This window comes from Thermobia domestica, chromosome 7, assembly GCF_964235325.1.
Source record: "Thermobia domestica chromosome 7, izTheDome1.hap1.1, whole genome shotgun sequence".
NCBI classification, from domain to species: domain Eukaryota; kingdom Metazoa; phylum Arthropoda; class Insecta; order Zygentoma; family Lepismatidae; genus Thermobia; species Thermobia domestica.
In genome coordinates this window covers 141153943-141226031 of record NC_137460.1, presented here as the reverse complement: position 1 = coordinate 141226031, position 72089 = coordinate 141153943, and the positions used below count along the sequence as shown (strand labels likewise).

General features: G+C 34.9%; 2 protein-coding genes across 2 annotated transcripts; both read right to left on the bottom strand.

Moving 5' to 3' along the window:
- Nucleotides 1-26545: 26545 nt before the first annotated feature.
- LOC145690421 (uncharacterized) lies at nt 26546-34500 on the bottom strand. Its single transcript, XM_081765278.1, has 4 exons — nt 34254-34500; nt 31470-31711; nt 29902-30061; nt 26546-28032 (listed from the first exon to the last, which is right to left on the bottom strand). Exons 1-4 carry the CDS (start codon nt 34432-34434, stop codon nt 27803-27805), a joined length of 813 nt encoding a protein of 270 aa, XP_081621404.1. The 5' UTR covers nt 34435-34500; the 3' UTR covers nt 26546-27802.
- A 1309-nt stretch (nt 34501-35809) lies between these two features.
- On the bottom strand, nt 35810-41339 carry LOC145690420 (uncharacterized). Its single transcript, XM_081765277.1, has 3 exons — nt 41120-41339; nt 37440-37674; nt 35810-36075 (listed from the first exon to the last, which is right to left on the bottom strand). Exons 1-3 carry the CDS (start codon nt 41207-41209, stop codon nt 35825-35827), a joined length of 576 nt encoding a protein of 191 aa, XP_081621403.1. The 5' UTR covers nt 41210-41339; the 3' UTR covers nt 35810-35824.
- Nucleotides 41340-72089: the final 30750 nt, after the last annotated feature.

Here is a 72089-nt window from a genome sequence, read left to right as displayed (position 1 = left end):
TTTCTTGATAAACTGGATGGTCACTTTAGGTGCAAAGTGTTCACTGCAAAACTGTGACATTTGCTGCGCTGTACATATTTGTTCTTCGTAAGGTTTCTGGAAGTATGCACGCGTTACAATTCTTTTGACAGTTCCGCCTATACCATCACAAGCAGACTTACCGGGATAATTGAATGTTTGTTTGGATAATTGAGTGTTTTGTACGTGGTTAGGCAGCAGTGGCAGCTCGTGACTGATCTGGTAGAGCTAAAAATGACAATTTGTAGTTTACCGTGGTCAATAGGTTATTAATTACCGTGGTCAATAGGGTATTAATGGAGAACTTATGCTGAAATGAGTAGCAATGTAATGGCGTTACTGTCAGCTGACACTCTAAAATCGAATAGCAATGAGCGCTTGTATTGCAATACACAGTGCATACGATCCCAATCAAGGTCGCCATCTTGAATTATCAATGTCTTTGTGGTCTGGTGATTTTGTATTCATAGCGTTCGTATGAATATTTACGTTGCCTATATTGTTACATGGACTAAACGAAATTAAATGTACTCTCAGCATAACTCAAAGTTAAGTATTTCAAGTTAGGTACTTCATGATGATTGTTTGACGTTCTATTCACTTCAACTTACGTACACATAGGATGTTGTGACAAATTACTAAACATACAGTTTCGAAACAGCCACCATCTTGAAACCTAAAGTGTATCTTATGAAGGCGTTATATTTAAATATTAATGTGAATACATATTTTCCTCTGCGGAAGTTATATGCCTCTTCTTGGATTTGTAGTGTAGATATAAGGAAACCATTACTTACATGCTGACATTTGCAGAGGCCGCCATCTTGGATCCTACGGGAATTTTCTTGTCGGATCTCGTTCTAAAATAACTTAGGTAAGTATGCTTTCTCAAGCGGTATGCTTTTTTGCTAAATACAATGAACATTTCTTTTGGAATTTGCAGTACATAGATCCCAAAACAATAATTTAGGAAAGGTCGCCATCTTGAATTCTCAATGTCTTTGTGGCATTGTGATTTTGTATTCATAGCGTTCGTATGAATATTTACTTTGCCTGTATTGTTACATGGCCCTACGTCAATTTGTATTTGTGTGCCCCAAAACTAGCTACCATGTGCCGCCATTTTGCAATGCCGCCATCTTGGTTTTTAAGGCATATTTCCATGGGGCCTCGTACTAAAATAGTTTCTGTTGGAAACTACTATCCCAGTTACCAAGTGCCGTGCTTCTTTTACGAAATGCAATATTTTGTAACATCTATGGTGTATTGCCCGTACTCTCAAACCTAAGGTCATAAATTGACTTAGGCGCTCTGTAGGCTGTTACAAGCCAAAACCCACAGATATTTTTTATTCTCCTAATAGAGCATTTTGTACTCACTTAACCGGCATTTACTCATTGAATTCCCCGCTTAGAGAAAAAAGTTACGCGTAATTTAATAAGTACCTTCCAAAAATTCTATTCCGCCATTTTGAAACTAAATTTCATGGTTTGGAAATATCATTATGCCGTTTTGGACCTGATTTGTAAAATCTTCATGCAATTTCCATTTAGTCTGATAAATTTAAATACATTTGGGTCAAATGTGGCCTTATGGTGCTCAGTTGAAGTTCCGAGTGACGTGCCGTTCATTTATCACAGCATACACAAAATCGTCGGGCAGAGTTCTTTTCGAAGGCTGTCAAAAACCAAACCAGTGCTAATATGGGCAAAATAAAAAATACGGGTTCTTATATTTGTCTAAAGATACTGTATACAAAATTTCATTGCAATCGGAGATGGTCGGGTGACACCCCTGTACGATTCGGCGTGGAATGACCCTCTTACGATTAGTCCGCCAGATTTAGTGGCCACTTGCGTCTGCCGCTGGCAAAGTAAAACGCGCGAAAATACTGATTGATTGCGTCTCCAGTGACATAGGTTAGTTAGTTAGGTTCTGAACCTTTGCGTTCCCACTGACGTAGGTTAGGTAAACTTAGGCGCTGTTGTCTTGGTATTATTGATACCATTGCGCCAAGTATCCCCTTCGCCTATATATACAGTCCAAAATTTTCTAAAGTTGGTGAGCTCGTTCGCACATACCCCCCCCCCCCCGTGCCCGCAGCCATTAAGGTTAAGAAAGACACTTCTCATTAATTATACGTTAATGGTATGCGACGTCTACTCCATGTATGGGACGTTTGTGAAAAATAAGGCTTTAGTCGAGAAGACGGATCTACCAAATTTTAACACATTTCTTACAATTTCAGATTAGGGTCAAGGTTTTTTTTTTTTTTTTTTAGCAGCGCATGCACTATATGAGGAGGTCTATTACCACTTCCAGATTGATTTCATGTGGGCTTAGTAAGGCTTAAAAACCAAAGTGCATAAAGTACAACCTAACTTGTGCTAGGTGGCCACTAAAAAGCAAAAATGCTATCCAACTCTCTTAGGATTTTACATTTTTGAGATAAATTTTAGACTTTCACTCAAAGAGTTACTGCTTCCTTACTATTTATCGTAGAATCATGACTCATATCTCTCTCTTTTTTTTACGATAGAGAATCCTTTCCAACGGTATCACTCGCCAACGGTGTTCGTATTAAACTGAAACGGGATAAACCGGGAGATTTATCGAAAACAATCTAGATTTTTTCGCCCCTCTGGTCCGGCCCTGAGTTCACGTAGGGATCTCATTTCTTTTTCTAAAAAAGTTATATAAATAATGTGCGTATATAATACTTCAAAAATTTACTGCGTCATTACTGTTTGGCCTAAAGTCATGGTTCACACGTCATCTTGCTTAGAATAACGAGCGCTTTTCAACGATATCACTCACATATCCGTACAATACATCTGAACCCGGAAAATCGGGAATTTTTCTGAAAAAGTCATTTCTGGGAACACTTGCGCGCCTCGGGCCCGATCCTAGTTTCACGTAAGGATCTAAAAAAATATGATACATACACAAAACTACACACAATCAATGTGCAAAGTTTCAATTTGTTATCTTGAAAACTAAGAGCGTGAGAAATTTTCCTTAGGAAAAAAAATCATGCCCCTCCGCGCCAGTAAGTTGACCATCCGCTTCCAAGACGCACCTGGGTTGTTCTTTGGTCAATCCTTGAATTGACCAATAAAAAATGACTTAAATACCTGGTATAGAACCTAAATAAGTTGTGAAACACGATACTCCGCGATGGTATATAAACATGCCATAAATCCTAAAAGGGCTAAACGAGTCTGGGCAGGAGCGCAGTAGGAAGGCCAGGTAACGAGGTGGTTAGTCCGTAGCGATTAGACGCGTGAGCGACGTGGGGTATACGCATAAACGAGGATAGTGGAAAAGCACATTTACAATACTTTTACTCTCACTCAGAAAATTTATAGGTAAAATACGATGTGAAACATTTTTCATGAATAAACGATAGTGTGAATATAAGTAATTACTGTCAGTCTACAGCATATTGAAATTAATTTTATTTGGTAGATCCGTCGTCAGTGGTGGATCTAGGCCGGGGCCGGGGGTCCTAGGCCCCCCCTTTTTTGTGACAAACATCATTTTAGTTACTATTTATATATTTTTGGAAGCTTGTAGTCATATCATGATATACCTACCATAGTCTGGGATTCTGTCTGCCCCCCCCCCCAGATTTCACCTTCTACATCCTCCCTTGACCATCGGCTTATATTTAGCAGAAAGAGTTCAGCAATTATTTCTAAAAATATTACAATTTTGGTTATTTGTCTTTACATTAGGTTAGTTTAGATTAGGTTATATTATGTTAGATTATGGTAGTGTAGAGGTCTAGCAAAATTTTCGAAAAAATGATAGAATTCCGGGTAAGATTGTGGGTATATTTTAATTTTTTTCCCAATCTTGCAAATATAAGATATGAAGTGTTACTTATTTCACAAGAAATAATTGAGCGAGCGAAGGAGGTTAGAAGCCCCGTAGGGTTGTTTAGCTATAGTCCCTAACGGGTTAAGTTCCAAAGTTGGGCGTCCGTTTCCAGCAAAATTTTTAAAATTTACATGAAAGATATGGATAATTTGACCGCTTGTGCGCTTGATAATATATGAGAGTCTCGAAAAATATGTTTATTTGTTATATATAAGCGGCTATAAACATGGGATTGTACGGCGAGTGGAGGGAACTACTTGGCGCAAGGTAACCGAACAGTTGCATTGTGGGATAGAAACGAGCATTTATGTTATCAACATAGCGAATGTACAAGGGCAATGAACTAACAGTTTTAACATTTGTGAAGCAATACGTTGATAACGAGCAAAATCTTTTAAAAGTTTGTGAAGACCACGGATTAATGAACCTAATAACAAATTGCAGAAAGTGTGCAAAGGAGATAACAGCGAAAAAAACGTGGCGAAAGCGGACGCCCAACTTCGGAATAAATGCCGTTCCTATGAACGTTCTGCACAAAGTGCACTCTTACCGAATTTTGCTTACTTCTACTAATGTTAGGTTAATATCAGCTAGTTCAGGTTAGCTTAGATTAGATTTGAGGCATTACTCGAGCAGACGGTTCTACCAAATTTAGACATATTTCTTACCTTTTCAGGTTAGGTCAAATCTTTATATTTATTATAGCAGAGCATGCACAAAATGAGGAACTCCATCATCACTTACAAACTGAGTGCAGGAGGGATTAGTATAAATACAGTTTGGACATGTAACATAAAAACTACTGTGCATAAAACACGTACCAATATGTGCTAGATGGCCATTAAAAAGCACGAACGCTATCTAACCGAGTCAGGGCAGGAGCGCAGTAAGGAGGCACGAGCGTCAGCGAGGGGTGCATCCGTAGAGAGCTGGCGCGTCAGCGATGGAGAATATACGCATAAACGAGGATACTGGTAAAGCATATGCCTATTTGTCATTTCAGTATGCTGTGCACTCACACTAACTACTTATATTCACACTCTCATTTATTCACAAAAGTGTTTCACATCGTATTTTACCTATAAATTTTCTATCTGGTAGAACCATCTGCTCGATTGAACCCAGATTTGGTTACCTTATTTTGGTCTAAATACTTGTATCATCCATTTCTCCTGTAAATGTTGTGTTTTTTTACGTGCTTCTGGACCCTTCTGTTAAACATAACCCGAACTGCATGTTCGAGTGAACCCAAAACTAATAATATTATAAGTGTTTACGCGCATTATGCTGAAAATATGCATTATGTACAACTGTTTACGCTCATTCATTATGCTAAAAACACGAATTAAATAATTACAACTGTAACCACAAATAAGAAAAAATAATAAAACTGTTTAATACATTATACCCTACCATTTACTCGACGCTCTGATTATTTATTTCCAAATTAATCGACAAAAAGGCGTAATATAAATAATAGCACTACTCATTAAATAAACATGGATGTTATAACTCCCATGATGCGTCACCAAAAGGTTTCCGAATAGCCTGGTAAAGCCAGTTTACCGTGAATTAAAGGAAAAGTAACATCAAATTATGGGAAATGTATTAGAAAATTCCTTAAAAATAAAGAAAACTTGTTTCCGATGATAAAAGGATTGTACATATTTCTGACCACACCGAATCCTTTCTGATTTCTTACGGAAAATGTCTAATTTTTGTTAAAATGGAGAAACGTTCTGTTAATTTATCCGGAAACCTAGACTTTTCTTTGCAAAAAGGTTCCCCGAAGGTGAGAAACCTTCCCGATATTTTTTACAGTGTAGGGAAAGTGCAAATTTTAAATCTTTTTCGTCATAATGTAATAGTCGCTGTGTGTTACTTGTGTTTACATTACGGAAAACGGCTCAACAGTTTGACATTAATCATGAGCATAGTTAATGCCCCAAGATTTTTATCATATTACAGTAATTAAGAGGCATATCCCAAGTGCATAGAGGAATTAAAAATGTGTGCCGAAGGTAGAGTATCTTATTGCTTTTTATAATTACTAGTTTCATTGGAATACATATCATACAAGGGATCGAGACTAATATTCCCTGAAAACCTATTTTCTTCGTGCGAAGAGCGTTAGTTTCAACTTTTTAGAACTTAATTACTACATGAAACGAAACTTAAACAACAGCATTGACTAAATGAAATACTAACATATATTTTCAACTAATACTAATACTTTATTGGTTGTGATTACTTTAAATAAAATAAATGCATAAGCACATGGAGAAATGAGTTTTGTGTAAAGTAACTTACTATCTATTTTATTTGAAAAGAATCATAAACATATATTGAAACGCAGTTGAATACGATATACAAAATTTCTTTGGATAATTGAAAGCTTTTCCCAATAAACATATTAAAAATCAGTGTTAATATTGGGTTTTAAATAAAAGTCAATTGCTAGTTATTTAAACAAACTTTTCACAGTTGTTATATGTAATAAATATCTCATAAGTTGGGATCAAGCTAATAATTCGACAATATTTTATTAGTAATAGGAGTGGTATTAATACTAATATAAAGATAACCAAGAAATTTCTGTCGCTTTTGTGAAAGCTTGTGTTGCATTGGACATCACACCGTTAGTTGAAGGCCCAGGGTGAGGCCTCTGGTGAGGATGTCCTGACTACTACTCGGACAGTGGAGCAGTGGTTTAACGAAACACTCGAAGACGCACAACGTGCCGGGAGACCAACACATGCACAAAATGAAGATCTTCAGGCAGCAATGGAATCGAACAGTGGCCAGAAATGTGAAAAACTGAGACTACAATTCAGTGTGAGTGGAGAAACTATTTGGCAGCACCTCCGTTTTTACTTTTTCTCCATATATTCCTAACGCCTTCACTACTGACTCATTTTTTACACGACTTAAGGGTTTAGGTAACATAATTACGTTTACGATAAAGAAATAGAACAGAGAAATCAATGATTTTTTTAAAAAATATATATATATTAAGAAATGTTTCTTTTCGAATGTATTATTGTTTCCGTATGATATTAAAGAAAAGGTACGATGTAGGAAAATTAATTATGGTTATGATATGCGCTTAACCGAAATACCATTGCTAGAATTACAAGTTTCAAGATATACTTCTGGAAATATGTGAGAAATTCTTTCGGTTTTTAACTACAATCCTTGCCAGGTTAGGTGGAGATAATTAAGACAATGGCATGTAATGTTATGTGTTTGTTCGACAGTTATCTTTTTGGCATGACCTTTATTGCTTTCAAATTTACGCCGTTCAATTTTCAGTGTTGCAATTCAGCAGAGTCGACTACTACTGTCCATTTCATAAAGATAGGCCCCTAACTTCGCGGTGCTGCCCTGACGTTCACTCAAAACTTACATTGCTCTGTCGTACCTTGTTAGAATTGTTGGAATGTTGTCTTTTCAATACTTAAGGTATAAAAATTTTCTTTGTACAGTGTAGTGAGAAACAAATAGGAATTAATGAAACGTGCGTATTTTATCGTACTTTTTTGGTAGACTAATGTTTATAGGACTATATCTCGGAAAGGAGATCAAACAAAATAATTCCCTGTGCACGATATGTAGGTGCATCTGTTACCTGTTAGTTCTGAAAATTTCATTACTCAATACGTAGTAATTTTCTTGTTATTCAGTAAAAAGTGAGACATCATTATCTCTGAATTGCTGCGGTGTATTATCAATCTGAAAAAACTCTTAGAAAGATCTTAAAGTACCTTTCTCAACCAAACTGTTTCGATTTGTTTTAAAAGATAAAAAATAACAAATACGACATTATTATTTTCTCTGCTCTGCTCCTTTCGCTATCGCAGATTATTCGGAGTACCACGTTGCCACACTTTCCTGGAGCGTATACGCTCTCAGCCCAACGAGTATTTAAACTTGTCACTCACACTGTCCAGCACTTTCCAGAGGCATTTTTAAAATGTCATATCTCCAAAGATCTTAAACTAATTTCTGATAAATTAACAGGGTATACAGTAAACATACCTATTGTTTGAAATTAGAGAAACGAACTAAAGCACGTTTCTTTAGACTTGCATGTAATGGTCCTCGAAAATTTGTTGCTTTTTGTCAGTTTTTTCACTTACTGCACGCAGTACAAAATACATTTGCACCGAAACAAATACACTCTCGAAGTTATGATATGATATAATCTTAGTTGATATGTAATATTGAGTTTACACTTCACAGAAAATCTGTTTTCAGATCTAGGAGTCCCAGTATTTTTCTTTAATGTTGTACATTTCGAAGCACTTCTCCACACAAAGTTCAACTTCATATATCAGACAATAAACACAAATATTTTATTAAAAACTTCTTTCACCGTGTGGATGCTGCGCACTTTGCATTTCCTTTGTCCTACTCTATTAGGATTTGCGGATATTAGGGAAACTTTGTATGGGTAATGGCCCCTTGTTACCAGTCTTCCATAGGTGGAGACTGGGATAGTCCCTGTAGTTCAGTGCCTGCTGACTGCAGCAGTTTTCCTGCTACGTTCACATAAAAAGTACGAAGTGCGATTTGTTTTCCGGTTTTCTTCCTGTACAGTATGTGAGCACTGGTAATGATAAGTCAAACAGCAGAAAAAACATCATCTTCCATCATTTGATAGGCATACTAATAGCTCTTACGTAGTTGATTTGTAAAATATCGCGTAAAGCTGGCTAAAAAGCACATGTGAATAATCAATGTAAAAGATTTCTTCTTTTCAATTGAAGTAACACGCTTTTACTTAGAAAACAAAGAGGTTTGATTCAGTAATTTTTTTCTCAATCTGCTGTTTTGCGTATTTATTCATTTCTTTTTCTACTATTCCCGGCGGGAGTTCATGTGGTTTGGATTCCACGTTAATCAGTAGGTCCACGTCTCATATTGCCTCTGCTGAACGGGACGTTAAACTCAAAATCAACTCAACTTCTTTATTATAAAACTTTATCGGTAAAAATAGCTGAAATATTTTATATGGGGAATACTCTGTAGATAGCCTAGCTTTTTGATTAATCCCTGGGACACCACTAAACAGGGGTTTTGCATTTACTTGAGTTTTATCGCTCCAAACTACATCAGAATCTGCCTTCAAATAGGAACGACGCGATTCACTCCGGGTATGTCACCACTGAGCAAAGAATAATCAATGTTATTACTATCTAACTCATAACCATCTGTGGCGGAGTCATTCATTAGTTCTGCAATTTCATTATCGCTCAAAATTTTGCCACTTCTTTCTGTAATGTCACCGCTCGTAGAAGGAATATTCATAGTTTTTTTTTCAATAAAAAAGCACGTGAAATACGTAGGAAAAATATAAATGCACGTTCGCCCGTCTCACTCCAATGAGCACATATGATCTGAGTGTGTAAGTTTTTGATGCCTACGAACTGAAGGGAAGTGTTGAAAACGTAATCAATGCGACGTGATTAGACGCAACAACATTCCTCGACACCTACACATTGCATAGTTTTCTTTCGTTGAAATAAAACAAAGGACCCATGTTTCTCTATTACATTCAGCAGGGGAATTAATCACAGAACAACTTGGGTGAACATGAGATTGCCAAGGCTACAATTCCTTTTTGTTTCCTTTAACATGTTCGTAAGCTGGTAAGTGTGTATACTGATAGATCTTGAGGTAGAAATGGAGCCCTGGTTAATAAGTGTCCAGGAAGATAGCAGGAGCTATGATGAGTCAACAAGTGACGAAAGTGAATGAGATAAGCAGATTAAGAGATGAGTTTTTTGATGTGTTACTTCAACGTTTTATTTCTATTACATTGAGATACATACATGCATGGTTATCATTATTAAGATGTGTGAAAGGTTATGAGATTTTAAATATTTTTTCCTATTAAATTCTTATGAAGTAGGCTTCGCGCTCCAAGTTTTCTTAACGCGACAACACAGCACAACACCGTTGCCACACTTCCAGTTACTGTATGCTCTTTCTTCATAGAAGCGCGGGAATTTAAAGGCTGGGCTGCAACATAGCTCTCCGCTTAACGTATAGAATATGTTCGAATAAACATTTTTATCTAAAAAAATAATTACTCTACCAACTAAACCCTTTTTCGTTAAAATTTTCAAATATTCGGAGTAGTAGAGTTCCAAATTTTCGAACTGTGTTTTGTAAGTTTCTCTACATACCACGGTAAAGGAGATCATAGCCTCATACATTTATTTTAATTACACAAAAAGTGTCAAGTGATGAAAATTGAACTTTCCACAACTTACAGTTAATGAATGCATCTATATATCGTACAGAGGAAATTATTTTAAGTGCTCTCGTTTTCGAGATATAGTCCTATAAACATTGATTTACCAAAAAAGTACTATAAAATACGCACTTTTTCATTAACTTCTATTTTTTTTTCTTATTACACAGTACAAAAAAAATGTGTCTTAAGTATTGAAAAGACAAAATTCCAACAATTCTAACGAGGTACGACAATGCAATATAAGTCTTGAGTGAACGTAGAGCAGCACCGCGAAGTCAGGGGCCTATCTTTATGAAATGGATAGTAGACCATACATCGTAAAAATATACCCATATTTAGAATTCAATACAATGAATAAGCAGTTCGAAACCAATTGAAGTTCAATCTTCGGATTAATTTAACTTTTGAGAATATATTGTACTTATAGCATTACTTAAGAATTTTCATTTCAAAACTAGCTGTTTGGTAGCAGCCTTTCTACCTTAAACAATTTACACTAAAAGTACAAAATCGCTAAGCAAAGCAACGTTTATTTTAATAATAATAAATGTGAGACAGTTTTGCCAACTAACTGAACATATTGGCTTCATAAGTCACTGTACCTCTGATTATGTACCTTGGAACAGTTTCTGATGAAGCCAATATGTTCAGTTAGTTGGTGAAACTGTCTCATATTTGTTATTATTAAAATAAACGTTGCTTTACTTAGCGATTTGTATTTTTATTGTAAGAAATTCATTTTAAATTACCTAGTGTTTCTAGAAAACGACTGCAGATTCAGGACCTAAGTTTTAACAGAAACGTCAATATCACCGTTATATGATTCAGCAGTTATTGCATAAGAGAGCCAAACGAGGAAAGAGTTCGACTCTGCTAAGCTTTCCTACATGTATATTATATGTGAGACACCAAATTAACATGTTGCTTTTTCTGTGAAATGTACATTATTTTATACTGTCAGAAAAGAAGTGATAGTGATATTTGAAGAAAAGTAAATGACAAAGATGAACGTGAAAACTAGTTTGTTTAAGTAAGAAGTAATCATGAATAAAATTGTTAATTATTACAATTTGTGTAATTTTACCTACTTAATCTGAAGTGTGAAATACCAATATATTTCAAACAGCCTTTAATGTGGTTTGTACAACAAACAATTTCATATTCTTTACTATATATGGATGTGTTCACGAAACCCCTAGTATAGGATAAATAAAATAGATGTAGGAAACCAGAATATTCGATATAACTTTCTAACGGAAACCAATGGAATTAAACTGATAGTGATATCTTAAAGAATATTCGTACCTTTCCCGTTATTATCCTATACTATATAGGATATACTATATAGGATATATAATATTTCCCGTTATTATATATTATCCCGTTATTATTCTAATTATCCGTACCTTTCATCGTTAGGAAAATTCACCCTTTTAGTTGTATAAAGTAACGGTCGTGCTAGTACGACACAGTGATAACGAAGTCTGATCAGGAAATGTTATAATTTGGATTTAATATTATCGAAGTACATAGAATGTAACATATTAATGTTAGATATTTTTCATAATAATGATTATAATCACAAACATTCTACCAACACTGGTAGCTTACTTGCCCAAAATTTAATTTTCCATATCTGGCATGTTTTATTATTTTCTTCATCTTGACGCACGAATCATTCTCTCCAGTATCATCAATAGCATTGCTCTGACTTCTTATTTTTAAATTTCAATCTACCTAACATTATATTCTTAATACAACAGTTTATTACCAAATTACACTTCACCTCACTTAGTTTATTTAATCTTATTTCATCTAATTAGTTCAAGTTTGTTTAACCTTTAAATAATTTACTAAATGGTCTATAGCTTATCAATTATTGTATTAACGTTTTTCATATATTCCGAATATTTCAATTTGCTCTTACCTTTCTTGTGTATTTCCTCTGATTGACTTCTAAAACATAATTGTCTACACGGCATTAGAAAAGTTTCTTCGTATTCCTTTATCTAGAGACTAAGAAAATGTTATTTTTCCCTTAACGGTTTTCTTGTTTTATCTTTGTCCTATCTCATCAACTGATTGCTTTTAACATATTGTCTAATAATACTACTTATGTATTTTAAAGCAGTCTTTTGTCATGCGTTTTTCCTATAATTTAATGAAATTGATGACGATTACCTTCTTCTAATCATTATACTTTTCTTCTGTCATATATTCTTTCCACCAAAATATTATAGTTTTCACTTTGTTACTATAATTTTTTTATTATTACAATATTTAACATTCAAGATTCAAATGCGAGAACTATATTGTCTAGAAAACGAACGCAGTTACCCTATCTTCTAACAGACAATCTTTCCGTTTAGACCCGTTTTCATTATTTCGTACAAATACCGAATAAATATTGATGGCGAAAGTAAATAATTCTGTGAAATTCATAGTTTAAAGATGTGGTCTTTTGGTTTTTCTTTTCCTCTTCTAATGCTTGTATTTTCATTCATATCTCTTTAAAAAGAAAGATATCCAATATGTTCACATTATTCCAATACTCTTAGCGATTTCATCAAATATATAATAAAAAGTAATATCTAAAGAAAATTATACACTCTATAATGCTTCCTATTTTTTTTTCAATTTGGTTAACTAAACAAACATGTTCTAAATATACAGAAAGATGAATGTGCAGTAATATGTTATAATTTTGAATAGGATGAGAAGGATGAGATTTGATCAATTCCTCATTCATTATTGAGGTCAAAGAATTCGAAGAATTATCCAGTTTTGTGATTCATAAGCACGTCAAGAACAATTATCAGCAACAATTTCGGTAGCATCCTGATAAAATAGACATATTTTTTGTTTCATTGAATGTAATAATTTTGTTGAGTCCAGTGGATGTAATCAAAAGGAAATGCAAGAAGATACCTAAGCTAACTTCATTATTCTAATTTATATTCATAAAGTCTTCTATGTGTAATTAATTCTTTCCATTAAGAAGAGTTATATGTCGAGTTTTGAGAGCACAAATGCCATGTGTTCGTTTTTTCTCAATACTGAATTTATCAGCTATTTCGATAGTTTCATACTTCCATGTCAAGTGCACAAATATCAAATCTTCACTGTCATCAAATGTCGAAAGTCCAAATGTTCCTTGGTAGTACACAGTGAACAGTTGTCGCAAAACTCAAACTCTCCTGTTTTTCTAGGGCACACTTCTAGCTTCGGAACAGTCTCCTGAAAAGATAAGAAACTGAACATATGACATTTGTGCTCTTAAGACCCGATATATTCTTTTTAGAGCAAATAAAGATAAACGGCTTTAAGATGAATAATCAAATTCAAGAAAGCTTCCTGAAGCTCAAATATGATCTTGTTCCATTTCAGATTGGATATTTTATAACGCCACTTTGCGATTATGCGGCGTTAGCCGCGTTCCGCTTCTGGCAAGGCGCCGTGATTATTTGATTTCCACTAGTATATATGAGGCTTTTCAGATTATCCGGCCACGGCGCTTCGCAGCGTGCAGCCGCTGTAAACATCACGACGGCCTTCAAGTCGCGGCGTGGCGCATTGCCGTAAACCGCATGTTGATTACTGTTGTCACTTACGGTTCTTTTCAAACTAGAAGGCGCGCGCCTGACAAAATTCTGTTTGTTAGTTTATTGAAAGGTGCTAGAAGGAGTTGCTTTTAGCTGTCTTAAGAAATTGATTTCATGGAAAATATAGAAACATTACTCAGTTTGGTGGAGGAAAGGCCCATACTGTGTGACAAATCGTTCGATTCATACAAGTCCAAGAACAAAAGAACAGCTACTTGGAGGGAGGTATGCTACAGATTGAATTCCACTGTATTTTCCGTAACAATTCATCAAAATAATTTTTAAAAACTTTCTTTCATTACCTCGTAAGTCATTAAATAATAGCACAAATCCACCAGCTACAGGTCTTTGAATATTCAAGAAATGATTCAATTTCCTTCCTCTATGCCTTCGTCTTTTAGATTTTAAGTATAACCAGTACAAATATAATAATCTATCTCGATCATCCATACTGTCTCTAACGACAGTATGGACAAATCAGTTTAGCCGGCAAAAAAAAAAAAAAAAATATTCCGTAATATTCACGACACACACCGTATGTTTCACGGCACGTCTTTTGTACACACGGCGCGGCGTCATTCACGGCAAGGCATATAATATGAAAGAGGCCTTGCTTGTACCGAACGAAAGTGCTGAAAGACTACAGCAAGGACGAATTCTCCACGAATAGACGGAACTGCCGTTCCTTCTCTTTTGTGTCTCTTTGACTAAAATTTAAATCATTATAACACTGTATTTTCAAGGGGAAAAGTCCTTCATTGCCTTACTCCAAGCAATGTTCATGTCATCTTCTCTTCTGCTGTCGTTGGTTAGAAGTGTGTTTTCCTGCAAATGAAATCGGGTCGATACGAACATAGCACCGAATGAGAGGAAGCTGTGCGTTTGATCTGTTCTTACCACGGTATCAGACATAGTAGTATTTAGCGCATCATACAGTTAAATTTATTTATATAATTCTAATTTTCTAGAGAATAAAGGAATTTGTGCATCCTTCTGTATGACGTTGTTTGTGATATCATACCATTTTTTTTATAAAATACAGAGAAGTTTACAGTGGATCAGTGATAGAGCGCTTATCTCTGGTGCGTGGATAACCTGATTCTATACATGGCTAAGTTTTTGTTGGACAACATCGTGTCCGTGGGTTTTCTCGGGGCACTCCTGTTTCCTCTCCTACATTCTCATTCACTAATTATTCTATCATCATTCAATTGCCTTAATTACCCGTCTCCTTTATGCTAGCCGGCATATTCTTGGAATATTAAACTGAAATATGTCATTTTTATAGAAATCGGAAAGAGTAGGCTTCCTTACTGGTAACTAAACTTGTACAAATAAGACGACTACAGAACAGGTGACTGGTACCTGCTCTGGTCTCACGAGTTATAAAATTTCGCTTTGCACAGAAATGAAACAGCCACTGTAAAATAGATCAAATGATATTAAGTCAGTTTGATTCACATAATTTTATGATAATGTAAGGTTATTTTAACTGGTAGGCCTACCCCTCACCTTACAGAATAAGGAAAGCTAACCCTATGGCCTATGGAACCGGGAGGTTCCATGCCCCGTTCACAAAAGCTCTCCACTGATCCTTAGCCAACTGGATTCAGTTTCTACATTGTATTCCTATTTCTGTGAGATCTAATTTAACGTTGTCCTCCCATCTGCTCTTCGGTCTTCCCAATGGACGTTTTCCGGTTGGTCTTCCAGTTAAAACTCTGAAATCGTTCCTACTTTCTTCCATCCTGGCTACATGACCTGCCCACCTGAGCCTCCTAGATTTGATGACCCTAACAATGTTCCGTAAACCGTATACATTATGTAGTTCCTCGTTATGAAGTTACCGCTATTCCCCATCCCCGTTCCTCTTGGACCCGAAAATTCGTCTCATCTTATTCTCAAATACTTTCAGTTTGCGTTCTTCCCTCAAAGTAAGCGACCACGTTTTGCACCCATACAAAAGAACAGGCATGATTATCATTTTATATATTTAAGCTTCAAATTCCTTGAAAGAATTCGCGACGACAAGAGATTTTGAACTGAGCAATAACACGAATTCCCTGCTTTTAGTCGACATTTAATTTCTTCGTGAGTATGGTTTTCGTCTGTTAATATTTACCCTAGATATTTAAAGTGTCCACTCTATCAAAAGTATTATTTGATATATTAATATATTTATAAGTTCCCGTATTACGGTCCTGAAGAACTTTCGTGTATTTAATCTTCTCTGCATTTACTTCTAAACCCACGTCCCTGCAAGCATTTAATAAGATCTCTGCAGTTCTTTCTATTGTTCTCCTATTATCCCATATTAAATTTACATCAGCATACACCATAACCTGGTGGATATCGTTCAAATCTAGGCCCTGGTTGCTATCTTTGATTTTTCTTATAGCGTATTTCAGGATTAAGTTAAATAATAATGGCGAAAACGCAGCTTCTTGTTTCAGGCCATTCTCGACGTGAAAGCTCGTGGAAAGAGTTTTCCTACCGAACTTTACTTTTAGATTCATTTAAACATATCTTAATTAATCTAATTAGCATTTTCGGCACTCCAGCTTCTATAAGAATGTACAATATTTCTCTCCTAATCGAGTCGTAAGCCTTTACTACAGAATTTTAAATAAGCATAAAATCTTACATTAGGAAGTTTCCACGTATTTGCCTTCATTCTAAGAAACTGTTAACTAGTTGTTCATTTTAACAAAAGAAACCGTGACCAAAGCTTAAAACACAATGTATTTTAAATTATAATATGTAACGGTTTCGGATATCTAACATATCCTTCTTTTTTTTTCAGACACTATCGGACTCAATAGTTGTTCATTAAGCGATAAATTGTAATATTAGCCATGTATACTCTATTTGTGGAAAAGTGTTTAAAATATCTCAGAAATCAATGATATTTTTGTGTAAATATTGGGTGTTGTGAATAGTCTTAAAACCATATTCATGCAACTACTGCATGCAGACATTCGATTTCACAAGGATTGACAGTCAAGCATATTATCAATATAGCTATGAGATAATTAAGATGAGTGAAAATTGAAATCAATCAGAAAAAATAGAATGTTTGATTAGTGTCTGGGGCAGATTGGAACATAGAAAATGCCTAGCTAATAATCTGATAAATGTTAAAATTTTTATTCTCTCATTGTGGCAATATTTCATAAAATAACAGGTGTAGCAACTTTGAATACTCTCACAGGTGGAAAAAAGTATTTCCATGACTCACAGATGTTAATGAAAGTCGATAAGCAGTAGTTTTGGATGAGCAGGTGTAAAAATGGAATGAAGTTTTTAAGTTTTCAACGATTATGTAGTTTAGATTAAAGAAGACGAATGATTATAAAAGAATTTGTGGAATGATAATGTGGAAGGAAATGAGAGGACCTCGAGGAAATCCATGAAGATTATGGTTCCGAGGATAAACGCATATGAATATTACCTGTGTTTCACAATGTCGAAGGGGTGTTATTATTGTAATCATTGCCTGTTTCTCGACTGGTAACAGCACAAGACACCACTGCTCTACAGAGAACTTTAAAATAATGGACGAAAAAACTAAAACAATGCTCTTAAGAGATACCGCGCTAGTAATCACAGTATATAGTTTATCGCCATCGTACTTTCTGTGTTCAGTTATCGGTCTAATGGATTCGTTCTCTGTTAACGTAACAAATATTTTATAAATTGTTGAATACATTAAATAGTAATTTATTACAAATAGAAAATAATTGTATACTATTTCTGAAATAAGCAACATTTGATCATTCTATATGAATGAAGTTTTTTATTAACCAGAATGATTTGCTGTTGTAATCGAAAGTGGTTACTTTCTTATTCCACTTTTTCACAATCGCATCAAACACAATATAGACAACTAAAACAATATAATATTTTGTAAAGAATTAAATACACTATCTATTGCTAATACCTCTCTCCGAGAGATCGACCAGGCTTCACGGTTTCTGGGAGACCATGGAATGAAGTTCCTGATAATACTCTCCTTATGTAAAACATTTTTTGTGCACACTGTTATTCTGAAACGAAACAAAGAGACATACTGTTTTATTTCTTAAATTGTTTAATGCAATTGTTTAATGCAATGGCGTCGATTACAGCAATAGTTCATATATATTATGTGGTTGATCTGTACTTTATTCCTCTGGTTCATTTGATTCGATTTTTGTTACATTTTACATGTTACACATTCCCGAAATGGAATCAAAACTTCTAGATTTGCTGATTTGAGTCTGCCTCTACCTGGGAACCAAACCAGGAACCACGCTTTCCATTGCTTAACCAATAATCATTGTATAAGTACCAATCAGATTTTATCCGCTATAAATGTGAACATCATTTCAGGTAATCGAGTTTCCTCCACTTACTTATTATTTTTATCTTACATATTCAGTATTGATAACAAATGTTTCATACCCGCTTAGAATTCTGATATCGTGTTATGCTAATATGAAAGTGTAGTAAAGGTTTTGTATTCTTTAATTATCAAATCTTTTGCAGGAATTCACAAAATTTACCAAGTTACTTACCAAGGAGAACAATGTATATGATCTCTATATTAAACTCGAGAAAAGATTAAAATCTTTTAGAAAGTCTTAAAAATATTTGCTATACCTTAGTAACTCGCGTAACTACTTTGGCAAAGCAATCGGTCTTGGAGATGTTGGACGTCGGCCTGAGATGTGGACTTTTCGGCTCAGAAAATAATGTGGAATAGCTTCATTAAGACAGATGCGAGGCCACGTTTTGAGTTATCGGACATCTTACCGCTTTCCACAAATATTCGAAAGGCATTATGTTTCCAACTCTAGCAGGTCATTTCAGAAAATGTTTACCAATTAGTGATTTCTGAGAGTATTTTCCATGTTGGAACAATATCGCAACAAAATTTCGAGACCCCCTCGCTCTCTGATATGATGGGATAGTAGAATTTCCAACACGGAAATGAATACTACTTTACTTATACTTTTAGAATATATACCAGACGCAACGGGATGTGCACATTACTGATATCAAACCACAAACCCTGAAATTGGTAATAGCAAACTACCATGTTATTCTCGATCACCTTCAGGTCTACAAACGCACACAGCCTTCACTATTTCATGAGGGTGTAACGAGTTCACCATTCAATGCCATTTTCTGACGTTTATCACTAGTTTACAATCCTGCCTAGAAAAAATTAAGAGTTGTACGGTGGAAAGAATATTGGAGACCACAATATAAGATAAATATGGACGTGGTACATTCGTCTAACATGGAATGTATAGTGCTCCAGCACGCAGCAAGACGTATGGTTTGAGCTAGCACTTGGTCCATTTGCTGACACAATCCTCCGCCATGCTTCACTCGTTTTATGTACCAAGATGTTGAAATTGATATATAATTTTAATTTAATTACAGTGCTAGCTAAATTAAATCAAAACTAACATGGACAAGGGTACATTATATTTGCATGTGACAAAATAGCAAACAAACAGTTCATCTATAATAAAATATTTTCTTTAAATAATTGATAAAGGTATGTTAACTCGAAGTCAACTACATTAGTAAGGAATGTATATAGTAGATGCTGTGAAGATATACGAAATAGGGTAATTCAAGTAATTATGGTAGTTTTACGTCTAAGAAAAAAGGTTAATGATAAACCTCTAAATATTACAAGGTGTTAATTTAGTACTGAATAGCTCTAATTCAGAATTTGTTAGATAAGCTGAACTTTATACACATACGCACTTACGCACATATACGACCATATGCACAAACGTGAGTAAGGTAGTTGATTCAGTCAAGTTTCAGATTTTTTTTGGCAGCTAGTAGCTTAAGACGGCCATCAGACAACACAATCACTGCAATTTTACACAAATGCGTTTATTATAATAACTGAAAACTGTGAGAATATCTCCAAGTGCTGAAACTTCCCTAGGCTAATATTTTGCTGTTCATATTTAATTTCGAGTCAAACAAATTACACAACCTTATGATATATATACTTGAATTCTTAATTAATTCAACTTAAATGTTCAATTCTCTGTTAGTATAAGAAATAAGAAACTTAACAAATAGACTTATGGCTGGGATGATAGCACTTGGATCATATCTTAGTTTTTTGCTCTTGCATATACAGTAGTATAAAATGGTAGAATAAAATAAAAATAGCAGGATTTTCCAGTCTTCAAAATATTTTTCTTCGAGCAAAAAACTGTGGTAAGTGAGCAAATACAAGCTGTTTTAATTCCATAAGGAGAAAGATAAAACCGTTAATGACTTGTTCACAAATCTCCCCGTTACGAGGTTGGAATTCAGCTAAGTTTTTAGGGAACGTCTGTTTCTATAAAGTAATTTTATTCCTTATTCTTAAATTAGAGTTTCATTTTCTAATTATTTGTATTCACCATTTTCATGTGTTTTGTCATTGTACATTAATAATAAATATTTTTTTGACTGATAAAAATGCCACCTTCATGTATTGTACTTGAAATGTTTTCAACATTGAAATAATACAAATTACTGATATTAAACAAAAGTTATGTGACATTTATAAAGTGAATCTTAGTTCTTGTCCATATGATAGAGAAACGTGTATTTTACTTTTAAATTTGATATATTTATTTAATTGTATAATCGTTATTTGTATATTGTAAACGATACATACTATTAATATTGTGTCAATACTATTACGTACAAATGCACATAATTTCTTCTCTTTTTAGCAGACAGCGAAACGAAAACTTTATTCACTGTAGGAAATAACGTAATAGTTTACTTCGTTACGGTTGTGTCCACATTTTATTGATCACTGGAGCTCTCTTGATAAGTTGATTTTATAGAACTCTATACCTGATTTGCTAATTCGCATTTAATATCCTTTTGTACAGTGCTATTTACTATTTTTCAATTATTTTTAGGTAAAGGTTTCTCAAATCACTTTCTCTAAAGATAATTTTACATATTCTTTTACTTTATGAAGATAACAGTTCATCTTGAAAACGAATGCTGATCAATACCTTGTTAATGGTATCAACGAATTTTACCTCGTTTATTAACTAACATACTCTGATTGAATAATATGACGTCTATAGTTTAATAACTTGCGAATGCAGTGGAAATGAAGTGAGATCAGCATATTTGGAAATCATAAGGATTTCCTGTAATTTTGACTCTTAACTATTTCATCCATCTAAACCGAGTTTGATAATCATGATGTATTGTTTATGCTTGGTGACTGTTCATGATGTACAAATATCTTAACAAATTTGAATAATCGAACTAAACACAATTAATTGGTATATTAGAGTTTTAATCCAACATTTTTTTTCAATAAATTGAAAACTGTAATGATTTCCTTGTAATTGTTATAGTGATCTACAAAATAAAATTCTTCCCTTGTATCTGGAGAAACAAGGTATTGTTCTTATAGATATATTCACAATTTTACTGTAATTTTAACATATGAATAACATGAGGCACTATTATTTCCAACATGTATAATTAATTTGTACTGTAGAAAGAACATGCAACAATACTTTTGCACATCTACTCTTTCTTGAGCGTTGTTGTTACAGATCATATAGGGTGGGATATTATCTTTAAAGTTACAGTAAGAAAGCATCGAATTGCATGAACTTGAATCCCAATTTGAATTCTTTGGAGATATAAGGTCAGTGTAAATGTATAAAAGTAGTAGTTGTGTGAATTCTATTAGCCATGCTTATATGTAGTATATAAATGGTGTCATTACAGTTGTGTAAAATTGTGCAGTAGGAACATTTTGTGTGAAAATAGAATTCTTACTCTTTTACACGAAATTAGCCCTAATAAAAATATTTATAAATGCTATGTGTTCAACAGAAAGAAGGTTTAAATTACCCATTGACAAATTTTCTTTGCTATCATATAATAAAATTAAAGATAGTGTATTTTTAGTAACTCAGTTTCGAGAACACAAATGTTTTTCGCAAATATAAATGACTGTAAGTACAAGGAGTTCATGAATCAAGATTTAGGATGCAATATGTTTCATAATACTTTCAGGAATTCAAATCTGATACCTTTAATGATCTGTCGGAAGACCACAGCGAAAGAGTTCATAAATATATAGCTATTATCGGGAACCGTATGACAGGAAATTATGTTCAATGTTCACAATGTAAGCAGAGCATTGCTGCACTATAGTTCGGAAGAATAAGTACACTCAAAACAAAAGGAGACTTGATATTTGCTATGGTGAAGAACAGATATAAGAGGAAATGATTTTATTCTATTATAAGAATGAATTTTTGTTTTACTATAAATGAAAAGAAATGTAATATATAAGTTTAACATCCTATGATTATGTCCTTAATGCTAAGGGAGACGGATGATTATGGTAAGTGAATGATGATGCAAAATTGGAGGAATGAGAATATGAGAGGAACCGGGAGTACCCCTAGAAAATCCACGGACACAATGTTGTTAACCACAAACTTAGTTGGTCGCGATCGAACCAGGATCACCACGCACCAACGGTAAGCGCTCTACCACTAAACCAATGTGATACTATGTTTGTTTTATTATTGCTTCATTTGGAAGTAAGGGATATAATAGCTGAAGAAAAGCAATGTACTATTGAAATTTAACTTCGTGTTCTTTCTCAACAAATTATTTTTTGTATAATGAATAATTCTCAATTTCTATCTAGAGATAAATGTGGAATCCTTGTTAACAGAAGTTTCCCTTTTCTGAAGAAACTAATACGAGGTAACTTCAACGATGAGAAACGAAAAGACTATTAAAGCAACCAAAGCCGTAAATAGGATCTCTTGAAATGTTCTTGGTCTATCGTTGTATGTCCACCTAACGGTCTGTACGCTGGAGAATGGAAGATTTTAGATATTTTAATTAAGCACTTTGGCGATTACACTTCAATAATGAAAGAACAGTTATTTTGTAGAATTAATTTAATTGTGAGGGTAAAACACATTTTGTGTGGTATATTAACTCAAATAGAACAATAATAATGATTCCGAATCAATATAGAACGCATAAAATGACAGTAATGGTATCATGTCGTTACATAAACTTAGTTCTGACTTAAAAATTTCTTGAAAACAATACTTCTCTTACCCAACAAACCCACATTCATAATTCGAAATGTGCACAATCTGATAGAAAAATTAAAACTTAAGATGCAGAACGACACACTGAAACATAGCAAACTAGGTGTAAAACAAATAGCGTAAACGGCTATAGAGACATACATCTGATTCTTTGCAATCGATGAAACACAGTAGACAACAAATTAATGAAATATTTAGATAACGTTGATAAGAACATATTCTGGAACCAAGAAAGTGATGCTACAGCACTGGACACAGAGCAGATCAAAACATTTTAAGTACTACATGTTTTGAACTTTATAAGATCTTTTCAACATAATACCAAGAATACTGCAGTAAGAAGGACTGTATATATAAATAATGTTTTATTTTTTTACAACTTTATGAACGCTCATCTATTTTCCTTTAAACTGCTTTAACTTTCTAGATAATAAAACCAGAACTACAAAAAGAGTATTGATGACCCGTGTTTGAGAGATATTTGACGATTTTGTAAGAAATTTTCAGACAACATATACATTATCTTTATACGTAACCATAGGAATTGAATTTCTCATTAGAAAACTAATGAGAAATTCTGTTATCAATAAATTGTAAAAGCTCTAAAACCAAAGTTAGCATCTTAAAAATATTTACCTTAGGCAGCTACATAGCAAAAGAGACTTTTTTCCATTCTTCGTAGCAGTGTTGAATAGCTACTACTGGAATAACTTTCAGCTTGTTGATTAGGTTCTTCCGGACATTGTGTAAAGTTAGAAAATGACCCACCTTCAAGTGTTGTTTGAGAACGTTGAATGAAAGGAAGTTACAGGGACTGAGATAAGGAGAATAGGAGCCTGAGAAACCACACAAATGTTCTTTTCTGACAAAAATAAATTGATACCATGTGACATAATGTGTTGTCAAGGTGTATTATCCAAGTTCGTTAAAATTTTATTGACATGAATGACGTTCAAATTTAGCTCACTACTCAACACTCTTACCGTCAGTAAATACTCTTATCTTTCTCCACATTTTCGTGCGTTTTTGAGGTTGAAGGTGTTCTAGAAAGAGGTCAGTCTTTCACTTCCTCTCGGCTCTCTAAAAGACTACGTCCATTTGAAAACTTTTGTCCTGGCTAGCGAAAGTTTTCCGCAAGTTCTCTGTAATTTCCCATACGTCATAACAGCGGATTCGCCAACTTTTAAACAAATATTGATGTCACAGCGTTGGTCAATCCCTTATCTGTTCGTTTTAGTAACGCAATTCACACACCCAACTACACTTCAGAATCTGTTCTAGCAAATTCACGTTTTACTAAATCTAAGACAAAGATTAAATTGACTGCTATGTAAAGTTTGAGTTTCTATGATACTAATATATACGGGATAAATTTATCCTGCTGTTATTAGTTTGATTCTGTTTTCAATCTAAATAATAAGATTCCTTTTATCTTTACCTTGGTAAGAGACTTTACTTGCTATATGCATAAGTGAAGAGCACACAAATGAATTTAGTCAATTGTAATAATGGATGTATTGTGTATTTTTGTGTCGCTTCATTTAAAAATAAAAGATAGAAAATCTCCTATTGAATGTGTGTTTTCCGTTCATTCTCAACCAGTTTCTTTATATATATATATATAAAGAATAAATACTACTTACTTGGAAAAAAGTATATGGAACATTCGCTAATAGAAGTCTCTCGTTCGATATAAGCTATAAACAAGCCACTTAAACGATGGGAACTAGCGCCAACATCGAAGAAACAAAAACGTCAAAAATACTATTTTCCAAATTACTCTTGGTCTTTGTTCTACATCCGCTTAACGGTCTATACGTTAGTACACGGATTGTCTTGAGTGTTTGCGCTTCATTTGCAATTAGTAGACAGCTGTTTTATAGAAGTATTCATGAAGCTGAATACTGAAACAATATACTACCCTATGGATAAGTATCAATGTATAACTAACAACAACTTTCTATTTCTGGAATAAATTTCGTAATTGTAAATGATATATGTAGTATTCGGACTAGGATAGATTCAAAATCTAAAACAGAATTTCACTGTCAGTTATACTTTTCAAAAACTTTGAAGTAATTATACTATAATTTCAACATACAGATAATAAAATATTAACAACGATTAATTCAAATCTGAAATAGGAATTTCGCTGTCAGACATGTTTCTGAAATATATGTTGTGACTCAGTTGCTTTCTTTAGTGGCTTTAAATAGGTAGAAAAACACATTTATGAAAATATTTATTGGCATTATTAGTCTATAATTAAAACACACACGCACATACACACACACACAGAAAGAGAGAGAGTAATACATTGTTTGTAGGACGATATCAAGACTTCTTTTATATATACCCCAGTAGCACAGTTGATGGGCCGATGTCGATCAACATGGGAATTTTTGGTGGGATCGATGTCGCTGTCGATGACGATCGATGCAGAATGGCAAACATTTTTTCGACATTGGCCAATATCGGCAAATCTATGTCGATCGACATCGGCGTCGATGTTGATCTATGTGGGTCCCATGTGGATTCTTCCAGATCAATGTTGGCCCCACATTAATCCATGTAGCCCCATCTAGATCTGCCTCATATCAACATAATCGATCTTGGTCCCTGGTTGAATAATACCGGCCTATATGGGATCAATGTCGGCCCATCTAGATCTGCCCCATACCCACATCGTCGTTCGAGCTCCCTAGTTGACCTATGTGGGATCTATGTTGAACCACCCAGATCTTCCCTGAACCCATATCTTCGTTCTAGCTCCCATAGTTGATCGATGTGGGATCCATGTCGGCCCATCTAGACCTTCCCTATACTCACATCGTCGTTCTAGCTCCCTGGTTGACCGATGTGGAATCTATGTTGAACCACCCAGATCTCCTCCATACCCACATCGTCGTTCTAGCTCCCATGGTTAACCGATGTAGCTCTATATGTTCATTGTAAAAAGAACGGAGCTATTCAAATGTATTTGAATCGCCCAGTACTTTTCACAAGGAACATAGAATAGGCGATATTTCTGATCGTCCAGCTTCTATACACAATTGCGAAACGTACGAGCTCAGCCTATTTCTTTTCACACTAAATGATTAAATATGAAAAGTTTTATTCAAACCTGAGTGCGGATATGTTCTTTTGTATTGCATGTTGTAGATCTGGGTTGGACCCATATAGAGCTACATCGGTTAACCATGGAAGCTAAAATGACAATGTGGGTATGGGGAAGATCTGGGTGGGAGATCCCACCCACATCGGTAAACCAGATGTGACCATATAATTTTTACAGATTTAACACCAGATGGATATGTCACCATATCAGATTTGAATAGGGCCATGTACTGCATCTCTGGCGCACGCTACATGCTTCTCCACCATTTTGGATTCAAGTTATGTTTTTCTAATGAAAATAGGAGAAAATGACATCGGATACATCTGACATTTTTACAAAATGTCACTGGTGCAAGTAGTTTTGCCGCACTTCTATCTATGGCGGATCCAAGAGGGCGGTCGGACATTTAGCGTGTTTCAGAGATGCAGTATTTAGACTAAACAAAACAGTATATAATAAAAACATTTTCAGATTGAAGTATTCACATTTTTATTTTTTTAAAAAATAATTAAAATAAAATTTACACAAAACATATTCCCTAACTTTTTTTTTTATCGTGAACTTCACTCATTGCATAGAGGTATATATTGTACAATTGTTTTGCTGTTTCCAACATAACGAATGGAAATAAATACTTTTAAACACGTAACTTATTATCATTAATATAGAAACAACATAAAAAATGAGTGAATCTTCTCTTGCATCAACTTAATAGTTACCAAACGTTGACACTGTCTTCACCATTTTGTTTCATTCCATATGAAGAGTTCGCAGGAAGGACTATGAAGGGCACGTTTTAAAATGCTCAGAAAATTCTTTCTCAGCACCAAAATGTATAATTAAGATGGTGAAAACACGTCGTAATTCGCTCACGTGTACATTCGCGAGTGGACTACGCCCTGTTTTCACCAACTATTTTGCATCTTTTGGTGTGGAGAAAATATTTTTTGAGCATATTCAAAATGTGACCTTCACTGTTCTTAACGCGTACTCTTCATATACATCATTGTTTCCTTCCACTGAAGAAGGAACCAGCTCTTGTTCCGCGACGTGTGGAAACTATTTAGTTTATTCAAAAAAGGGTTCACTGATAAGTGGCTATTTTCCTGACCCTTATGTCAATATATCGTATGTATAATAAAATTAAACACGTAAAAATCATATACACTCTACGTCAACAAAAGCCACTGTAAATAAATTTATTTCAAACATTGAATTTTTCCGCTACACATCCCGACTAGGGAAACTAATATATAATTAAAGAAACTATGCAGATAATATTTATCTTTCTACTTAACCTGAAATAATTTAGAGAAAATTTAGGAAGTTCTTTTCTTCTGTAAATTATTAGTTTCCCATAAATTTTAACTTCTCAAAAGTTTTTTTTTAATCCCACTGTAAAATATCCGTTAATTCGCACACTGGTCTGTAGTGTGGACTCATCCCTTACACTTACACAGACAGCACGGAAGTTCGGAAAGCTCATTATATTCAGTAAAATATGCATGCCACTATAAAGTTTTAATTTGGATAGGTTCTTTGCAGTAAAATACAACATAAAACTTATAAAAATGTATCACTAGGAAATATTTCTGCAAATTAGCGAACTGAAAGTTACTGTGATAAATTTAAAAAAAAACTATTAATAACGGTTACTTTCATGAAGTTTATAATTCTCTTGTACTTTAACATATTATTGTCTACTATTTTATTTACAATAAGACATTTCGTTCATATAAGTTTGTTTATATCGGACACGCTGCTAAGGGTTGACCACAACTAGCCGCGGGACCGATCACCCCACGGCTTTCTCTTCGGGGCGACTCTGCAAGGTGAATTTAAGTGGTCCTTGGACTCTTGCGGGTTCCCCGCGGAACGACTGTGCATCTTCCCCTAAGTCTTGAGCCTGTTCTCTTCTCCGATTACATCTATAGCCATCCCAATCTCGTGAACCACTTAAGACTTTCCCAATCCGTCGGACAATGTCGCTAGTTTGTATATCAGGAAATCGGAGTTGTACTGCTCCTGAAGAAGAAAAAATGGTAAAAACTCAATGCAATAATACTGTATCACCAGAAGGGACTACACATTTAAATAGCAAATGTCATCATTGAGAAATAACAGATTAATTTTGAAGTTACATAAATAAAATTCGAACGAAAATATAACTTTCTCCTAAAATAGAAAGAAACCTTTTATACATTGCACAAAAAACATCCATTGTACGCATGAGCGCATTATTACGTGCTCGAAAGGCTAATCTAACAGGACATTGTCGTTCGGTGTCAAACAGAGGAAGTAGGGAGTTGAAAACGATATGTGGATGGCTCAGAATATCCACTCGTTTCAAGTCAAAAATTGAAAATTCACTTGCACGGTGCGATTGACAGAAAATTACAACTTCTTTCAGAGGCATAAACAAGGAAAACAATGATACCAGAGTTACGAGGACGGGGTATGGGAGATATTACCGCAAGCTTTACTTTTACTAGGATAATGCGAGAATGGCACCTAAACAAAGGATTTCACTGGTAGTAATCCCCCTCCAAAATTCCTAAAAATATATACTAAAAAACGCCATACATCCGAAAGATGAAATTAGACTCTAGTATATATATATATATATATATATATATATATATATATATATATATAACAAAATTCTTTAGGAACTCAGATCCTGCACAGGCGAATCAGCGACACCATCGCGAATAGGGCTTTTCCTCAGTCTCATCCGTGAACGGCAGAATGCTAGGACCTAAAATTATTAGGGGCCCCGAACTACATCGTGGCGTGAATCTAGTGCACATATCTTGAAGTGAGGTCACTTTACTACCTGTTTAAACCATTCCATATTCGTCGCACGAAAAAAATCGAAGGATAAATGTGTTGTTTCGACTTCATTAGACTTTTATATGACGCATAGAAATTATATTTACAGTAAAATTTCTAACGGACATCTCAAAATAACGGACAGTTTTCAATTTCCTGGCAGAAATACATTGGGTGCAATGTGAAAATTACTTCTGAATAGCTGACATTCTCAATAACGGACGCGGATACTGAAAACTATTCCCCAGCGTCTATGTAGAACTTCCAACTAACGGACAGCCTGAAATAAAGCTTTGTTATTTTCTTGAATTTCAAGCAATAATAGGCAGGATCGTTAATGTACCGCGCATTGTTGGATGTGATAATCGAACGCAAATGTCTCCATTTATTTGTTTTCAACATGCATTTAGTTTAGTATCCATTTTCAGCAAAAGTTTATTTAATCTTTGTCTATTTGCCTTGCTGCAAGTTGTTAATTTCGAAGAGAGAAAGAGTATTCTGTCCGAACATAATACTATAGGGAAAAAAAAACTGTATTAGCTCATTATTAAACAGAAAGACATTTTGCCTACGTTATGTTGCTTATACGAGTAGTACGTTAAGTTTATACTGTAATTTTTTTTTAATAGCGGACATTTCCCAATAATAGGACAGTTATATTCCCTATTTGTGTCCGCTATACAAAAGTTTCACTGAACTAAATCAAACTTAGTAATTCTTCTGTCAGTCTCGTTCGATCCCTAATCGTAATCAAATGCACAGGAACAGGCTGATTTAAATCATTGTATAACCATGTCGTATGTCTATTATCGAGCGATAAAAATCGAATGGTGTATTCAGGCACTTATACCGTACTTTCTCAATAAAAAAAAAAAATAAATAAATAAATAAATAAATAAAAACGCCTGGGCCCACGTAGACTAGGACTTTTCATTAAATACACATTCCTAATGAGACTTTTCCAGCGATTTTACTCTTACACAAAGAAATCCTGGGATACTACTTTTAAAACTAGACCTGGATGACTTTTGCCCAATGAAATACAATTTGTACATGACGTACCTATAACTACATGGAACAGTTGTAATCCACAAAATATTTCCTTCCCACGTAATCCGTCAATGCTAAATTTCATTGCGACGTCCCTCGAAAATACTGTCTTCAGAATGGACAATATCAGTTTTTTGTAGTCCTCTCCACGCCCATTGGAAAGATAATGACACTAAAAAAAAAAACATAGTTAGTACATTACCATATAAAATACAACAGCAATATGAAATACAATTTTATTTTGTCATCAAGCATTAAAAATTATGTAACATTCGTTCATGCAGTTCTCCATTCTGAACAATCTTCTATATTTTCTGCACAGGTCACTAAAATACACTAAGACTACTTTAAATGATTGCAGATGAAGTCGAAAATTGCTGAGATCGTATTGCCCGTTTGCCTTACAAGTTCGCTTCCTGCAAAACTGACATCATAGTCACCGATTCCACTTACCAAGGTGGAGATGGGTGCTACAGAACTTCAAAGAAAGTATCCAAGACTTCCCGAATTCCCGAAAAGTGAAGGGACTTCTCAATTATTTGCAAAGCGAAGGCTTGGAGAATCCATGTACACCTGTGGAAGTTGCCCTTCAACACTTAATTTTTATGAGAACCCGCGGATGGTTGGAAAGGTTGTAGAAGATGGTACCGGTATTGCCAAACAAGGCATAACTGTAGACATGTCTACGACACGAGGAAACCGTATACCATCCTACCTTAAGATTTTGTTGTTGAAACACGAAGGTGCTATACAGTGAAAGCAAGATTTTCGTAGTATTGGATTGCATTATTATTGGTAGTAGTAGTAGTATTTAAGATCCAATATGGACACCTAAATTATAAGTCCTAAGAATTCACAGTCCAAACTGCTACCGCTAGAGAAATAGTTGATTCGATTTTATTTGATTTGAAAGTGTATTATTAAGAATACGCCACAATCAGCTTTGGATTAAAAAATAAATAAAATACATAAAAATAAAAAAATACGTCATCTCCAATCCAGTTTGGCTGATGTACCGTACATGTACGCAGCAATGTTATAGGCTCATGACATACCTCATAAAAGAAGTCATACCTGTTCTATATAAAAATGCATGTTAAAAGAATGTGCATTGCGTGCGAAAGGACTCTTCAAAGGCACCGAAAAGCCGAAGTGTAAGTCATTGTCGGCTTACCATCACCTTGTAAAATTAATTTTGTATGCATTGCTGAATTTTGATACATGCATTTTTGCAATAGAACACCAACGACTTCCTTTATGAGATATGAAGCTGCACTCTCTACGTTGATTGGACAGTGTTTGAATTTTAGGCTTCTGAAATTTATTTTCCCACGCTTTCGACGGCCTGCATCTCCCAACCTATTGATCGGTATGCACATGTCACAAAGCATTTTCTTGTTTCCATGTCAGGTACCCACCCCTACATTGTTTGGTACGCATAATTTTAACAACCTGTACATCCGAAAAAGCATCTGTCCACTAGATCTATTTTTAAAGAATAAAAGTTTTCTTTTTCAAACAATACCTGAAGGATATTTACAAATACTTCGTGTCAATACGAACTTAAGAATACCACTCACCAATTTTGAAGCCATCTCTCTGTCTTTTAAATCTTCTTCTAAATTGTGAACCATAGACAAACTGCGTAAAGGGAGCTTGTCAGCTAGCAGGTTTGCATTTTCTATAGATTGCAAAGCTTCTTTACCACTACAGGGAACTTGGTGCAGCTCATGTATTTTGGCTTCCATTTTATCAACTTTACATTTGAGATGTTTCATATCTAGCTGGATTCTCTGCAGTAACTGGAATATTTTTTCAACGGCTGAAATATCAAAAGAAAGAAAAAAAAGTAAATTAATACAAGACCAAGGAGGCAATGGTACACATTGCTTGAAATATTTTTTATTCTACATTAAGATAGTGTGTGCCGCAACTACCATTAACAAAAGTCATCTAGGTTCTGACCGGCACATAGCTCATATTGACCCTGAAGTCGATACCCACAGCAACATACGGGATGAATTTTAAATCACATATTGATAAAAGCTTCATAATCAATGCATAAACAGTTTTATTTTTATTTTATTTTTTTTTAAGTCTATTGCAAGAAAACTACTAATTGCTGTTTGAGGGCTTTCCTAATCATTACACCACATTTGGGTCAATTTTATATGTCTGTAGAGCATTTCAAGTGTCTTAATGGAATAAAATAGCCTGCTCGTGTCAATATCTAGGCATTCTACCGTATACGGAAGTTCTGCTGAAAAAGGTTACTGCAAAAACTCCTGTTGCGAGAGAATGCAGTTACATTTGATATTTCAACTTTCAACTTAATGTAGTATAAGAATGATATGCTCCAATGTTTCTCTGCAGAGCCTCCGTATATGGAACAATGTCTAAATATCGATACTAGCAGAGTAACGGTTTCAAATGGGGTGCGAGGAATGCTTAACATTCAAAGAACGTTGATCGCGTCTCTGTGGTGTGACAATTAAGACACCTGAATGGAATTTGCCTAATTTGGGTTCCTTCGAATCTCAGCCAGAGCAACAATAAAAACTTGAGTGTGTGTTGGTAAGCAAGCGAGAAAACCAGGAGCACCACGAGAGGGCGTATCAGTGTTGCCAGACCGATCAGTTGATAAAGCAGAAGACTCGAAGATAAAAAACAGGAGAAAGCAGTAGACAAATAAAGCGGCGGCATTTGAGTTCAAATCCAGGGAGAGAAAAATTTTGTCATTATTAAGGGGACAGTGGTCAAAACAAGCAGTCCAGAATTCATTATTACTTCCATTTCAAAATAAAACAATACATGCAAAACATAAATATGAATTGTAATTACTTCAAAATGTTTTCCAATGATAAGGTAATCTTTTGGAGATAGAAAGACCCTCATGCCCCCTTTAGATATATTAATAATGTTTGATACAAACGTGTGTGAAGTAAGACGTAGTGTAAGAACAAAGTGGGGTGGGAAAATGTCTTATCATACACCTAACTATAGTATAGCTATATGATACAGTCACACGTAAACGTAACATAAGACGGTGTTTCGCTGACGATCGTGGAGAGGTGATCTAAGCTACTTTTCCAACCAGGGGTAAAAGTGGTTCTGAAAAGGTAGGGTGACGCACCATCCCTTGTGCCTATTTTTGCCTATTATAATTTTTTTAGGAAATGGGGGGACGCTATAGATATTTTTTGGAATTGGAGTAACGACGTTCAAACACTTCCAACCCAAGTACCAATCTAAACAGCACGTACTCGTAAATCTTACAGTAAGAATTAAAGAACGCCTACCATCATGCATATAGAAGATGAGCAAAGCCCAATAACTATATGCTGTACGGAGCTTTGTGGATGCATACAGAAAAATTTCCTCCCTTCATATAAGGAAAAAAATGAAAATTCTATATTAATAATAATATATTTCTTTAACTTCTCGAAATAAGGAAAAAGCAGGAGATTGTTCACTTTTAATTTTCTTTCGCAGTAGATCAGTAGAACGTAGAAAAAGCAGGAGATCTCCTGCAAAATCAGTAACTCTGGCAACACTGGGGCGTATCGGTGTCGACTTGACAATTTTGTCTGCTACCTGCGCACAGGCAGTAAGAAAAAACAAATGACTAACAAGACGCTGTTTTGTACAAAAATATAAATTTTTCTGTTTCATAGTACAAACTTTATATCGTCAGCCCGTCGGTTTAGCATTCAAAAGGTTGGGAGTTTAATCGCTCCTAACATACGCTTGCCCACAAGCCTCCTCTAATATGGAACAGAATAGTTCCAAAGCAACCATTCCAACAGGATGCGCTGCAAAACAAAATGTGATAAAACTAGAATTACAGATTATATGTTCTGAATTTTAAAGCCAAGAAGTACTTCCATTACGAAAGGAACGCCGGATCTAGAAATACTTTCGGAGGAGATCTTAAACACTAAAGGTTTCACTGTAAAAAGTAAATCTTAGTATGATATATATGTTTTAAAATGTAATTAGTACGAAATTTATATTAGTTACACAAAAATCTATTTTTGAGGAAGAGAAGGGTCCGGATTCCCCCCCCCCCCCTTCCTTCGCACGGCTTGGAACATAACAATTTCAATTTCCAAGCATAAGTTTTACCATAATTTCGTTTTTCATTAACAAAAATTGGTGATAATCTCGGAGACTACTAGGTCAAGGCGGCCACACTAAGTGGTCGGAGAATATCGATGCATTGACTACGTGCTACCACACTCTCGAGCTAGCAGGGTTCAAAATGTCTCTAAAGAAGCAATATACTCTTCATTTTGTTTGGTTATTTAATAATGACGACACACGTAACTAAGCTTAGCAATACAGTTTAATCTTTGGATACTTACTACTGCCAATTCCTAAACGAGCTGATGTGAAGGTACTGTCTGTATCTGCACATGAAGTAGTGGCAACTGACGACGCTGACATTCTGCATGGAGTTTGGATTTGGGAGTGGGATGGTGAAGGTCCGTTTGGACTTTTACGATGTGATGCAGACGAGCAACCTCCGTTTGAATTGTGCACCATAGATGATACGTTTACCTCCGCAGTTCCTCCTATAGATACTCCAAGCGACTCAGAAAGCAAGTAATGAAATTATACAAACATCCAGTTTTTACTAGACTGTTAGGTATACAATAAGCAGGTGACAACTTATGGTTTTAAAAGCATGTTTAAAATGTTACAATGATTACATCCAGTATTCTATCTGTAGGGGGATGGCTGGAACTTCCTCCTCTCTGTTTCTCGAAATACCTCTCAACCTTGGATATGGTGGAAATAAAACCCACTTTTTTGAGCTATTGACGAATTTATCCCCCTCTCCGGAAATCGCAGAAATCGTACATTGATTACATTAACTCACAACGTTAAAAGATACTAACGCTGTTTATCTGCTTGTTTGATCTTGTCCTAAATAGACTCCCTATCATAATTAAATGAATATTTAAAAGGTACGTTATTTTTCATTTACTTATTTATTTATTGATGTATACTCATAATAGAACCAATTTAACGACACAGTTTGCATTACGAGCCCGGTTTTTCTGTAGTTAACCATCATGAGAAGATAGCATTTATCCGATAAAAGGGGAAAGTATTAACAACCTCGTTAAAAAAAAAAGAACAAAAACAACTAGCAAGTCTTTTCATAGAAATAAATTACTTGAGACTAGATCTGAGTCTGAATGATTTGTTACGTAAGACTTGCTTGAATATAGCAAGTAGCCAATTTTGGACGCCAAATTGAAAAACTTGTTTATAAAAATAAACAAACTAGACATCTTATTTTTAGTTGTTAGGGCTTCTCACTCCAAGCTTGTTGTACACATTACAACAACTACTCTGCACATCTAACGAATAAATTGTTTTCAAGAGGTTCATAAAACATTGTAGGTTACTTCTATCTGTCTACTATTTCAGCCAGCCTTACTTTTGAATGTTTTTCAGACGAAGTAGCAATAAACTTTCTCCAAAATAGTATATAGTTTCACATTTAAGTAACGTCTGCACTGGCATAGTAATACGAAAGAACAGTGTTTCTTTCAGGCCTGTTTTTTTTTGCCCCCCCCGGACGAAATGGTTAAAACGTACTGGAATAGAACCAGCAGAGAGAAATATATGGTTTCAGTCCCTCCGAATACTAAGAGTAACTCCCGGAACATTTTTTTCTGAAACAAACACTGCGAAAGAAGGTCAACTCTCTGGCAATAAAGAATCGCCCACGAAATCTTGATAATTTTAACTTTCACACATTTAAAAAAATATATATTTAAAACGCGATTCAATACATAGTCCTATGAAACAAATCAGCTACGAGCTAAACTTTTAATTTGCGTTGAAATTACTATCAAGAGAGATATATATATATGAGGAGACAAGCAGTGTTCTTGAACGAAATTATGAATATAAAATATATTTAGCATGAATATAAAATATAATTACCTTTCCGAATAGGTGCTGGGGGACTTGGAACACTACATTCGTTAAAAGTTTCATATGGTCTTTTCTTAGTTCCTGGATATGAGTCATCACTGTCCTCTTCAGACAAATATCTTTGTGGCTTTCTGCGACATCTTCTTGAATAAATTTCTTCGTCAGAAGAATCACTACTAACGTTTGAAGTCAGTAAAGCTTTGTCAGCCTTTGCTGCAGCTTTTTGAAATGAATCTGAAATGTTAAAAAATACATATATTCTACAGTTACTGATAAGGGAAAGTAGCTGCGAAATTATTCTTGGCATGAAAACCATACACGATAAGAAAGCAACATGGTTATGGATCTACCCTCAGTTGTGATTTCTTTGCTAACTGTAAAACATTAAATATTAGAATATCCCAAATAAAACAAATCTGTTTACGAACTAAATACTCTTGTTTATGTAAAGTTATTCACGACTGAAATTCGAGAGTAAGAAAGCCTGTAACAGAACTAAGAATAGGAGGCCTAAGAATACTAGCATTTTTATTTTATTTATTTATTTTTTAACTTTATTTAACGTACCTTTGACATTTCCTGCTCACGATAAGATAGTGCAAGCTGGATTTGGAGAGAGTTATCCAGGCCTTGTCTTTAAGGTACTATATTCAGCATTTGCCTGATTTGACTGAGTATAAGATCCCGGAAAAAACTCTAGCATAGTTAACACAAACACAAACACAAACACACACACACACACACACAAAGAAAAAATCCTTCTTATTTCTCTGACTGGAGTTGCTACTTTTCCCTGACTTCTTTATTTTCTTCCATATACTATTTACTTTATTTAACGTTATTTCAAAAGCACTTTGGGAATCCTATAAGAAACGTCATGGATTCTAAAAGCTAATTTAGTATATAAGGTCCTAACATAAAAAGTTCATTTTAGGTCATACAAATATATATCAACTCATACCAACTTGTAATGTAGAGGACACCATTTTTTCTTTTTTCTTCAATAAGACTGTATTCCAGCAATGTATTAAAATAGAAGACATTTTTTAAGCATATTTGTCACGAAACAACTGGTGACAGGAAGCTATGAATTTGAACAAGCTTACTTTATAAGTTTTATTTACCAACTAAGCTTCTCGAACTGTAGTCACAAGTATACAAATTACAATGGAATTAAACCTTTAAACTTTTCCTTGTTTTGACGAAAATATCCTCACAAATTTCGACCTGTAACGCTGGAGCGTCGAACAGGTGAGTTCACCGTTAGTAACCGTTATAAACGAATAAAACAGGAACAAACGTAATCCGAAACAACCTCTTGCAATTTCCCTGGCATTTATGTTTATTTCTTGTTTTCGTGATTTTCCAGAATGCGGACATGGTGTCTAGTCAGGATGGCCAGCCACCGGGCTGAAATCTGCGACCTACCAAATACTAAGATAACGCGCTACCATCTGAATCACGGCTGCTCCGTATGATAGATCTTGCTATTCAATGCAGAAAATAGTGAAATAATATTACATTTTGACTCAAAATTGAGGTATAAATACTCAAAAACACAACGAGACAGATAAAAAGAAAATACAAATAGTACTCACTGGATTGTCCATAGATTTTTATGTTCACAACTGTCCAATCAGCAGATGGCTCCTTACAGTCCCTGATAAAATTTTGAATACGCGTAACGGATGATGTCTTAGGCCAAAGGCATTCATTTTCGTTTTTAAGCCATTTACTAGGTATAACTTCTAATGCTCCGTCCTCGTCAGTGAAAGCTGCTACGCAAAACTTTTTTCTTCCTGAGCTCATGTTGATTCTGTCCACAGATATGCTCTTAATAAAAAAAAAACCTGAATGAGAAAACACTGCAGCGTATTTCTCTTCCAAACACACAATACATTTTGATGTCACAGAGGTAAGGGAAGCACGGGATATCTTATTCGACAGTTTGCCACACATAAACAAATACCAACTGCGAACTGCATGGGAAGGAATAATAGTCACCTTCTATCGGAACATCCAAATATATATACCAAATGGATGGGTGATCATTCGAACTATTTGTCTCAATAATATTAGTAACTTTGCCTATTTTCCCTGTAGTGACTTGAACAAAACTGTCCTTATCAACAGAGATACCAATCATGAATCCACTGTAACTCACTGCTCTATATTCTTCACCCACAACCGCTAAACATATGGTCCTCCGCTATACGGTTTTTTCAAAGCTAATTTGCGGTATTCCTGGAAGTGAACTCACGAATAGATCAGGGTTGGCAAAAACCATGGTTTTTATTGAAAAAAATGTTTTTTTTTTGTTTAAACCAGTTTTTTTATTTAAACCAGGTTTTTTGGTTTAAATAATTTGCTCCATATATTCATATCATATATGGACAGAAATAAGTTTGTTTCGCCTTGATGTTATTATGCAACAACCGGGTTATACTGGAAGGGGTCACATAAGCTTAAAGCGGAATAAAAACCGCTTCTCGAGTTACATCCGAGAGAAATTGTCCTCCATTTGAACTCGGAACCAGGACTAATTGGCCACAAATGCAATACGTCTGCCGACGCACTCACGAAGGAATCCTGATAAAAATACGTTGTACTGATCTTTACATGCTTCTTAATATAACTGTCAAGAGTCATTTCAGAAGAACAAAAAGATAAACAGTTGCACAAGTGAAACCGTTATACAGAATTACATATGGACAATTTCAAAGTAGTACGGAGTACAGTAATTTAGTTCAAGTTAGTTAACAACGACTTTTATTGGTCGAAATTAAAGAAATACAACGACTTAATTTGCATATCAGTAAGAAAAGTGATTAAAGATACGAATTATTTGAGTCCACTTTGGCTCAGACTCATTTATACATAAATAGATATCAAAGATACTTCTCATTTCACTAAATGCCTCTCGTGAGGTCTGTATGACCCCCCTCCCACACACACACACAAAGTACGGCATTTCGATGTATTTTATCAATAGTAAACATTGAAACGAAACAATATTTAGAATTTTTCTTTGATTGCAATTACATAACAATAACAACAACTACAAAAAAAATCACAAAACAAACATACATAAACTTATTTTAAAAAAGTTGCTTTTGTAGTATAATCTTTTTGAGTAATGAATGGGGAATTTAGGTCTGAATATAATACGAATAATATACGGGAGTGAAACGTAATAACCCACAAATGTGTGTTTATCAAGATTTTACAAACACTTACACTTTTACGAACATTTTTCGTTTTTTGGTTTAAACCAGTTGGTTTTTTTGAAAAAGAAAAAAAAAACAGCTAGTTTAAACCTTGGTTTAAACCAGCCAACCCTGGAATAGACACAATCATATTATCTACGTAGCTTTCGCTTAAACATCCGCAGCGTTGTGGACGGAAAATGCACATAGATGAAACAGTAAAAAAAAAAAAAAAAAAAAGTCACGTTTGTTTTTCTTCTCTACTGTTTCATCTATGTGCATTTTCCAATCATAACGTCGAGGATGCTTATTATTTAAGATAATCTGATTGTCTATTCGTGAGTACATTTCCTATTTTCCTTATTTTGGACCATTTTTGTCATTAGGCTCCGTTTTTATCCATGTGATATATCCACTCTACTCCTTATCTTCCCTTCTTAGGCAATGAAGTAAATTTTAATTCAACGACATCGAACGTCTAAAATTGTTATGACAAGACTTGCCCCGCTTTTTATTCGCATAAAAAATATAGCATCTCTAGTATCTAACCCTTATACACTATATTAACTGTGTTTCGACCTTAACAATGTATTTATACGGCCTACTGTTTCTCTCATACAATATCTGGAATATGTTTGCTACCTGTACATGATGTATAAAAGGTTTGCGGTAACCACTGAAGCACCGTAGCTCAATGGTAGAGCGTGGGTAGCATTCAGGAGGTTCTGGGCTTGATCCCAGGGGTTGTTCCCCGTAGATAAGTGGTAACACTTGCTACCTTATAATCCATGATTCCGGGTTAGATTCCTGTGGGGATAAAGGTAATTTGTATCCCACGTAAAACTGTAGGTCCCGTCCTTGGAAGCTCAACAACTCGTTCAAAACGTTAACTTGAATCCACTCACACTCAATTACCATGGTCCACTATTCAAACAGTTTTCTCACTTATTTGCCAAGATCAAATTCAATGACTTTTCCAAGTTTTACACGTCACTACCCAGAACTTCACTGTACTGTTTCCTTAACTTGTTTCATGGTTGGCACATCATCCTGTAAGTTATTTCAGAAGAGATCTAACCAACCTAGCTAGTTTTTAGGCAAATCTAGTTTCTGAGTGACAATCATAGGCTAAGTAACCTACGTGTGAATCTGTATTTTCATGGCCAATTCTAGTTTTCAAATGGCGGTTACAGGCAAACCAACGTAGTGGCAGACATAAACTAACCTACTCGGCAAGACCTTATTTTGATTATTTATTTACTCATGGGAAGGACAAAAAGGGATCGATCCTTCAGGTAAAACTAGGATTTGGACAGGAAGTGGCCCTGGCCTTTCAAGAGAACGTACTTCGCATTGTGGGAGGGAGGAAAGCCTCAGGCAGGCCTGCGCAGGATTCCAACCCACGTTCGAACTACCCAAGTGCTGCGTGACAGGCGGATGCTCTTCCCCTAGACCAACAGCTGGGTTCAAGATCTTACGTTGCGCAGAACAGCGAAAGTATGCGCTCACCTAAAGTTTATTAAGTACAAGGAGCAAAATAGTAAATTAACTTACTTAAAATTGAGTTACAAGTTATATTTATCAACACTGTGTCCCTTGTACTTAACACAAATCAGTTGTGATGCGTGTGCATCTACCACTGTTTTATACAAAGTAAAATCTTGCTGATCTTAACCTAACCTGAAACTATGCGAAAATGTGCCAATTCGGTAGTGAATAACTCGATAGTACCTCCATTTGTCATAATCTCTCAATTTAAAGTACTTTTTAACGCATTTTTAAGTAGTAAATAAACTTGTTCCAATATTTGGCCGTCTCGGCCTGAGCCTCCTATGCCTGAAGACTATAAATCAAAATTATTCACGACTAAGTATAGTGATATCTACACATGTTTGCACCTGTAACAACAAAACCAGTACCAGATTTGTTGCATCGAGCGCGGACTATAAACTAACCAAAATTTATTTGGAACAGTTTATGTGGATCTCTTAATCTATAGTCGACATCGTTCATGCAAATCAAAGATAAAATATGCATTCTATTAATGGAAGAAAAATAATTTTAATACTCACCTTCAATAATAAATACGAATTGATGGTAAAACCACAACAAACAACAGTCATTCCTGCTTTTCCCTCGCTTCGCACCGCTTGTGGCGCCATACGGTGTTATGGTTTTAAAACTGTGAACAGTTGACAAACAATCTGCGTACTCCGATCGACATCGATTCGACATAGATCGAGGCCGAATCGAAAAATTACTTTTTCAAATAATTGCCACAGAACCATCAAAATGTTAATTTTATGTGTTTCAAATTTATTCATTGTAAAAAGGAAATGTTTCCATGCTTTTTTCTTTTTGGTGGGCAAGCCTATTTATATCCCACGTGGGACCTATATCGGTAAATCAACATCGGCAAGCCCACCAAATTCCCACGTGGGACCCATATCACTAAATCAACCTCGGCAAGCCCACCAAGTTCCCATGTGGGACCCATATGGGAACTTGGTGGGTTATTGTGGGCCAGTTTAGATCCACGACGCCGACATTGGCCGATGTCGCACAAATATGATTCCCACGTCGGCGTGCTACTGGGGTAGAGTCAGTTTCCATAAACATTGTTTGGTGTAAATATCTTTGTCTGGGTTGGAAATCATTTAATGGGAGCAGCGACTATAGATTCGAACGAAACATGGAACGAGAAACTCTTTTTGATACTTCGTTTTACCTTAATGGTAGACATGTTAGCTACAGTTATGAGCTCTTGGATTTGTCTGAAAACCTGGACAGTCCCTAAGACAAGCAGAAGGATAACCCTTACAGCCAACATGGAAAGCCGCGTTCTCTGTAAAATCATCAGATCGCAATTCATCTTACAATATTTAGTACAAATATGACTGTCCCGCTGCAAGCTGATGTGGTCTTCCAAGTATGGATAGTTAAACCAGGAAATATACGAAGCAGCAGATTGGAACAAAATCATTTTTATTTAGATCATAAAAGTTATTTTCATTTATTTCCTAATATACGATTTACAAATATTTTGCACAGCTCAAATTGAAGCGCGAACGTACGCATAACTCGCTTGAAAGAAGTTTAGTTTAGTTACACGCAGAATACAGCAATCTATCTAATTGTAACTAACACAAAATCTTCTAACATTATACGCGATTAACAAGAATGGCTGACCTGGCAGTGTTTATAGATTACGGAAAGTCTTCTGCTGGAATTGCCTGTTTTCTGATTGTTATTTGCTTCCGTTATGCACTATTAGTTCTCCAGGTTCATCCCATTCTTCGATCAACAGCGAATATGCCTTATTCTCTTCTAATATATTGATACAGAAAGGCACATCATAATTAACTAAAGTCAATTACAAGATTAAATCTTGTAGACCTAACTACAATCTAAAACTTAGACATGGGCTATTAGGTAGTGTGTGGGGTAAATAGAAAATACAATCTAAAAAAGAAAACAATGTTACCTGAAGAATTCTGATAAACTGATCGATAGATTTTAACACCTTTTTTTCATGCATTAAACTACTAGCTAAATTACACACGCAACAAAGAAGAACAGTAGAACATATGGTGATAGAGTGAAGAATCATGTTTTAATTTCAGATATAAAATAGGTACAAGATACTTCCATTTTGTGAACTGCCAAAGGAAACACTGTAATGTATAATGCTTTTTTGGTTAAAGGGAGTTTATTTCGTAACGCATTGTATTTTGATAGACTGGTATCGATATATTGATATTTAATTCCACATAGCGTATAAATAGTTTTGATGTCACTTGATCTAACTTTTCTCTCATTGTGTGAGAAACGCCACGAAACTTGACTACGTGGTGTGACGTCATATAGGTGAATGTTCTCCTGATTTTGGGATGATTATTTTGACTCCCCTTCAAAGGAATGTACAGGACCACCGCTTAAATTTAGAAAATTACCATTTAAAATTAATATGATAGCTTAGGGTCTATATAGGGTATGTACGACTGCGCTCACTAAATCTAGCGCCTATACTGTAAATCATAATCTTTCGCATTTATTACAGTTTCCTTCTGCCTTTAGTCAAATTTGAGTGATTAGTAAGTGGAGATGATAGAAAGCATTCCTTGTCTAAAAATATTAATAAAAATGATTTAAAAAAATAAAAGTCATAAGCAAAATCAAAATCAAGCTCGACTGACTGAATCCTGGCAATCGTGCTTTCTGGAGAGTTTTGTAGTAGAGAAGGGAAATTTACAAATTTCCAGAGAAGGAGCCGAATAAGGAACGGAAGGGAAGAGGGTAAAAAATAAAATGTTGAACCTATTCGTTTAAACTTATAGTTTGGGTTGTATGTTAATATTTGTATATTCTCTGTAATAAATATTTCATATACAAATATGAAAACAAGCAGGAAATGCTTTCTCTTGAGGTTTAAAAGACGCATTACGGATAGGAATGCATAATGTATGGTATAAAGTAAGAAGCTCTCTTCAAAGAAATGAAGTGAAATCTTTGAGTTTTACGTCCCACAGTTATGCCGGCTAGGCTAAAGAAGACGGTGATGAGAAGAAATGAATGAAATGACGGAATAAGGAAAATGGAAGGAAACGGGAAAACCCCGAGGAAATCCACGCGCACGATGTTTGTACACTGGAAAGCTCCTTTGGCGCGAGCTCGGATCGAACCAGGATATCCATGTATAAGGGATGAACACTCTACCACTTTATAGAAGGATTTTGGGTAAGGGTATATAATTTAAGGTACTCACCAATTACCTCTATAAAAATTGATGCGGAAGTACCGCAGGATTCTGAAATTTATTTAATTGGAAAGGACACCTGCTAGTTCCTAAGTGAAGTCTTGACCCGATACTTTGGGTTCCATAGTTTTGAAGCTATGGACCTTTAAAGTTCTTTTTTCCATGTTTTCGACAGTCTAAAACTCCGAAAGGAAGCATTTGTGCACCCAGGTTGGTTTATACTTTTAGTCTTATTTCGGTGTCAAGAATCACCTCCCCAACGTTGTTCGGGGTGTTTTGAAACATCCTAATAATACTCTGATATTTCAAGTCTACAACAGAAAAAGGCTAAGCAACTCTCTGTTTTGAGAGTGAAAACAATATTTTATTAAATTTCTAGTGTTACGTATTATTAACTTAAATGTCGATGTGTCTTCGTTCTTTAAACATTTTTTTTAAAGTTTACTCCTACCCACTAAATTCCTAAGTAAATTTAAACTAGAAATTCCATGTATCTATGTTGCTAAGTGGTTAAAGCGCACCGTCCCGCGTTCGATTGACGGTAGTAGCTAATGTATTTTGATTCAGATTTCTTATAGATATGACATCGGCACAAAAAAAATCAATGATAAAGAAACCAAACCAAACTAGTCAAACAAACAAAAACAGTGTTTGTAAAAAACAAACACAGAGATGTCAGAAAAATATGATAAAATGAAAAAGAAAAATTCAGCGCGTGCAAACACCTTTTTCAAATCAAGGAAATTCAAACAAAAGTTTCAAAACAACATTTTAACAAGTAAAATTTAAAAATGTCCTTGAGTTCGACAATTTTAGAAAATATTTTGAAACAAAAAAATATTTAATTGGTGCCATTCTTTTCAAAGTACAGTAGAAAAATGAAAATTTAAAGATAAGTTTCAAGAAAATCTTTCTAACAAGTAAAGGGTCCAAATGGATGAATCAAGTTGCGGGATGAGACATAGTGCGCCTGAGAGAGGATGTGAAAATATGTGTACGTGCAAAGTTATAGCGGCTGAGCGCCATAAGAAACGGAGGGGAAGGGGGTCAAAGTTCGTGGGAGAAGGGCTATGCTATGTTACAGAAATACATCAAGTAAACTGTTGAATCGCAAAAATAGTGAAAGATAGATAATGCAAACGGCGGTAGTTTCACATACTGGCAAAACAAGAATGAGGAGAGTAGATCACGAACCTCCACCACCATCTTGAAAAGCGCCAATTTGAAATATGTGATTTTTTTAAAATGGAAAGATAGTCATGTGATATATCATTTAGGACTAGCATGTTCTCAAAAACTCAAGTATGAACTTTAGTGGTCATTATCTGCACTTATTGGGAAGATTTAGGATCATCTTCATAGCTACTTACGAAAATCTAGGAGGCTGATATTCGTATAAGACTGATACCACGAAAACACATGTACGTTACGCATTTCTACAAACCAAGAAAACTAAAGGTGAAATTTAATATCAACTTGCATATTTATGATATTACTTCCAATTTCCTTCATATAGTACCCAAAGAGAAGTGTTCCGGTCTGGAAATACTGCTTTCGCTTGTTTGTGTAGTTTCGTTTTTTGTGCTTTTGGTCGAAAACAATGTGGTGTTTATTTAGCTACCTTTCGTTAATGACATACTTACTAATAAAGACCATAGACCTTAACACAATAAGATCTGATAGATTGGAACGCAATTATTACGTACTGTGCGTAAACCACTATTTTGTCACTACTTGCTAAATTTTTAAATAAACTGTCTTTGTCCAACTTTGTAAGCAATAGCAATTTGGGATGAGTGCAGCATGTCATATCTAAGTGAAAAGTGGACTACTACAGTCGAATACAGCAATGAAGTTGTAGAGGAAAATAAGTTATCGAGTGAGGTGGCTTTCTCGAGTGTCTATCGTGTCGCATTATGTTTGACCAATTTGTTTGAAATATGAAGCCTTCGATATTTGTGACGATGTTGGCACAGGAAACGATTATTGTGTCATCCGTGATGGATAATCATTACAAGTTCCGAACTCGGAAACCAACATGCTACACTCATCTCAAGTTGCTATTGCTTACGAAGGTGGGCAAAGAAAGTTGAGTGAAAACTGTAGTAACTGGTGAAAAATGTATTTCCGGACAGTACGTAATAATTGCATTCCAATCTATCACATTTTATTGTGTCATGGTCTATGGTCTTTATTAGTAAGTATGTCATTAACGAAAGGTAGCTATATAAACTCCACACTATTTTTGAGCAAAGGCACAAGAAACAAAACAAAACAAACAAGCGGAAGCAATATTTCCAGACCGGAACAGTTTTCTTCGGGTACTATATGAAGGAAATTTGGAACAATAATTCTATATTTTGTTCCTTTCCCGTGGTTCTTAATAAATATTACTTGAGCCACAATATATATAAAAGAACATTAGAACGTAAATATTATTTATTTTTACCTTCGTTTAGTGTTCAAGATACAAACTTATAATTCCTTTAACATCAATTGTTCTGAGAACTTCCTAATCTTATATCTATCATCTCTCTATTTATTTTATTCAGTACCGTAACTAAGGAACAATAATACTCATTACAATTTCCTTTTCTTCCTTTACAAAATCTGCTCCGTTATTGCACCTCTGATCTTATTCCTAAGACCAGTACAGATAGATAATAGTACAACATAATAATGAAATATACAACATACGACAACCATACAACATACTGTTGTATATGGCGTCACGAACATGGGTTTCATTTATTGATTAACAATAAATGAAAAGAATCCTGGACCGTAAGAGAATACATATTTTGAACGACCCTTGTATATATCTAAGATTGCATTTTACATCCATATCATATATATTAATCTCATAATTAAGCATATTCTTTAGCCTCACGTTATAATACTGATAAAAAGATGTATCAACAGAAAAATGACAATAATAATACGGTCCACAATTATTTTTACATTCGTTGGGATATATTTACTATAATGTATATAGTTGAATTCATGAAATTGAGTATAATTACAAAGAGTTATATATAAACATATTCTCTATTGAAGTTGGTCCATTTTATCATCAGGATTTTAATACGGAGTAAACATACTACACGAATATACATATAGATCACATAAAATGATTATGGAGTAATTGTAGTGTTATGAATGCGATAAAACAATATAGTACACATTAACATTGAAAGAAATAATTGTTTTCCTAGATAAATAGTTAAAGATAAAATAACATGAAGAAAAATACAATAATTAAGTTATATAACTATGAAATACGGCGTTTATCTCATTTGAGATTTAGTTCCCTCTTTGAGACATTATTAATATTAACTTTACTTATTATCTCAGGAGGAAGTACAGTTTTGACTAACAATGTAAGTCCATCCAATTTCTTGTTGATTAGATGATTCTATTAAATCACATTGTATTGCGCATTCTTGAGTAGAATCGGATCGATTGCATGTATACACAGAATTTGGATTTCTGTTATTATAAATACTACCACCTATGAATCGACTCTGCGCAAAATTACGATAATTGTTATTTTGATTATAATTTGGGTAGTTATTTCTGAAATTCGTATTATTATTTCTACCATTGGGTTGAGTTGAATTACCGGTAGTATTTAGATTACTGGCTCGGTCATTAAAACGATGATTACTATTTCTTTGTGAGTGACAGCTATTTCCATTCTGTACACTTAGATTGCGAATATGTGCATAATTAATAGGGTTGCGGCTAAGATTTCCCTGACCTCTATTGGGATTTTTATTGTTTTTCTGCATTAAATATTGGCTTTCGAAGTTGTGCCCTAGCATGATCATATGACTAAAATTGACACATTGTGCAGACATTAGCATTTGTTGCAATCGGAACGGCAATAGGATGCGAATAGAAGCAATTATAGGCGATTCAGGATGATTAGGATTTAGAGCTTTTAGTTCATTATACGTCGATACTACAAATTCCGTGACATTCTTGTGACTACGCGGATCGAAGACCTTGGTACGTAATAAAGCATCTCTATTGGCAAGCATAAAGTCATTTTCATAATTAGATAATAAAGCAGCCAGCGGCGTGCCGTCAAGGGGACTAGGCTAGTCCCCTGGCATTTTAATTAAAGTGTTTTGTGACAAATATATACCAAAGAAAACGCAAACATTGTTTGTATTTCTCTGTTTTCGTAAAATAACACTATTTCAATTGTTCTGACACAACTATAGTCAGCGCCCGTGTGCTGGGTGCGACAGCGAAGTGGAGATCGGAAACGCTTGGGTTTTAATCGGCTTTTCTCGGGGAAGGAAACAGGGTCCAGCCAGCTAGTCCTCATATAATGTTGTCTAAGCTCTAAGCAAGGGCGTTCTGTCGTAAGCGAATTTAATGCTCGTTTGCTTTTTACAGTTAATAGTTTCAAAGCTATTAAATTTGCAGTATTAATCTTGACACTTTAAGAAATCTAGTGAAGTATGAACTTTTTAGATTATCAATATATTTTGCAAATGACTCGAAGAATAAAGTATGGAAGCGGACTCGTCTGAGAAATCGAGTCCCTTGCAGCAAAGCGATGGCGCAAGCAGTGATATTACTTCAATTGGTATAGGGGACAGTAGGGGTGCGGATCGACCGTTTCAGTCTTGTATTCTGGACCATTTGATTCCTTAATTTTCAAGAAATGCAACAAATAATAACCAGTGGTAGAAAAACTAGAAGCATTTCCATTTAGACAAAAATGAAAGATTATATATATATATATATATATATATATATATATATATATGTAAGACAAGAAACAAACTATATTGCTGGCCTTGCATTCTGTTTCACATAAAAAAGGACGTGTTGAATAATGATGGCTTTTGTGAGATGAACAATTTTCACAAACCCAAGTTGCGCCAAAAAAATGTTATTCACACCTGTCCACAATAACTAAATTGAAAACTTTCGGGAAACCAGAATTGATTTTCAATTGAGCAAGCAATGCAGAAGTTGATTTAAACCGAGAACTAATGAACCGATTGATTTGTTCCTCTTGTTTTATGGCTAAACAAGAGCTATCATTTAGAAGTCATAACAAACAGGAAGATTCTGTTAATTAGGGAAATTATATTGAAGTAATTCAGTTACTTTCTAAGTACGACACTAAATGGACTTGCAGGGGCGCCTGAAGAAACTTTTCTAGGGAGGGGCCATCTCCATGGTTGCTATGTTGCGTCTGGTATTTCTGGTATTTAATATAGGTGGTTTGCTATATTACGTATACATTTTCGTGAATCAGAGGAAGGTCCGGGCCCCACCCTGCCCTCTCGTTCGGGCGCCCATGTTGACTTGTCATCTTTACAGCATGCGAGTGTTTAAAGTAACATCAAACAGAATTCAGAATTATATTATTAAATGTGTTGGTGAGTAATTCTGGATAAAATTAAGTCAGAAATAAACAATACACTTCTTACAGCAATAATGTTGGACAAAAGTACGGACATTGCAAAGATCTCTCAACATTAAATCGGCACGTGAAAGACGGCAATTCATGGAAGATTTATTTGTTTTGCAGATGTTACTAGTGATTGCACTGCGACTGCTTTAAGTGAGCATGCTTTCCAAATTCTCTCTCATTTTAATTGTAAACAAAAGCTTGTAGCACTAGGCTATGGATGGAGCTGCCACATTTTCTGGACATTTGAACGGTTTACAATCTTTTGTGAAAAGGTGTTTGAGTGCACTCACCATACACTGCTATCATCGCAGACTCAATTTCGTTGTTCCACAGTCTGTTAATCACATCAAGGAATGTAAAATACTTTTTAGAATAAGTGGCATTCCAAATTTCTTTTCATATTCATAGAAACGCTGTAACGCGCTTGCTGAATCAGAAGTAACTAAGCCATTTCCAACGGTTACCACTATAAGATGGAATTACAATTCCAAAATTGTGAATGCAGTAAATGAAAATCAAATAGAACTCTTACAGTGTTCTGAGAATATTATAGAAGATTCAGATAATTGCGACACCGAAGCTTTCATGACAACAAAAAGGAAAAAAAGAAAATATGTGTGAGTTATCATTGAAGGATTTCGATTTTGCACTTCTATTAAGAGTTTTCAGTCATTTTTTTTCGCGCACGGATATACTATTCAACATTCTTTAAAGTAAAACCTTGGATGTGAAATATTGCATACAAAAAGTACAAAAGATGGTATCTCAACTTAGAAATGCAAGAAACGATTTTGAAGACTTCTAGAAAAGTAGAATTGGATGACAACGGGAACCTTCTAATATAAGACGTAAAGTAGATGACTCAACAGATTCAGAAATTAAATACGTGCGTCTCTTCAATGACATTATTGATACTGTGATTTCAAGATCTCAGTGAGTTACAATTTCTTGAGCTGTTAGATTTAAAGAATTTTCAGTGCTTGAAATCTCGATTTCCTGATTGCTTGTTATTGATCCTTAAATCAATTTAAATTTAAGGGAGTTTTTTTTTAATTTTAACAATTTACGGAGTGAATTAATATAGGTTTATGGACTCTTAGATTTTTCAAATAAAACTGTGTGTGAAGTTATCCATTTGTTGAAAGAAAGAGGCTTGGTTGAAGAAGCGTTTACAGAAACATATAAATTGTGTTATTTGGTGTCAACAATACTACTCAGGAGTAGGATCTCAACTCTACAGCACACATTCTCTTCGAACCTAGTCCCCTGTAAGAAAAGTCACGGCACGCCACTTAAAGCAGCTTTAAAATCCGAATAAGCATGAAGATTTTCTCTGATTGCTTTGAACAACGTTAAACATGGTGTCTGTAGGACATGCGGAAGGATCTTCAAGAATTTTGACTCCTTTATTCCTATTAATTCACATTCGTCCTCAAACTTTTCGATAAATACCCGTGCAGGAATATTAAAGGGCCCACCACTAAATTCTGTCAATGATTTTACCTCGCTAAATCGCAAAGGTCTGTCATTATTATGGGATTTTAAATATTTATATTTACCATAATATTTTGGATTCCTACCAGATGAATATTTCTTTCTTCTTCCATCTTCGGTACTTACTTCGCTATATCCCGACGACTCATTGTCCTCAAAAACTCGATGAGGTGTTACTGGTTCTGGTTCCTTAAGAAGAGGCTGATTATTATATCGGCCGTCGTGAGGAATTACTGTTTCTGAAGCCTGATTTCTATGTCCACCGTGGGACTGATGTCTATGTCCACCGTCGTGCTCTCCCTTAGTAGAATTGTACCACTCTTGAAAATAATTCATATCCTCTCGCAGTTCTCGGATGTGAAAAGTGTGTTCATTAATCACTTATTCCATTACTTTAACTACATCCTGTATATCAGTATAATTTTGGGACACTCGTTCCATCTTTTGATCATACTGCTTGAATCTCGTAGAAATTTGCTCCTCCAATTGACCTTCTATTTTGTATTGTAATTGGTCCATTTTATCTTCAAGTCGTTCCTCAATTTTTAGTTGTAGTTGCTTTATTGAGTCATCAAATTGTTGATGAGTTACCTGCTGGAATTCCTCAAACTGTTGTTGATTTACCATTTTCTGCTGGAACTCCTCAAACTGCTGGTGAGTCACCATTTTTTGCTGGAATTCCTCATATTGTTGTTGAGTTACCATTTTCTGCTGGAACTCCTCAAACTGCTGATGAGTTACCTGCTGGAATTCCTCAAACTTTTGATGAGTTACCTGCTGGAATTCCTCAAACTGTTGTTGAGTTACCATTTTCTGCTGGAATTCCTCAAATTGTTGTTGAGTTACCATTTTCTGTTGTAGTTGATTCATTTGAGAAGATATCTGCTTTAAGAGATCTGTCATACTTTCAGGAGCAGGAATCTCCCTTTGTATAAGTCCTTCTTGGACACCTTCTGTTTCCGACATACCTATGAGTATTTGTTTACCACTTCTTAGAACGGTAACATAAATATTGGGCTCAATTGTGTTCGTTGTTATTATACTTCGAAACGAAACACTAATTCCCGGGGTGAAGGCACCATTTAATTATGGAACAATAATTCTATATTTTGTTCCTTTCCCGTGGTTCTTAATGAATATTACTTGAGCCACAATATATATAAAAGAACATTAGAACGTAAATATTATTTATTTTTACCTTCGTTTAGTGCTCAAGATACAAACTTATAATTCCTTTAACATCAATTGTTCTAAGAACTTCCTAATCTTGTATCTATCATCTCTCTATTTATTTTATTCAGTACCGTAACTAAGAAACAATAATACTCATTACAATTTCCTTTTCTTCCTTTACAAAATCTGCTCCGTTATTGCACCTCTGATCTTATTCCTAAGACCAATACAGAAGATAATAGTACAACATAATAATGAAATATACAACATACGACAACCATACAACATACCGTTGTAAATTGAAAGTAATGTCATAAATAATAATGTAAAAATATGCAAGTTGATATCAAATTTCACCTTTAGTTTTCTTTGTTTGTAGAAGTGCGTAACGTACATGTTTTCGTGGTATCAGTCTTATATCATACGAATATCAGCGTCCTAGATTTTCGTAAATAACTATGAAGACGCTCCTAAATCTTCCAAATAAATGCAGATTATGACCACTAAAATTCGTAATTGAGTTTTTGAGAACATGCTAGCCCTAAATGAGTTAACAGATGACTACCTTTCCATTTAAAGAAATATCACATATTTTAAAGTGGCGGATTTCAGGATGGCGGTGGAGGTTAGTGATCTACTCTCCTCATTCTTGTTTTGCCAGTATGTGAAACTACTACCGTTTGCATTATCTATCTTTCACCACTATTACGATTCAATAGCTTATTTGATGTATTTCTATAACATAGCATAGCCCTTCTCCAAGCAACTTTGACCCCTTCTCCTGCGTTTCTTATGGCGCTCAGCCGCTATAACTTTGCATGTACACATATTTTCACATCTTCTACCAGGCGGATTATGTTTCATCCCGCAACTTGATTCATCCATTTGGACCATTTACTTGTAAGTATGCAGTACACTTGAAATCATGTCATAATGTTCATCACGAATACGAAGAGGAAACATCTATTCATACGTGTACTTGGTGAACATAGTAGATGAGGCTGAACTTATTTTTGCAATAATTACTGCTTAACACCTTTAATATAATGAATACGAAATTTCCTAATATACATCTCAAGTAATATGCAAAGACGACTAATTCAACAGAATCTTAGGCACAAACCTAAAATTTTGTTTCTTTGACTTATTTGGAGGTAATCGCCCTAAGTACTGATAAGATTATATAAATCGAAGTGGTAAATAAATCAATATGACAATAATTAAAAACTACCCACTACTAATTTGGTGATATATCATCATTTGTGTCAAGTAATTTCAAGTCACTTATTTATTCTACAAAGCATTTTGTAGTGTTTGGGTCGGAGATAAATAGAATCTAAACTCTTTCTAGAAACAAAAATTCCAAATAAATAGAGGCACGAACGTGAAACTTGAAGTTACTCATGCGATATGTAATGGATGGCTCATATAAAGAATTTTATGTGAAAAGTGTTTACTTTGAAGGATATCAATAACGCCATAAACATACTTACAAACGGTAGAAAAAATCCATTCAAGATAATGCGTATGCTCCAGGAAAATACTTATAAACCATGCACAGCAGATGAAAATGTTGAGCTTATCCACTGTGTGAATTAGACGATTTATATTGGGGTGATAAAATTAGGCCAACTTGACGTAGAGCCTGAATGTACAATAATTCAAAATGAAACAATAATGCTTTATCCCTGCGACAAGCACACACATAAATATGGTATGACATCTGTAATAAATAAGGGATATAATTCAATAAATATACCGAAAATAACTATGTATATATTGTTTGACATGCACACACCATACCTAACCTTTCTGAACGTGTTTGAATGTTGTACTTACTCTTGTGCTCGTACTTCTCTAGGGTTTATTTACTTAATAATTCGGTTCAAATGATAACCATGATCACAAGCATATGTCAAATTTTCGCTCATATTGAAATCTTTCACTTTACGTTATTGCACACAGCCTTGCGAACAAAAACATACTTCAGTGTTAGGAAAACCACTAAAATTATCAGTTAAACCGGAGTTACTTAAAAACTCTATGTATTAGCCTATTATATGAGAAATGGATTTTAGCCGGTCCCGATTTCTGGCATCGAAGTGAAATCGAAAGCCATATATATATATATATATATATATATATATATATATATATATATATATATATATATATATATGACCTCTCAATTCAAATTTCGAGCTTCCGATTCTACTTCTCGCTAATGTTGCGCCCTTAGCGTGTTTTTTTTCAAATATTGACTCCATGACGGAGCTCAGGAAATCAATATTTATAATTACTTTACTGTTAGGTTACAGCTGAGTTGATTCACTATGTGCTACGTTATCAAATGAAGTATAAACATTACATTGAAGTTTTCCAGACAGCATTATTGGCGTGGACAGCAAACTGTACAGCGAAAAGAAGGATGGAAAGTGCAGGGTTAACTTAAGTAAAGGCCGCTCCAGTTGAAGTGCTTATACAGACACGCACAATGAATGACACGGAGAATCAGTTGTATTAGCAATTGCTCAAACAAATCTTATGAGCTTACTCACCTTCACTAAAGTGTCTGCTCACCACGGACACACCGTCAGCATGTACGTTAGCATATAGCCATGAGACAATGTATAACTGAGATTTCGAAGTTCATTTCAATAAACTGTGAAAGGCAGTGATGTTCAGGCAATAATAGTCCACTTATTCTATTTATTGGATATTACAAATATTATGCAAACGTACAAACTAAAGTGAAATATAACAAAAATTAAAACAAGATAATAATCGATACAAATGTAGAGGGTGGATATAACATGCCCGAGTATGATGGAAGAATTTATTAGTTATAACAAAAATTAAAACAAAATAATAATCAATACAAATGTAGACGATGGATATAACATGCCCGAGAATGATGGAAGAAGCTATTAGTTTTACTTCTTGGCCAACCACTAAGAGCATTTATAAATCCATATGCTACTTTGTTATGCGCAATTAGTACATTCAATATTCACGAACGACGACGAATTTAAGGATATGACGATACCGTTGAGAGTAACAACTCTAGCCATAATAATATAGATCAACTAAGTAACGGTAAAAATAGTGGGGATATTAGAAGTGACCGAAACTGAATAGTTTACATCGCTCATTTCGAAATACGGCTAGCAGATTAAACTTACAAGAAATGACAAACATCTGTGAAATTTAGCGTTATACTAAGAATGGTTGGGGGGAAGCGGGCATCCCTGGTGGGAATACTTCCGTTGATTTATTTGGGGAGGAACAAAATGTGATTTAGGGGGAAAATCCCCCTCATCCACTGCGTTAATTCGCACCCTGAGCTTATTCAAACTGCTTTCAAATATGACCCTAGAAACCCTACAAACATATGTGAGAGAAATTGGAATTCTGAACCAATAATGGGGTGTGCTTAGAAAATATCTTCATCTGAAGCTGAATAAGCAGGAGTTACTCCAGCCATTGCATTTTGGACATCATTAAAAAAGAAACTTTTGGATTTTGTACTGCAATGTTGCATATTAGGAAAATGATACTTTTTCTGAAAGACGTTCTTTTTTGATGGATCAAATTTCATATCTCTGGTAAAGTGAATCGCCAAAATGCCAGAACTTGTGAAACTAAAAATCCTCATGTAGTAGTTGAACCTAAATAAACTTCCCAAAGCTGATATCAGTATAAAATCGGTTGAATTTGTTAATGGTAGACTTTCGTTTATTACTTTTAAGGGTCGATTGTGTAATTTTATTGCTTTAAATATACATGCCCCAACAGAAGATACGGATGACGATATAAAAGACCTCTGGCCTTTTATAATATTGTTGTCCTTTCCCTATGCCCACACCCCCTAGGAAACAACTTTCTCCATGTGTTCTACGGCAGCTCAAACCAACATCGCAGTTTCACACTTGCTAACACAAAAACATATTTTAACCACGTGACCTTTGACCTTTTATGACACAGTTTACCTTTTTTCCTATGCCCATACACACCAGTTGTAAGGATCTTTATGCATATTTTCTATGGCAACTCAAATCCTTATTTCCAAAATCGCAGTTTCATACGTTTTAAAACATCAACATGAGATTTTAACTGCGTGACCTTTGACATTTTATGACATTGTTGACATTCTTCCTATGTCCATACACACTCCTTTAAAGGACCTTTCTGCATCATGTGTTCTATCGCAGCTCAAATCAACATCACAGTTTCACGCTTGCTAACACATCAAACATGAAACTTTTAACTGCGTGACCTTTGACATTTTATGACATTTTTGACCTTTTCCCTATGCCCATACACATTAAGGACCTTAGTGCATGTGTTCTATGGCAGTTCAGGTCATTATTTCCAACCTCACACTTTCTTACTTGTTAACACATCAAATATGACATTGTAAATGCGTCCCTTTGACCTTTTATGACATTGTTGAAATTTTTCTTTTACCTATACACACCAATTTTAAGGACCTTTCAGCATGTGTTCCATGGAAACTCAAATCATTATTTCCAACATCGCAGTTTCATACTTCTTAACACATCAAACATGACATTTTTAACTGGGTGACTTTTGACCTTTTGCGACATTGTTGACCTTTTCTCTATGTCCATACACACCCGTTGGAAGGATCTTTCTGCGTATTTTCTATGTCAGCTCAAATCATATTCGCAGTTCCATACTTGCTAATACATCAAACATATTTTAAATGTGTGACTTTTGACCTTTTACGATATTGTTGACCTCTTCCCTACGTCCATACACATTAATTTAATGACGTTTATGCATGTGTTCTATGGCAGTTCAAATCATTATTTCCAACATCACAGTTTCATATTTGGTAATTCATCAAAAATGAAATTTTAACTCCGTGACCTTTGACCCTTTATGACATTGTTGATTTTTTTCCTATGTCCATACACGGCCATTGGAAGAATCTTTCTGCGTATTTTCTATGGCAGCTCAAATCGTTTTCGAAACGTCGCGGTTCCATACTTGCTAACACACCAATTATATTTTAGTGGCCTTTGACCTTTTACGACATTGTTGACCATTATCCTATGCCCATAAACATCAATTGTAAGGACCTTTATGCATGTGTTTTATGGCAGCTCAAATCATTATTTCGAAATTCACATTTTCTTAGTTGTTAACACATCAAATATGACATTTTAACTAGTGACTTTTGACCTTTGATGATATTGCTGACCTCTTCGCTTTGCTAAAAAGGATGTTCGGTAGATACTTTATGCACATGCTTTTTTACATTATCTTCAACTGAGTTAATTATTTACAATAGGCTGTTTAAAAGTGAGCTTTTTCCGCAAAAGTCACAATGACCTCCTAGAGGTTACCGGGTCACGATTACTTTCATTTCTCGTTATCACATTGTTTCGGATAAGAATTGAAGAATGTTTTTGAAGAAACATATGAACTTATTAACATAAACTTCGTAGATCGACTTTTATCTACGACTTCGTAGTCTATCCAAGAAAAACTTCTTAAGATGATAGTTAAAAAATTTGTGTTGGTTGTTTTTCGTTCAGAACATAGTACAACCAAAGAAATCAATCAACCTAGTATTGTGTATTTAAGTACTCCTTAATATAGCTTATGTAAAAAATAAAAGATATTCAGCACACACACACACTGTCATTTCGAATAGTGCTATTGCTCTATAAATATAGTTGCATGTAAAAGTATATGTATTTTTACCTTTCTTCCTTTCGATGTTGTAAATGAAACTCGATTCTGTGAAGTTCGTCTGCCCGATTACTTTACGGGGATTACGAGGAGATACTGAACTTAATTGATCCTGAAATTATTATCGTGAAATCGTTATATTTGTTATCAGACATAAAATATACATTTCGAGTATATATACACAAGAGGATATCTACTTGAATTAATGATGTATTTTTATCACTACATTGTAACACGTAATTATTCGTTCTATGAAACTCTATAGTACAAACCGGAGAAGAAATTGTGTTTGCTTTGTAGTATATTTGAGATAAGATGAGACATACAGAAACAAACATTGCAGTAATAGCAACCAGCTAACACAACAGCGTCGAACCACGAGGGACTCTCAATACAAAACACGGACAAATATTAACACTAATGTTAAGAAATATATATATATATATATATATATATATATATATATATATATACACTTTTTATTTGCATTGGAAAACGTTTCCAGCTAAGAGTGGGTCGATACAAGACCATGCGGAAGAAAAAAATATGTCTACCTGAATTGTTACAGCCAGGAATACACCCCAAACTATTCTCAATATACAATTTAGTAAATTTGCGTCCCAACCAATACGCTTTTAAAATTGATTTGATTATGAGTTTAACGTTCCTTTCAGCAACAAGGCTATATGAAACGGGTCTTACTCATTAAGGTGGAATGCGCCTTTAATGAGCTGCAACCGGGAATCGATTCCAGGTCTCCCACGCCAAAGGCGCGAACGCTAACCGCTTAGCCACGAAGGAGCTCACAATTTTAAAAGTTCGTTTGCTTTCAATACTATATAACTTCGTACATACGCTACATATGTTCAAAACAATAATTAATAATGCTAATAATTATTAGATTCCACTGAGCAACTCCCATTAAAAATGCAATCGTCATTAGTAAACTTTGTGATTAAAACAGATTAGGCTTCTGTGTATTATATATTGTAATATTTCTATGGCGTGTTGTAAGTCTTTACTTCATGCTCGCGCCTCTCTTGTTACACACTCGCAAAACGAATGCACAATATTGGAAAAGTAACACAACTTAATGTTTACGCAATTCATTTTACAGAATAATACTAAGCATATAATTTCTGCTGCAAATGCTAGAAGAATAAGTCTTTGAATTCATATGGATCTTTTGGTGTTCTACATTTGCAGACAATTACATAAAGTATAGATTACTTTTATCCAGCTTCTGGCATATTCTGTGCACCAAAAAATTTCACTGTTTCCAAAGGTTGTGATGAGGTTGATTTTAATGGGATTTTTGCAATTCAAATTGTAGAGAGACGTGAAGAAAAGAAACGTAACGTAAATTGAAAAAAGAATAATACTGCCAATAGCAAACAGGTGAGAAAATCAATCAAGATAAAGGGGTGGAAATATTCTAAAGTTAAGTTCAAGTTGGAAATGTTGCTAATATATCATGATAACACTATAAGCTCCATACAAGTTATTAGACATATATTGCCTTTAAAGAATAACAATTATCCCTCCTTAATTGTCTTGATATCAATCAAAAATAAATATTATAAGAGAGAAATTTATTCGAACTCTGATATAACTGCAAATAGTACTTAATATAATAATAATAAATAATTTTGAAAATGACTTTGAGACATTTTATTCAACCTCATTGTTTGGTGTACAAATTAGTCATGAAGAAGAGGGCAAAGATATAACTGCATCTCCAAAGGCATTATCTGAGGGAAAAATGTTTACTTTTTTCGTAATTAATTAATGTCACGGAACACTGCAAGCTGTTGAATTTATATTATGGTTTCTTAGACGTGTGAAGATTACAATGCTCTTTACACTAACTTGATATGTTAAAATGATCTGCAAATATGATAAAAACTGTTGAAGTTTACAACACTACCTAAAATTAAGTAATTCGAAGAACTTATAGTGATTACCCCTACGAAAAGTATTGTTATAATGTATTACAAGCAAAGTAAATAGAAACATTGTTTTGAAAACTCCCACAAATACAGCATTTTTTAAGCAATATGTCAAATTTTACTATTAATTTCATATCTCCTAAATGATTTTAGATGACAAATTATCCTAAACAACATAATGATTCATGTCTATCTAAAACCACGTACATAATACGATGCGGTTCTTATTTAAGTTTTATGAAATAAAGTTCTTTGAATGAAAATTAAAGTTTTAATTCAGTGTTAATTTGGTTTTACTTGTTCGAAATGCGGCATTGGATGTTTTTGCTTTAATACAAATTTGAAATACGTAATAAACTGACGTATTGTTTTTTTTTTTTTAAAAATACAACTTTATGTTAAGTTGTCAACACTGGTAACTTGTAACATAACACAGTACGCGAAACAATGTCGCTGGCGATATTATCAAGGTACAAAATGTAAACTTTTTAAAATTTATTAGTTTTAAAGTTACAATTGCGTATCTAGATAAACGGTCCGCCCGGTATATACTCGTATGAATACTGTAAAGTGGTGCTAAAACAGTAGGTCTGTGTATAACAGCTTGTTTGTTAAATGTTTCTCCGCGATTTGAACTAAAATAATCGTATTAAAATCGAACATGTCACAACCCTTGGAAAGAGCAAAATTTTGTGCTGCATGTGTATATAACCAGAATATGAGTAAAAATAATAGGTATTTAGGATTTAGACTTCTGAGCTTTTGGCACTATAGCCCGTCACGTGTAAGAAACGATGTCCCTCATCGGCGATCACACTATCCGGGGAAAATAAAGGAAGAAAGGATTGGGAAGTAAGAAAGCGGCCTGGAACTTATATATTAGGTATCACCCCGCCATTTGTCTGTTATGAGTGAGGAAAACCCAGGAAAATCTCATTCAGGATAGCTGACCTTAAAAAGTTTTTATGCTTTTCTGTCCGAGTGCCCCCGCGAGGAATCGAGCCTAGGACCGCTAGCACCGAAGACGAGAGCGCGGTGTAATATGCCATTACAGTCTAGTGAAATTATGTTTTTAATAGGAGGGTGCCCGAAATTTTTTGCACCGACTGTACTTGACGTTTAACAAAAAATTTCTGGCTGTTCATATAATTCGTAATTCTGTTCGTTATTCTATTTCAAATTAACATGGAAGACTGTAAAAAATTCATTAGGGATTATAGTTTTGGGAATCAATACCTTTATTTATATTTTAAATTAGTTATAAGTCTTGTATATGGATATGTAAATGGATTATTACAGTTCTTACGGTGTCAGTGCTATCCGAAAATATAGATCCACTATTGGACGGAACTTTCCAGATCAAATAACCAATCTAAAATTCGACAGAATTTTCAGGACCACCCTTCACCTCTCTTTTAGATACCTAGGTCCTTCTAAAATCTAGTTTAATCCAGTTTTTACCAAATTTTATTCGTTTCAAAGCCCCACCGCCAAAATGCTTAGTTTTGATTGGCTGATAAACCCACGCTATGATATTAGGGCGCAATTATTCCATTCCAAGCCGGAAAATCTTGCTGACAACAGCCAGATTTCGATCGTCGAGCTTAAAAGGTCGCAACGGAGTGAGAAAGCTGCAAACAAGGTAACATTTGGATTTCATTAACACCTAAAATCGTTGGAAGTCTCTAGGAGCCAAAAAAACTATTAAATCTCATAGTCAAAACTGGACTAAAAAAAGCTGAAATAGTAAGTGCGATAATGACGCCATGATTTCATCTGCCGATCGATATGGACAGGATTCAGAAGTATTGTGATTTCTGTTTTCTTTTCTAAAACCGGTTCTGAAGATCAGTGTTTCCCATCATATTTTCACCTTCCGATTTTCCTGCTAATTGAGGGTTACAAGACCTGTCCATATAGAGATTTGTTTATGTAGTTAGTACGTGATTTTTTTTTTCATATATATACATGGCGGTATTTAATTTTGTGGTAGTCAGTCCAGTAATCACAATGCACGTGTAAATTTCAGTAAGGGCTCCTATCTGACTCCCAAATTGGGAGTACGGCTTCCAGCGGGATGAGTTGAACATTTAGTTTGTTTCCGGGTTCCTGCCCCTTCAGGGCAGGGGTCCTATTGCTAGCTAATACTCCGATATGTCCCCTCAGGGCATCGATTAAACAGGTTGATTTCAAAAATATGATTTAGTAAATATAAGGGCCAGTTGGCCCTGTTCATTTCTTTCCTTTCGTTACCTTTCATAGAGCCGATTTAACATGGTAAAATCTGAATGATTTCTGTGTATATTTATTAGTATAACATGTATTCATGTAGTGTGTAGTATGAATGTGGCATGATGTGTCTTGTAGTTCGAGTAGTATGTGTATATTTGTAATGTAGTATCAGTGATAGTGATAATTAAGTGATGAAAGAGTGTGTTGGACAGTGTAGTATTTACTATGCGATAAATTTTTATTACTCCGTCATTAAGTGAACGTAATATAGTATAATAATTCCGGGTACAAGGTCACATTCAGTTGTTCAAGGGTTCATTATATCGTCGCTAGCCCTAGTGTCAAAAGTCAGTACTAACCGCCATTCTTCTGTCGAGGTGCTTAGTGATTTAGATTTCATGAAATTGACCTTTCTTTCCAAAATAAAACCTAGAAGGTATAATTCACAGCCCATATGAATGTACAGTTAGGTCAAGTGACCCAAAATTAATATATTCTGAAAATTTCAACATTCTGCCTAGTCTAGAAACCGAAATATTTAAATAAATAAACAATACGTAAATTTTTTAACAGAAGTCGGGCGATATGATGCTAGTTCTTCGCTTTGAAAATATATTAAATGTCCATTTTTCTTCGTGGCTGAAGAATTTCATTGTTGATGCAGAATTTTATAAACATTAAACATTATCGCAGATAATTCTATTTTCAGTGAACATACATAGGATTTTTTTTTCTTTCGTTCTTAATAAAGCTACCAAGTATTACATAGTATTGTGTGTGTGGTAAAAGAGTCTTGGGTTCGAGTGAGGTTGTCGTGCGGTGATCGGAATGGGAAAATGTTTGTAGTGATTATAGATTTTAAAGTGTTATGATGAAATGTGTATATAGGCTGGGCGTAAATAGAGGAAACAGGGTGTTCGTAAGATATAGCGTCGTAGTGAATGAAAAGAATGATGATACGAATATTATATGAATATTATTATGAATATGAATATGAAGTATATGAATATTATAGTAAATGAATATAGTAGATAGGACACCCATATAGTTTAAAATATATAGTAGCCCAGTGAATACTTCGCCGCGTGTTGATATATAGATATTGAATAGAGACGTATAGCTACAAACATCTCAGGTTCCGACCCCTGCACCATAATATCACGCGGACCGGAGGGTGATATATAGTCGGACTATGGTAGTACTTTGTAGTTTTATGTGTCATAATAATAATCAACCATAGTAAGACCATCTGATAGAATGGGTAGCATCATATAATCGCTGACTAGACATATTGAATATTGAATTGTGAAAAGACAGTGGTAGTTATACAACAGGGCTGTAGTGAATTATATTTTCTGGTCGGTTTTAAAAATAGAATGCACCACTCCGTGAGATTTTTTTTTTCTTCACGTTACCTACTCAGGCTAGCTTATAATGTTCATGGAGGTGACATTTCTGATAGGGTTACAGAATCAAAACAATTAGTTATTGAAATTTATTTATAGCGTACCCGGATGTCGACCCCTAGTCCCCTTAAGTAGTTTCATTTCTTCTCTTAGTTTAATTAGATAAGGGAAATTAACGACATCCCAGACTGTGGCATGTCTGCGCAGGGTAGCCATTGGTGAAATTTGGCAATAGAAATCACCGATCCAAAATTCAGTTTATTTATTTTTTTTTGGCAAATTCTCATTAGGGATATCTTAGCTATTACTCTAATTTCATTACTATTCTGGAATCTTCTAGTTTCCAAGAGGTCGGATGATTTTTTTTTTGAAATTCTAAATTAACGCCTACTCTAAACTTCCGGAGGATTTCCGGGAACCTGCTGGTTTGGGCCGGATACGGGGATCGGATTTCAATCTTACAACCAAACTCTTGTGGGATTGGGATCTGATGGACACAGAACTTGCATCCTTGGCAGCAGGGCGCCTCTTGAGTCTACGTATTTGAGTAGACCACCCTTTTGGCATGCTAAGTATATTTTGGCTATGGATTTGTTAAGATAGAAATTCGACTTCTGTCTTTGTAGCGTTAGTTATTTCTCACTTAAGTCTTTGGCGCCCCTATTCTTCGTCTTCCTTCTTCTCTATCTCTCTCTCTGTCTTCATTACTTCGAGATTTTTTTTTTCCAAATTTTCAACCTTCCCCCCCCCCTCGATTTTGAACTTGTTGCTTACAATTTATTTAATTTACAACTCTGATCTGAAATTACCAGCTGAGACGTTGCAAGACACGATTCATGGATAAAGTAGATAGTGATTGGGTTCTCCATCACATTTTGACCTATCGCTGAAATGAACAAAGACTTAGTATTTGACGACACTTCGATTACGTTCTTTCACCGTCGTTCCTCTTAAGTTTTTTTTTTTTTGTAATCCGTTGGTCACTTTCCTTTCTGTTTTGGTTTTCGATTACCTTGTAGTTGATCTGGGCCCAGAAATTGTATTTTGGTTTATCTAGTTATATTTTTAGAAATGCTCTGTGTTACGTGCCTGCCTCACAAAGTTTTTTTTTCTCATTTAAGCACTAATTGAATATATGAAAGCTAAAATTTATAGACGCGCGTTATCAGATAAAACTCAATTCTTTTCCGAATGTAATGTTGGAAGTCATTTGTTTTTTCTTGGAAAATGTTGCAACCTCTTTAAAAAAATTAAAGTTGGGGTGATTAATTTAAATGTGTGCGCATTTATTATAAATATATATATATAGAGAGAAATGAATACGTCGAAATGTATATGTAATTAGTATGTGAATATGATTTTATAGTAAAAGTATAATATTAAATGTATTATGAATATATGTAAGAGCGCTCGTGTCTGTCCCCCTAGACGTGTATTGGTTGCTATAGTTTACCAGAAGTCTTCCGACGAATTTAAGAACGTAGATTTTGTCGAGAATACCGCCGTGCACTTAAATAATTTTCCTTTTCTTCTGAATCAATGTAAATGATAACCTATGTAATTATGTAATGGCATGCATTGAAAAGTAACGGCAGGTCTAAACGTAACCCATACCATAACGAATATTATTCCTGAACGACTAACCTAAAACCATTGTGGAAAGTGCACCTTGAATCCTTCTCACCTGCATATGTATCCTATGACTTGACCAGTTTTTTTTCTCTTCTATCCTCAATTTGAACCATCATACTCCGTACACCTGTGGAAGATTTTTTTTTCTTAAATCCGAACCATGCATATAAACATATACGAAGGTGATCCGAATGAAAGGTCTCATGAAGTGTCCCAGTGTTGGATAAATAACTTGAAATTATTCGATTAATAAGTTTGGAAATAGATCGTCTAAGAGGAGAAACATCCTCTAGTGAAAGTTATTTTCTCAAAATTCCCTAGATGGGTAAAGCGTCGTAATGTGCGATTGCAGACATAAACTGTTACGAGTTACAAACCCAATATAGACGATAAATGGTTTTGTAAACCGATAGTTAGATATATATATAGATATATAAATGACCACAAACTAAGTCAAATGGAGCGAAATGTTTTGGACACTATGAGTAGTGCGTGATTTGTGATTTGAACGCTCAAAATCATTAATATTTTATTACCCGATGTGAGGTAGAGACTCATATAAGTTCTGATACACTTAAAAGTTTTTTTTTCTTTCCTCTTTGTCCAATTTTTTTTAAGTGAAATAAGTTTTTTTTCTTTTGCGTATGTCGCAAATCATCATTTTGCTTTAGCATGCCTAAGATATGATACGTGTAATTATTTTTTTTTCTTTCTTTTTCATTTGTCAATATGATTGAATATATAAAAAATTTACTAAAATATAACACTATGTACTCTATTAATATATAACTAAGAATTTGTGCTTTTAATATTTTTTTTCCATAATTATTTGTTTGTCTTTTCTTTTCACTATGAATGTAATAAACTATTTGTACCCTTGTAGCTAGTTGATTTTCCTTTAAACATATATACACTGTCCTGAGTGAGTGAGTGTGTGAATGCATGATAGATTTAATTTAGGTAATTTTAGTGATATCCTTTGTCATATTAACATCTGTAATATATGTGTCATGTTTTAATATATGTGTTACGGTAAATAACCTAGGTCATGAAGGACCGTCACTAACGGTTTAAATCGGCTCGAGGAGTGAAGCAAAAATAGCAAAATAAGCCTAAATACAACATCTTTCTTCCAGGAAGTTGAGATTCTTATTGATACGATACATAAATTTATATTGAGTTTATAAGTTTGATTTTTTTTTCCCTCTTGGCTAATTCATATGTGTGGTCGATCCTAGAGGACAGAGTTCAGATGCTGGATAGTTATCAATCACCGGTTGGAATAACTTTACAAAGAATTAAATTTCACTTTTCTCGTTTCCAGGTCTAGGTCTGGGCAACCCCATGATCGTGGTGCCTGGAGCTAGGTCTGGGTGGTATGAGGGAACATGTGTCTATTCCGAAGCATTCCGAAATTGATTAGTCGTTAATAACATTTAGAATGATTCATCTTTCAACGACTTTCTCGACTTCTTACTATATTTCCGGAATTATCCAGTAATCTGTTTCTTATTAAAATACCCTATTTCTTTTCTTTCTTCTTTTCCTACCTCCTTCTCTTACCCTTCTATTTTCTTCTCTTTCTTTCCTATTTCTAATTGAAAGAAAACGGAGTCATGATTGAGAGTAGTCGCTATTGGCACGGTCAATAAGTTGTTTCGATGAGTTTTCTTCGGGAGTCCGATATGGAATAATTAACAATAACAAGAAAGTTCATTGGAATTTAATTTATCAGAAAATAATCTGGATTTCAATCAGTAGATGATGTTTCGTAAATCGTCCTCATTAAAGAGAATTAATTTTAGCGACTACTCTACATTGCGCCTTATCTTCGTTTACTTTGTTTTCTATCAATTTTGGCTAACCGTGACAGGATCTGTTGCCCTAGAAACGACGGTTTCTATGGCAACGGACAGAAGTTTTCTTTCAATTTTGGCGACCGTTGACATAGGACAGTTACCATGGAAACAATTGTTTTCCCTGGTAACGAATCTGAAATTATTTATTAAACACTGTTTAGGATCGAGCACATATTGACTTGGCCACAAAGATGAATAATTAAAAAGTCACAGTGAGATTAAATAATTATAGTCATTGGCTATTCTGCTATCTTTGTCTCTCTCTGTAGAAAGGGGGAAATGAAGGAATTTGTCAAAGTAAATTCTAAAATTTGAAAATGCTGGAAGTTGACCCAAGGAGGGAATTAGATAGGAGTCCCTTAATTTATGAATAGTACCTGAATAATAAGTCTTGTTAGTTGATAAGTATATAATTGCATGTGTTTATATTGTGTCTTTTTGGGTGTAAGCTATGGCAACCAATAGAGAAGTCGTATCACACGAGAACGCGGAAGTCTCATGTACACAATGTACATTAGAAAGTAGTGAGAAAAGAGCTCGCGTCTCTCGTAGGCTAGTGAGGTGTCACGAATGTGGGCTGAAATGGATACATTTCAGTTGTAGTAATTTAGAGGATACTGCGGAAAATGCAGAAAAGGTCCGGGCTGGTGAGATAGTCAAATACTGCAAAGAATGTGAGGGGAAGCTCCACCAGTCGCGTGAACCCATGAGTTTATCCTCTGAGAGAGAAACTGAACATCCCGATTCGGACGGTGAACGAGGGTATAGTACCCCGAAGAACCGAGGCCAAATATCTCCAGTGGAGATATCTGACCTCGATGATGATGAAAGAGATGGGGATCCAATTGGTGATAAACCCAAAGAAAAGCAAAGGAAGACTGGGTCATCTAATAATGACGCTCTCCTCCTTTCATTGCAACAAATGCTACAGGAAATGAAACGCGAAATAAATGGAAAAATAGATAATAATAGCCTGGAAATGAAACGCGAAATAAATGAAAAAATAGATAATAATAGCCGAGAGATGAGACGTGAAATAAATGAAAAATTTGACACCTCGAAACGAGAAACCGAATCTCGATTCGAGGCATTAACCCAGAAAATCGACAACATATGTTCGGACTTTGCTGCCTCAATAACCACGTTGAGGGAGCAAACGTCTACTGAAATTGATTTGGTCAGATGCGAGGCTCAACAGTCCCTAAAGCAATTTCAGCAGGAGACTGAGGGTAAATTAGATCATGTACATTCTGAAATTGAACAAATGGATACCAAATTGCATAAAATCAATAATAAACTAGAGACACAGCAGGCCGAAATTGATAGTTTAAAGTCAACCTTGTCGGACTTATCATTGAAAACCGAACTGGAAGTAACTGACCAGAAAATTTCGAAAATTCAAAACGAAATAGTAAATATTCAAAGAGAAATGACGAAACCTAGTCGTGAAAAATCAGAAGTAACCTATCCTTTCCACGGTAGCGATTCCTCAGAAGTATTACCTGCGATAACAACTACTTGTAGCGCAGGAAAAGAAATTGTAATGTCAGTTGATGCACGGGATATTGCGACGCACTACCCCATGCATCGGTCAGAACCAAAGTCGTGGTTCAATTCCAATAGTGTGCCGAATCAGTCGAGTGTTGTGACGACTACGGTCACTAGCGTGAGTGCTCCCTCCTTATATGGAGGTATACAATCACATAGCGTGTTGCCGGGAAGAGGAGATGGGTGCCATTCTGAGTCATTGTTCACGGGTGCGATTGGTCCGGGGATGGAGCCCAACATATTCAATACGACCAACAGAATCCCTTTCACTTACATGGGTAATTATAACACCGCTACGACTTCGTCGGTGGTAAATCCGGTGACGACTCCGATTGTGCAGGATAATATGTTAATTGCCAGTAACTATTCCCCTGCTTATGTTAGTATGGGTTCCAAGGTTTCGCTGAGGGACATCGAAAGCTTTCCCACTTTCGATGGGAACATTGCGAATTTTCTACCTCGTGTTTTCCTGCTACCTAAAAGGTGAACTCACAATTTCCAGAATCTTAAGCTTTTCCACTGTACTGAGGACAAAAAACGGGAACTTCTATCTCAATACCCAAAGTGAATGTTACACTGTCTCATTTGAGTGTATGAGAGTATGAGTGAGTAGTTAGTTTATTAATATTAATACATGTTAATTCTATTCAATAAAATTTTGTTATTCAAACAAAATTTTTTTTAACGACGCCGGGGAACTGTAATATGCCATTACAGTCTAGTGAAATTATGTTTTTAATAGGAGGGTGCCCGAAATTTTTTGCACCGACTGTACTTGACGTTTAACAAAAAATTTCTGGCTGTTCATATAATTCGTAATTCTGTTCGTTATTCTATTTCAAATTAACATGGAAGACTGTAAAAAATTCATTAGGGATTATAGTTTTGGGAATCAATACCTTTATTTATATTTTAAATTAGTTATAAGTCTTGTATATGGATATGTAAATGGATTATTACAGTTCTTACGGTGTCAGTGCTATCCGAAAATATAGATCCACTATTGGACGGAACTTTCCAGATCAAATAACCAATCTAAAATTCGACAGAATTTTCAGGACCACCCTTCACCTCTCTTTTAGATACCTAGGTCCTTCTAAAATCTAGTTTAATCCAGTTTTTACCAAATTTTATTCGTTTCAAAGCCCCACCGCCAAAATGCTTAGTTTTGATTGGCTGATAAACCCACGCTATGATATTAGGGCGCAATTATTCCATTCCAAGCCGGAAAATCTTGCTGACAACAGCCAGATTTCGATCGTCGAGCTTAAAAGGTCGCAACGGAGTGAGAAAGCTGCAAACAAGGTAACATTTGGATTTCATTAACACCTAAAATCGTTGGAAGTCTCTAGGAGCCAAAAAAACTATTAAATCTCATAGTCAAAACTGGACTAAAAAAAGCTGAAATAGTAAGTGCGATAATGACGCCATGATTTCATCTGCCGATCGATATGGACAGGATTCAGAAGTATTGTGATTTCTGTTTTCTTTTCTAAAACCGGTTCTGAAGATCAGTGTTTCCCATCATATTTTCACCTTCCGATTTTCCTGCTAATTGAGGGTTACAAGACCTGTCCATATAGAGATTTGTTTATGTAGTTAGTACGTGATTTTTTTTTCATATATATACATGGCGGTATTTAATTTTGTGGTAGTCAGTCCAGTAATCACAATGCACGTGTAAATTTCAGTAAGGGCTCCTATCTGACTCCCAAATTGGGAGTACGGCTTCCAGCGGGATGAGTTGAACATTTAGTTTGTTTCCGGGTTCCTGCCCCTTCAGGGCAGGGGTCCTATTGCTAGCTAATACTCCGATATGTCCCCTCAGGGCATCGATTAAACAGGTTGATTTCAAAAATATGATTTAGTAAATATAAGGGCCAGTTGGCCCTGTTCATTTCTTTCCTTTCGTTACCTTTCATAGAGCCGATTTAACATGGTAAAATCTGAATGATTTCTGTGTATATTTATTAGTATAACATGTATTCATGTAGTGTGTAGTATGAATGTGGCATGATGTGTCTTGTAGTTCGAGTAGTATGTGTATATTTGTAATGTAGTATCAGTGATAGTGATAATTAAGTGATGAAAGAGTGTGTTGGACAGTGTAGTATTTACTATGCGATAAATTTTTATTACTCCGTCATTAAGTGAACGTAATATAGTATAATAATTCCGGGTACAAGGTCACATTCAGTTGTTCAAGGGTTCATTATATCGTCGCTAGCCCTAGTGTCAAAAGTCAGTACTAACCGCCATTCTTCTGTCGAGGTGCTTAGTGATTTAGATTTCATGAAATTGACCTTTCTTTCCAAAATAAAGCCTAGAAGGTATAATTCACAGCCCATATGAATGTACAGTTAGGTCAAGTGACCCAAAATTAATATATTCTGAAAATTTCAACATTCTGCCTAGTCTAGAAACCGAAATATTTAAATAAATAAACAATACGTAAATTTTTTAACAGAAGTTGGGCGATATGATGCTAGTTCTTCGCTTTGAAAATATATTAAATGTCCATTTTTCTTCGTGGCTGAAGAATTTCATTGTTGATGCAGAATTTTATAAACATTAAACATTATCGCAGATAATTCTATTTTCAGTGAACATACATAGGATTTTTTTTTCTTTCGTTCTTAATAAAGCTACCAAGTATTACATAGTATTGTGTGTGTGGTAAAAGAGTCTTGGGTTCGAGTGAGGTTGTCGTGCGGTGATCGGAATGGGAAAATGTTTGTAGTGATTATAGATTTTAAAGTGTTATGATGAAATGTGTATATAGGCTGGGCGTAAATAGAGGAAACAGGGTGTTCGTAAGATATAGCGTCGTAGTGAATGAAAAGAATGATGATACGAATATTATATGAATATTATTATGAATATGAATATGAAGTATATGAATATTATAGTAAATGAATATAGTAGATAGGACACCCATATAGTTTAAAATATATAGTAGCCCAGTGAATACTTCGCCGCGTGTTGATATATAGATATTGAATAGAGACGTATAGCTACAAACATCTCAGGTTCCGACCCCTGCACCATAATATCACGCGGACCGGAGGGTGATATATAGTCGGACTATGGTAGTACTTTGTAGTTTTATGTGTCATAATAATAATCAACCATAGTAAGACCATCTGATAGAATGGGTAGCATCATATAATCGCTGACTAGACATATTGAATATTGAATTGTGAAAAGACAGTGGTAGTTATACAACAGGGCTGTAGTGAATTATATTTTCTGGTCGGTTTTAAAAATAGAATGCACCACTCCGTGAGATTTTTTTTTTCTTCACGTTACCTACTCAGGCTAGCTTATAATGTTCATGGAGGTGACATTTCTGATAGGGTTACAGAATCAAAACAATTAGTTATTGAAATTTATTTATAGCGTACCCGGATGTCGACCCCTAGTCCCCTTAAGTAGTTTCATTTCTTCTCTTAGTTTAATTAGATAAGGGAAATTAACGACATCCCAGACTGTGGCATGTCTGCGCAGGGTAGCCATTGGTGAAATTTGGCAATAGAAATCACCGATCCAAAATTCAGTTTATTTATTTTTTTTTTTTGGCAAATTCTCATTAGGGATATCTTAGCTATTACTCTAATTTCATTACTATTCTGGAATCTTCTAGTTTCCAAGAGGTCGGATGATTTTTTTTTTTGAAATTCTAAATTAACGCCTACTCTAAACTTCCGGAGGATTTCCGGGAACCTGCTGGTTTGGGCCGGATACGGGGATCGGATTTCAATCTTACAACCAAACTCTTGTGGGATTGGGATCTGATGGACACAGAATTTGCATCCTTGGCAGCAGGGCGCCT

Coding starts and splice junctions, on each gene's coding strand:
- LOC145690421 (XM_081765278.1), bottom strand. CDS start 34,434: ATGGTGCACAATTCAAACGGAGGTTGCTCGTCTGCATCACATCGTAAA. Junction 31,712..34,253: donor TCGTTTAGGAATTGGCAGTA/GTAAGTATCCAA, acceptor TTGATATTTCAG/CCGTTGAAAAAATATTCCAG. Junction 28,033..29,901: donor ACTGTTCCATGTAGTTATAG/GTACGTCATGTA, acceptor TTTCTTCTTCAG/GAGCAGTACAACTCCGATTT.
- LOC145690420 (XM_081765277.1), bottom strand. CDS start 41,209: ATGGCGCCACAAGCGGTGCGAAGCGAGGGAAAAGCAGGAATGACTGTT. Junction 37,675..41,119: donor ATTCGTATTTATTATTGAAG/GTGAGTATTAAA, acceptor TTTTTTATTAAG/AGCATATCTGTGGACAGAAT. Junction 36,076..37,439: donor AAAAATCTATGGACAATCCA/GTGAGTACTATT, acceptor TTAACATTTCAG/ATTCATTTCAAAAAGCTGCA.